Here is a 72089-nt window from a genome sequence, read left to right on the forward strand (position 1 = left end):
CCTCGGGCTGCTGCCCTGTTAGGGGGGGCCTCGGTGGAGGACATCTGTGCTGCGGCCTCCTGGTCCTCCCCGGGTCCCTTCGTTAAGTTTTCCCTCGTGGACATGACTGGGGGTTCTGTCTCCCAGGCGGTTCTGAGGTCTGGGACCTCTCCTGCATCCCGCCTTTGGTGGGCTAGCAGGGGTGTGTAGGTGTGTGCCACGGGGTGATGTGTCACACGTGGTCTCGCCTGTGCTGTGCGTTTTTCAGGGGTCTCTGGTTCCCCCTTTTTCGCACTTTGGTGGCGTTGACTGCCTCCCCCCCTTTGTTAGGACGGGCGGGTGGACTGGACTCCCCTCCTCCCTGGTAGTGGGGCTTACGGGCCCTCAGGGGGTACACTTGTCGGGTCACGCGTCTGCTCTGTCCCATATCTCATAATGGCAAGAACGAGACGCGATGACCAGTATGATAATATAACGAAAGGTTATCTTATTACCTCGCTCTTAGCGCCCTGAGGTCCCTTGGTTGGGTTTTCAATGTTGGAAACTTTTTTTCCGAGGAAGGTAGAGTGTGACCATGTCCGGCGTCTTATAGCAGGACGCGGGGGTGGCGTGGCCTGGTCACGTGCATGAGTGCAAATTGTTTGTTCATGAGCCCAGTAGGTGCTAGGAGATAAGAGTTATCTCATAATGGCAAGAGCGAGACACTCTGCCAGTATTAACTAGGATAACCTTTCGTTATAAAGAACCTAACCTGGGTACATGAAGGTTATAAAGAACCTACCCTGGGTACATACAGGTTATAAAGAACCTACCCTGGGTACATAAAGGTAATAAAGAACCTACCCTGGGTACATAAAGGTTATAAAGAACCTACCCTGGGTAAATAAAGGTTATAAAGAACCAACCTGGGTGTTTACCCTCTACACCTCCGACTTCTGCTACAACACAAGAATGTGCCACCTGCAGAAGTTCTCCGATGACTCCTCCATCGTCAGCTACATCGTGGATGACGATGAGGCTGAGTACAGAGCTCTGGTGGAGAGCTTCTTAGGGTTGTCCGACAGTAACCACCTCCAACTCAACATCAGCAAGACAAAGGAGCTGGTGGTGGACTATCGGAGAGGCAGGAAGGGTCCCCCTTCTCCCATAATCCTCGGAGGGGAGGAGGTCGAGATAGTGGAGTCCTACAAGTTCCTTGGAGTACACCTTAACAAAAAACTGGACTGGTCGGACAACACTGAGGCCCTCTACAGGAAGGGACAGAGCAGGCTGTTCTTCCTGAGGAGACTCAGGTCGTTCGACATGTGCAACCGACTGCTGCTATCTTTCTATCAGTCGGTTGTAGCCAGCGTCCTCTTTTTTGCTGTGGTGTGCTGGTGCGGCAACATCAGTTCGAGGAACTCCAGCAAGCTGAACAAGCTGGTTAAGAAGGCTAGCTCCGTAGTGGGTGGTGAGCTGGCTAATCTAGAGGTGGTGGCTGAGAGGAGGATGAGGAAAAAGTTAGAAGCCATCCTGGAGAACCCCTCCCACCCACTCTATGAGGAGCTAGCCAGAATGAAGAGCACGTTCAGCCAAAGACTCATCCCCCCCCCCCCGACACACCACAAATCGCCTGTGCCGATGTACAACAAGCCATTAGGATGTACAACCAAGGGCTCGGACGACCAGCCCTGCTGCCAGAACTATCGCTGGACTGTATAGGACTGTGAAGCTCCACCACCGCTTACAACCTGGGTAGAGAGTCAGGAAACATGGAGGAGTATAAGGCTTCAGTCTATACTCTATGCAAGGCTGTTAAACTTGCTAAGAGGACATATGCTGACAAACTGGAGACACAAATGGCACAAAACGACACAAGAGGATTATGGCAGGGACTGAAGACAATAACTGACTACAAAGTCAGCGCCCCCTCAATGGGGAGCGACGACGCCTCCCTCGCGGACAAGCTCAACTCTTTCTACGCTCGGTTTGGTGTAGACAGTGGCGCTGCTGGCTCTCCGGCTAGTGACGTCACTGGCGCCGGCTGTTGTGGAGGGGGGGGGGGGCGCTCTCTCGTTGTCGGAACACAGTGTGAGAAGAGCATTTATGCAGGTGAACACCAGGAAGGCTGCTGGCCCAGATGGTATAACAGGACGCATACTTAAGTCCTGTGCCAACCAGCTGGCCCCGGTGTTCACCGCCATATTTAATCAATCCCTGGCGGAGTCAGTGGTCCCTGCCTGCTTCAAGATGTCTACCATCATCCCTGTACTGAAGAAACCCTCCCTAACATGTCCAAATGACTACAGACCGGTGGCACTCACCTCTGTGGTCATGAAATGTTTCGAGAGGCTGGTCAAGGACCACATTTGTGCCTCCCTCCCCAGTGATATGGACCCTATGCAATTTACATACAGGACAAACAGGTCCACTGACGACGCGGTCTCCCAGGTACTGCACAGCACCCTCTCTCACCTTGACCGTCAGAAGGGGGGCTATGTGAGACTGTTGTTCATTGACTACAGCTCAGCGTTCAACACCATAGTCCCCACAAGACTGGTGGACAAGCTGATTGAGCTGGGTCTGAGCTCCGCCCTGAGCGCCTGGGTACTGGACTTTCTGAGTGAAAGACCCCAGGCGGTCAGGGTGGGGGGTCAGACCTCCAACACCATCACCCTGAGCATCGGGTCCCCCCAGGGCTGTGTTCTGAGCCCCCTGCTGTACTCACTCTACACACACGATTGTGTGGCCAAGTTCAGCTCCAACTCCATAGTGAAGTTCGCAGACGACACAGTGGTGGTGGGGCTGATCTCGGACAACGACGAGAAGGCCTACCGGGAGGAGGTTGAGGTACTGGAACGCTGGTGCCAGGACAACAGCCTGCTCCTGAACATTGGTAAAACCAAGGAGCTGATTGTGGATTATAGGAGAGGACAGCAGGAGACACACACACCACTGATGATTAACGGGGCTACCGTGGACAGGGTGAGCAGCTTTAAGTACCTGGGGGTCCACATCTCAGAGGATCTGACATGGTCAACACACATAGACACAGTAGTAAAGAAGGCGAAACAGCGCCTCTACCACCTGAGACAGTTAAGGAAGTTCAGAGTATCGGGGAAGATACTCCAGTCCTTCTACTCAGGAGCTGTAGAGAGCATCTTGACCGGAAACATCACTGCCTGGTATGGAAACAGCACGGCACAGGACAAGAAGGCCCTACAGAGTGTGGTGCGCTCAGCCGAGCGTACCACGGGTATTGCACTACCTCCCCTGCAGGTTCTATACAACAAGAGGTGCAAATCCAGAGCCTGCAGAATAATGAAAGACCCCCACCACCACAATAACAGCCTGTTTCAGCTGCTGAGGTCAGGCAGACGCCTGCGAACCCCAGCTACTAGGACAGAGAGGCTTAGGCTCAGCTTCTTCCCCCAGGCCATCAGAGTCTTGAACAATGAACATTGAGTACCACAGAACACTGAACTATCCACACATAAGCACACATGAGCACACACACGACATGCACGCTGTGCACGCTCACACACTAGCAGCCACTTTAACACTTTAACATGAGCGGGCACACACTCATGTCGCACACACCCACACTTATTGCCAAAAGGAAAGGCCACTTTAAATTAGTATTAGCAACAGTAACAGTGTATTGCACTACCAAAGCTACCTAGCATGTCCTATATGCTCTGTAAATAACTATGTACAAATACCGAGATGTCACACCATGTTACCTGTTACCTGTTATTGCACAATGTTTTTTGTATTGGATTCTATTATATGTTGTACCACTGTATTGCACATCGTTGCGGGCAAGACCACCCGCATTTCATTGTATACTCGTATGCCGTGACAAATAAAACTCTTGACTTGACTTGACTTGACTCTGTATCCCCCCCCCATGCTGCTTTGACACCTGAATTTCCCCAAGGGGTTTAATAAAGGATCATCTTATCTTATCTTATCTTATCTTACACAAAGGTTATAAAGAACCTACCCTGGGTACATAATGTTTATAAAGAACCTACCCATGGTATATAAACGTTATAAAGAAGCAAAACATTTAAACAATTGCATGTATTTCAAAGTATAATGCAGATCTACAAACACACACACACTTCAAACTAAAGTATTCAAAACGCACATCAACAGTGTATTTGCTTTTCATTCCAGAGAAGGGTGGCGTGGCTGTCTCCGGGGGCAACCGAACGGCTCTCAGAGGGAAGAGGGTTGTTTTTGAGTGTCAAGCTACAGGCTGGTATCCAAAACCAAGGCTGCTATGGCGGGTGAATGGAATGGAGGTAATAACAATAATAACTAGAAATGTGTGCTCAGTAGAATGCAAACTTCCACCAGGCGGCACGCCGGACACACAGACAGACACACACGCAGACAAACACAAAAACACTGACTGCTGTCCTTCCAGGAGTCATGGCCCCGGCCTGCTGTCAGCCTGTGTGCAACGTTTCATCCACCTCTGCCTTTTAGTTGGAGAGATATGCTGCACACACACACACACGCACGCACGCACGCACGCACGCACGCATGCACGCACGCACGCACACACACAACCGATCACCGATTCTGCCTGGTGGAGATAATAATCATCATAATCATCATCAACACCATTTTGCTATTTATTATGATATTTTCTGATCACAAGATTTTTATATTTACATTATACTTAAATTTTCCATCTGTGTACAAAATAACAGGGACTGCAACTCATTATGCAACTTATCAGAACAAACACAAAATTCATAAAATGATCACATTCCTTTGCACTTTGACTCCATATTAAAATCATAATACATTCTAAATACTGATGCATGAGACGTTCTCTCTACCCTGACTGGTGTCCTAATGCATTCTATCTGATCCCATGAACCACATGGAGGCGGGCCAGGCGGAATACAATGTCAGCAGTGAAGTGTCTGCGGATGGCCTCTTCTCTCTGACCAGTAACCTGAGTGTCCAGGCTGCAGAGAGCTCTCCTGTGGAGTGTCTGGCCTCTGTGTCCGCCCTGCCTGAACCCCTGGCCAGCAGCGTTCGGCTTACTGTGGGTGAGAGGGAGCACACGTAACAGTACATGTGTTAGGCTACACACATGCTAATGCACGCACGCCCACCATGCATAGGAATCACACAGTCAAACCATGCTTTTAAAAACATGTGAGTGTAAGGATATAGGTGTCGGCCATCCCGTTCAGTTTCCTTCTCTCTCTCTCTCTCTCTCTCTCTCTCTCTCTCTCTCTCTCTCTCTCTCTCTCTCTCTCTCTCTGGAGGCCTGCACCTCTGCTGTTAGTGTTGAATATACAGTAGGAGTGGAGCAGAAAGACATTACACGGTTGACACTACGGCTTGCATCACAACGTGAAGAGGAGCCGTGGTGGCAAAGCTCCGGTGTCCTCTTCCGCGCAAACGGAAGAAAAAAAGAAGCGCCTCGGTGCTCCTGAGTGCAGAGGGAATGCTCCCTCTTTGTACTTCTTTTTTTTTTAATCCTTTTTTCCCCTCCTTTTTCCTCTATTTTTCTCCCATCCCAATGTTAGTCGTTATGCCAATTCCCAATCCCTTTCCTGGTTGCGTGTATCGCTTCCGCAACTGTCACGTTTTAGACTCAAACATGAAAGTTGTAAAAGATACTTAAAGATATAAGAGATGAAACACTTTTGAAGGTATTTATTATAAACAGTTTAACATAAAAGTAAATCAGCAAGGTACAATTGAAATCTAGAGATTGTTACAACCGGCCGGTTGAGTATATTAAAGGAAATTATAAAAGTCAAGTCATTGTCTCAGTCCAGCATGTCTCGTCCGTGGAGACCAGTCCGTCTGTTCAGTCCAGTCAAAGCAGAGAAGTCGAAGTGAAGTCAAGTGAAGTGAAGTGAAGTCCCCCCTTGGCTCTGGGGGTGATCTTTATTAGCGATCCCATAGTTCAGTGTGTATGTGGTATCTCTCCTCAGTGCACATTGTGTGTTTTGTGTATTGGGCAGCCTGTATGTCCGGCGTGCATGAGTGCATGTATCGCACGTTAACGTGTAAGTAGGTGCGTGTGTGGGTCTAAGATAACGATCTGTGATTTAATGGAGACTGGTCTTCGTGACCACTGAATGACCCAGTCGTATTTCACCGGGCTTGTGACATCCCGGTAATTTATGTGATCCGGCCTTATCTAATGCCGGTCAGTACCAGGGTATGTGTGTGTGTGTAGGTGTGTGTATGTGCTTTGAGGGTGTGGATGTGTGTGTGTGTTGAGAGCAAGGGTGTGTGTGTGTGTGTGTAGGTTTGTGTGTGTGTGCTTGTGTGAGAGGAACGGTACCATGTACCAGGGGTCAGCCTGCAGGTCACTGATCTGTGAGTGGTCCTCTTGTCTGAGAGAGAGACGTAAAACCAGCTTTATATAGTGTAGTGATGGGAGAATGTCTCCGCTTATAAAATTACATGATACGTGTCATATTTCATCAGTCCCCCCTCTCCCTACCCACAGGTAGGGAGAAAATGAAATAGAAGGGGGACCTCAAGCAAAATCACCAACAAACAACCACATAACAAAAAACACACCCAACCGGCCGACCCACAAGAGTCAATAGAGAAATGGCACAATCATCAACCTCTCTACTGTTTTCATCAAACAGAGTCCTGCATGTGGCCAAAAAACCTCCCGAGACAAACGGCCCAGAATGTACGGCCAATAAAGAACACATGAATAATAACATGCTTAAAAACCATGACATAACTGGAGGATAAAAGGCACACATCGTCCCATAGTCCCGCTATTATGGTAACGGCCCTTGGCGCAGCTCACAGCACATCCGACTCACTGTGAGTTTGTCAAACATAACATAACAGCGTACAATAACAGTGCACAATAAAACATAACAGCGCATAATAACAACACAACAGCGTATAACAAAACATAATAGTGTATAACAAAACATAACAGTGGCGTAGGGCGCCAAAAGGCCCCCTAAAAAATTGAAAAATACAAAAGAAAAACGAAACTCCACCGCCGCCCGACGTCCGCGACGGATCACAGCTCTACATATCAGACTTGTACGCAACCTTGTGGAGTGTGACCACATACAATGGGGGCCCAGAGGAGAGAGATGAATTGGTGCGGATACAGAGAGATGAGAGAGAGAGTAGAATAGGAGACAGAACAGGCTAGAGGCCTATAACACGAGGCGCCTTCTCCCGGTACCAGGTACAGGAGAGTCCGTGACATCCGGTGAGGAGAGGCCAGGCACAGCCCCCCCCCCATTATCTGGATATCAACACGTGGCAACGGACAGCTCCACACTACCCACACAGTCAGTGGGGGATAAACGGGGGAGGAGGAGTAGAAGAAGGATGTCCTCCGAGACGACTGCCCCCCCCCCCCGGTAGAGTCCAGAGTCTTATGACAGGAGGGATCGCAGGTGGGCAGATGACCCAGAGGGGAAGAGAGTGGAGCGAACCGTTTACAGAGGAATAAACAAAAACTCATTGCCATAACCTTACAGAGGAATAAAAACAACAAAAAAATAAAGTAGTCCACTCTAACATTAAAATATGGAAATGATGCACGACACCCTCGCACAACGTACACCTTTGAAATATGGATAAGACAGATCAGACAGCTCAGCATTATTCTGCACAATATCAATCACATCTCAAGACGGTCCAATTTTGGTTCAGTCACATTTTGCATAATTTCAATCAATTCATACTTTCTCACCTACTATTCCAATACCCTCATTCCAATTAATTATTTCAGCCCAGTAATTTATCCAGTTGTCGAGTCCAATTCAGTTGCCCATTCCACACCCCGCAGGCCACCAGGCAGAGAGCGCCGAACGACATTCCAGCCTCGTCAGTCAGCCATCACCCCCAGAGGACACTGCACCACACCGAATTCAGGCCGAAGTCCTGTTGCCGGCCCCTCCCCCTCAATTCGGCCCCAGCCCTACATTTTCAGGTGATCATCGAGCGACAGCCCGCGATATCGACCGGGGCTTCCAGAACCCACCTCAAGGCAATTTCACCCCACGATCAGTTCCGTCACCACCGGCAGAGGTATTTGGAGAGGAGAAGGGCCTCGGTACGGTTCTCATCATGACCACAGCGTCCCCAAGGAAGTGGACGACAGCTGACCGTTCCCCCATCGCATCCTCTGTCGCTCAGCCACTCCCCAGTCTGGCAGCCCGTGGAGGAAACAAAAGCACACAAAATACCACAGCTTACTCGACAACCACAAGCCGTTTACAATCTATCCAGACACTCTTCATGAGAAAACCCATTGACTGAAACTCATACAAAATGTAAAGAACCACTTAACTCCAGGTTCCCAGTTCCGGCCCATCAGCGTCACCCTCCGTGCTTATTACACATATATTTCACAAATGAGAAGAAAAAAACAACAAGAAAGGAGAAAAATCAGAAACACATATTCCAACATAACACATTGCATAAACCCAAATCAAACCCCAAACAAAACACACCGTCCTATATCAGTGCATCCACAACGCAGATCTAACCATTGAGCATACAGTAGTCTACCGAGCATACAGTATTCCAATGAGTATATACATTCTAATGAGTATACAGTATTCTACCGAGTATATATATTCTAATGAGTATACAGTATTCTACTGAGTTATACAGCATTTTACAGACCAGGGGTATACACCAGCATGATTGATGGGTCACGGCCTCCCTAAAGGAGAGCAGGAAAAGGGGAGAAAAAGAAACACGCAACACATCCAGTCTCCCACCATAATCATAGAAACATGCAGTAATCGAACCAAGCATACGCTTCACACCCATACTCCAGGACACACATGTACCCCATGCACCCCCCAATAAACCATGACAAACAAAATTAGTTAATGTTTTAGTTGGAATCATAAACGCAGAACCATGCACCCACAGACAGACATGCACTTAGTATCGTATTTAGGCAAATACGAAATAGTGGCGGCTCCCTCCCTTTCTACCCTCAATCTCAGCCAATTCCAGTCTACACCCACTCCCCCTTAGGCCTAAGAGAGAGGGAACACAAGATAGATTAACGGGGATTGAGGGGGGGAAACGAAATCACCCTTCCTTCTCCTGCCCTATTTCGCAACATTCCTTCTTTAAAGAAAGCTAGGTCACGGATTGATATTGACACAAATCTCTCCGCGCCCATTGACTGTAGCTGAGCTATAATGCCTGACCTAGACGTAAGGCCTATAGCCCCCAGTGGGGCCGTGGGGTGTACGGCCAACGGGTGCAGGCGTCGATTAGTCCCTTCGGCACTGCTACCAGGAGCCATCGGAACGCCCAGGGGAATCTCCATAGCCACTCTTAACTTCTCCCAGAAAACAGGAGCAGCTAGCTAAAAATGCCTCAGCTTCCTCTTCCCACCCGGGACAGCTGTGTCCTCTGTGCTGAGTTTGAGAAGGGAGAGAGAGAGGAAGAGAGAGAGAGAGAGAGAGAGAGAGAGAGAGAGAGAGAGAGAGAGAGAGAGAGAGAGAGAGAGAGAGAGAGAGAGAGAGAGAGAGAGAGAGAGAGAGAGAGAGAGAGAGAGAGAGAGAGAGAGAGAGAGAGAGAGAGAGAGAGAGAGAGAGAGAGAGAGGGGGTGAAACCAGGACTCTGCAAGTATCCAAAGATTCATTTAAACTCGTGTAATTCTGCAGTTCAACAAGTCGAATCTCTTTGGAGTGAAGCTGGACAGCACTCTGTCTTAATCTCAGTATTTTAATTATCGTCTTTATTTCTCTTAAAAATGGGAAGAGCAATCGGTATTCCCAGGAGACGTACTCATGTCAGATAGAAGCGGTGACCTCTGCAAACTCCAGGCTGCCCCGAACTGGGCAGCACGGTTGGTACTATGGGCCGCTGACCAAGGTCCAATGTGAGCCGTATATGCATGCCCGCCTCTCTTGGCCTTGCTGCTTAAATTGGTCCTGAGCAGTAAAACTCCTGTTCCCATACATGAACCGATTGTGCAAAACTGTGCATGAGTATTACACTCAAGGTCCCAGTAGTAGGCAGCTCGAATTGCCAGGTCCTAAAACCAACGCTCTTAAGGGGATCTTTTAGTTGTAGAGCATTAACCCCTTGGAATAACCTGCCTCAAAACCTCCGCTGTATAGTAGATTCACTTTAAAAATACTCCCTAACGTATATAATATGTATGGGTGCATAATGTATACAGGCCTAATATGTGTTCCCATTATCCTCTATGCATTTTTAAAAGTTGTTTGCAACTCCGATCTGTGTTTTTTTTTTTTTTTTTTTGCTATAAACATATCCAGTCTTATATGGAGATCAAAACCGCTCTTAGAAGACAGACCTGCCTTCAGCATCAGAGACAGACCGAACATACAATACATTCATTAATATAAATTAATTAATGAATAAGTAATATACAAGGATTAATTTCTCATTAGAATTATGCCTAATTATTCAAACGGTAAACACACACGCGCGCGCATATGACTATAGGACCTTCTACAGCACGCCACAGTGACAGCAATCAGACGAGCTTCACATCTGTCAACAAAGAAACCATACTGCCGTAATTACTTCCGTCCTCAGAAGACTTATGACTAAAATACAACTTTCACATACCTATCCTATACGGCAAACCCTTCCTGTCTTTCCACCTCACGAGGCATCATAAGGCAACAGTCGCATTTAGAATCCAGACATCTGACGACAGAGCCACTTAGAATACGTGCAAGTGGAACAAATATCAACATTCTTGAACCCCATACACGCATGCTCGCGTCCTGTTGCGATGACGTGATTAAATCGTTTTATCAGTGAATCAAAGTTGCAAAGAAAATATATACCGAGACACTTAAGACCCACTAAAAACAAGTTCCACCAAAACAGCAACGTCCGCTGGATGTTGACTAACAACCATTCGATTTTACGAGTGTATATACACGTTGAGTTCCCATCACAGGGATAATAGCCAAATCTAAATTACAATTTTCGTCAAGAATAATAACACCTGTACTGTCCCCGTGGGGAATATGGGTTCATTGCGTTAGATGTACTTCCAACAATAAAACGCGCTAACCAATCAATGTGACCGCAGAGGCTATAGGCCTATATACTATGTCCATGATTATATTGACTAGATTGTCCATGATTTGGGAGCAATGCAAGGACGATATTCACTATGATTGTAAACATCCATACCAATCGCTCAGATATCCAGTCACGCCTTCTATCTACTTCCATAGGACCAAACGTGGAATGTATTAGCGTTCTAGCCCAGACCCCGTCTTCTCACTCGGGTGACGACACAAAACAGATCTTATGGTTATGATGTAAAACGAATATTACAGGCGCTGGACATTTTTAAGTCCCTTATCAAATCGTATCGGTCTTCTGGGGGCTGCTTTATGGTTTCATTGAAAGTAAACAAAGAAAGGTTTACATTGTGTCTTTTTTTAGCAGAACCACACAAAGAACACAGGCCATACTGTTATTACAAAGCATACAAAATATGTGGGAGACCCTGATGGAAACAAGACAAACGCCTTTCACAGGTCTGCATCCCCCCAACAATTGTACGTATTGAGCCGTACCGTATTGTACCCCTCCTGTAATCCGTCAAATAAAGTTCCCATTCACTCATTCATTCACCTGTCCACTTTTGTTCCTCCGCCACCGTGCACGCACGTAATTTCATTCAACCCGATCTCACCATCATGCAATATGTGTCTGGTACCATCTCTAAAAAACAAAGAATCGCAATAATAATCACTGTTCCTGGTGGACCCCAGGAAGACTACTAAAAATCAAATAATGGGTCAAATTCCTATAATTATGATTCACGGTCGCTCACTAATTCGCCGTTATATAGATAGCGAAACGCATGCTTTGTCTCGCATCGGAGCGTGGCGGCGCTGCAAGCACAAACCAAAACTCCACCTATTTATCAAATGAAAAAACACAAAACACCTCTGGTCCTCTTAATTTATAATAATCGCAGCATCCTTATCCCAATCCCAGTAACATAACGTTCTATGATTAGTGCAGTGACCGCTTGTCAATGTCACACACCCCCCATCCTGACAACGCGCCCGGCGCATATCGTTCTTCCCCGGGCCGGGTAATAAGACGTGGATGTCGGCTGAACCGAGCACATCGTCCGGGAGAAAACAACAGCCCGCGGTGGTTCTCCGTTGCCCCCGGCGCCGGCAGGAACATGCCTCGATCGAGCGCACGTTGCTCCAATAAAATAGGCGGCGCGTCCCAGTATTGTATGCTCTATATTCCAACATGTGCGTCTTCATCAATGCAGTCCTGTGTGAATTATGTGCGTGGTCCTGCAACATTACACATCTACTATATACCGCAAGCGGCACTAACAGTCCCCGCGCCTCGGACCAAAGAAATAATAATAATAAAAACAACAACATGATGATTATGATGAATTGAAAACGGGGGACCCTGATGCAAACAAGACGAAAGTCCTTCTCCCCCCTTTGTATGTCACGCAGTCCGCACACCGTGCGTGTAACTATAATCAGGCAATTCATTATAGAATGATGATCAGTGCGGCTGTACCCCACAATATGGTTAATCCGCATTAGAAAAGATAAAGCTTGCTGGTTCAACAGCATCTATAAGTGTGGTAATAACGCAGATATCGAGTGTATAATATTCCTGTGAATATGCGCGTGGTGCACGCCTCTGTATCCAACCAAAATTAAAACGATTGCTTCCAGCCCACGAGTCGCGCGTCCGTGGTGGCTGGTGGGCCAGCAGTGCGCATGGCGGTTTTCAGAGTGGTCGCGACGAGAAGTCAGGTACCCACGCCTCCTATATAGCACAATACAATAATATAATACCCGCTCCTACAACTGCTCATATAGCATAACATAACAATATAATATAACATAACACCCGCCTATCGTTAATGAACTAGATACATCCATCTAATCGTCAATGCATAGTCTGAAACTGCAATGCGAAGAGGGTTCAATCGTTTCTGGTTCCACAGACCCGCTCCCTCGCGCGGCCGCTTCGAAGGTTCAAAAGTCCGCTGAACCAGTACCCCTCCTCGCAGAGCAGGACATGGCCCCCCTACCACCAGTACACTAATTTCAATATAATACACCATTCCCTACTACTCAACACTCAAAATTTAAGAAGCCTGTACAATACAATATTCAACATTAAAATACAGAAATGAAACATCGGTATAACATAAATCAAACGCTAACCACATTCATGGGTTCACCGTAGCTCATAACTTTTTCAATTGACTTAAGCTTATTTCGTGGCCAGGATTGCAGCTGGCTGACGCAATCAGGAGACTAAACAGGACTAATTAAGGCCGATCAACCTTAACCGTAACCCATTCGTAATTCCAACGCACTTCAGCCCTACACAATCCCATGGTTTGTCTACTCAACCACTCCGGCCATACTCAAGCCCCTGTACACTGTGGCTCTAACTTAAACAAACAACCCTAACTTAAATAAAATGGGTCATTCTAACCTATGACAGTACTTATTGCCTTTCAGAGAAGGACTTACCATTCAACACAAACAACAACAACAACAGCAGAGGGGGGGAAAAAGGACAGAATATAAAACACACTGCTTTTCATCGAGCACATCCACACAATCAAACCCTTATTGCTCTAACTTGGCAATTTGACTAAGCTTATCTTGAAGACTTGGATTGCAGTCGACTGATGCAAATGAGACACTATCCCAGGACTAAGAAAAGGCCGATCGCTCCTTTAATCGTAATATGGGCGTAATTCTCCCGCATTTCAGACCTGCAATCCACTTTATGTCTATACTCAATAACTGATTACCCTTAACTTAAATAAATGGGTTGGTTCTAGCCTAGTGTAGAGAAGGAAAAAAAAAGAGAGAGTGGTGAGTGGGAAAAAAAATTAAATAAAAAAGTTCTAGTTATAAATTGCACCTTGCAAATATCCATTTCAACAACACAATTCAATGGGTTTTACTTTTATTTTTAGCCACCTATTTACAAGACAATAATTGAGAATGCATCCACTCATAACGGCTGTTTTAACTATGCAGATTTCGACTTTTGCGTAACAGGCTTATCTGCTTACCTTTGAAAGTGGATCCTCTGTCTGAGTGGATGTCTTCCAGTCAATATCGTCCGTAAATAGCTAGGTCGGTAAGTCTGATTGAATGCCCACCAGGAACGCCAAATTGTCACGTTTTAGACTCAAACATGAAAGTTGTAAAAGATACTTAAAGATATAAGAGATGAAACACTTTTGAAGGTATTTATTATAAACAGTTTAACATAAAAGTAAATCAGCAAGGTACAATTGAAATCTAGAGATTGTTACAACCGGCCGGTTGAGTATATTAAAGGAAATTATAAAAGTCAAGTCATTGTCTCAGTCCAGCATGTCTCGTCCGTGGAGACCAGTCCGTCTGTTCAGTCCAGTCAAAGCAGAGAAGTCGAAGTGAAGTCAAGTGAAGTGAAGTGAAGTCCCCCCTTGGCTCTGGGGGTGATCTTTATTAGCGATCCCATAGTTCAGTGTGTATGTGGTATCTCTCCTCAGTGCACATTGTGTGTTTTGTGTATTGGGCAGCCTGTATGTCCGGCGTGCATGAGTGCATGTATCGCACGTTAACGTGTAAGTAGGTGCGTGTGTGGGTCTAAGATAACGATCTGTGATTTAATGGAGACTGGTCTTCGTGACCACTGAATGACCCAGTCGTATTTCACCGGGCTTGTGACATCCCGGTAATTTATGTGATCCGGCCTTATCTAATGCCGGTCAGTACCAGGGTATGTGTGTGTGTGTAGGTGTGTGTATGTGCTTTGAGGGTGTGGATGTGTGTGTGTGTTGAGAGCAAGGGTGTGTGTGTGTGTGTGTAGGTTTGTGTGTGTGTGCTTGTGTGAGAGGAACGGTACCATGTACCAGGGGTCAGCCTGCAGGTCACTGATCTGTGAGTGGTCCTCTTGTCTGAGAGAGAGACGTAAAACCAGCTTTATATAGTGTAGTGATGGGAGAATGTCTCCGCTTATAAAATTACATGATACGTGTCATATTTCATCACAACGGAATTCGGTTTCCGGGTTCCTCTGATTGGCCGCGACCCCCACGTGACCAGCCCCCCTATCCAACGCTCTGCCGTGCTTGCTTCCTCAATTTATACGCATGGAAGTATTGACTGAATGAATGAATGAATGAATGAATGACTGAATGAATGAAAACTTTATTTAACAGATTGCAGAATGGGTACAATACAGTACGGCTCAATACACACAATTGTTAAGGGGATGCAGACCTGAGAAAGACGTTTGTCTTGTTTACATCAGGGTCCCCCATTTTCAATTCATATAGAACGACGCGATATTTTATTTGTTTGTCAATCATGACAAACCAATTACATAATCCAACATATGTGTAAAGGCACAACATATTCCAGTTAACGGTATCTTTTTTTAATGATTTGTTACGGCGCAATCAATACTTCCATGCATTCGGGATCTCCATGTTTGGGGGTATTCATCAGACAAATCGGATGCAGGGATTCGGCTCCCATCAGTCGGGCAAGAACTGCGGGTTTTCAGCCTCTCCCCTCTCTCCTGGAGCTTAAGGGGGAGCTTAGTACGCCTGCCGCGGAGGAGGTGGCTACAACATCAACACACAGTGACTACATGCAGTCACTGTGTGTTGGCGTAGCCAGCGGGTAAATCGCGATTTTTTTATTTGTTTGTCATGACAAACCAATTACATAATCCAACATATGTGTAAAGGCACAACATATTCCAGTTAACGGTATATTTTTTTAATGATTTGTTACGGCGTAGTCGTTCTATATGAATTGAAAATGGGGGACCCTGATGTAAACAAGACAAACGTCTTTCTCAGGTCTGCATCCCCTTAACAATTGTGTGTATTGAGCCATACTGTATTGTACCCATTCTGCAATCTGTTAAATAAAGTTTTCATTCATTCATTCATTCATTCATTCATTCATTCAGTCAATACTTCCATGCGTATAAATTGAGGAAGCGAGCGAGTCCGCGGCCGCTCTCTGCCGCGTGCGGCAGCGGCAGAGCAGTGGATAGGGGGGCGGGTCACGTGGGGGTCGCGGCCAATCAGAGGAACCAGGAAACCGAATTCCGTTGCGGAAGCGATACACGCTTCCTGGTCGCTGCGCACCTACCCCCTACAGTCGGTCTGGGAGAGTGGAGACTATCACATGCTTCCATCGACACATGTGTAGCCAATCAACCGCTTCTTTTCACCTGGCAGCGCGGACTCTCACTGAGAGGGTGTAACGTGTGGAAGGATCACACTACCCCCCTTAGATCGTTTCCTCGCTGAGCAGGCGCACCGACCGAACTGTATGAGTCACTGTTTACAACGACCAGGACCCACCCACCAGCTTTCCCACCCCTAACACTGCCAATTGTGTTGTATGAACGACCAGCCAAGCTGGTAGCAACACCGAGAGCTGGGCTCAAACCCAGCATCTCCTGCGTTAGTGGCGAGTGCCTTGCCCACTGCGCCACTTAGCCGCCCCCCCACTTTGTACTTCTAACTATTAATGGCAGGCGTCTCTGTCCATCTGTCTGTCTGTGTGTCTGTACGGTGTCCATCGATTCTCTCGAGATCCGCGCATCCGATGAACCGCTGTATCGCCGAGCAGGCGCAGCGTGGAGTAGTGCAAAGTCGATCGGATGAGTGGCTCTCGAGAAAACCGCACCGCGGGGTCGAGCACATTGGCTCGTTCTGAACGGGCACTGCGCTATAGCTTACAGTACATCGTCTTGAAATCCATTCAAAACAGCCAAATCATTCGGTCTCTCCTGCCCACTACTGAAGCTATTCATACAGAAACCTGAAGAAGCAACTGTACACAGTACGTCTACGTATTTGTGATTGAATTGCGGTATATTCCAACTGCCATGTCTCAGCGTTTCCTCTCTCAGTAGCAGTGACACCACCTTCCTCTCTCAGTAGCAGAGGTGTTGCGGGAGGAAGACGACTGCACTGTCCTGCTGGCAGCAACAGCCGCCCTGTCCGCTGTCCTCCTGCTGCTGCTGCTCTGCGTCGGCCTCGTCCTCTGCTACAGACGGAGGAGACAAACGAGTAGGCACCTTTCTTTTCTTCCTTTACCCCTCAGTGAAGAAATGTCCGCCTCCTCCAACCCCTGTGCCTCTGAGTGATTAAATTATAATGAAGAAGTTAGGTGGTCGCACGGCACACTAGCCCCATACTGGCCTTGAACAAGGGCATGCAGCTTTCTTTTTTTTTTTCTTTTTATTCCAAGGCAGAACTTGGACTGTCAGCAGAACGCTTGAGTTGTGAGGAGCTTGTTTAAGCTGGGTTACCCTCCCTCCCACCTGCACTGGAGCTGAGCACGCTACATAGAAGGACACACGTCAAGGGGACCAGCGGAGAGATGCATAGATTCATCACACGACAAATGACTAGTGTGGTGGAACTGATGCCATTTATGCTCACAGACAGATCTCCATGGTTAATGGGGTGTAGTAACCATGATACAAGGGTGGGGTTAGGAGGGTTAGGGTTAGACCAGATGGGTTGTAGTAACCATGATACAAGGGTGGGGGTTAGGAGGGTTAGGGTATATACCGTATATATATGTTTGTTCTTGACTTGTATGTGTCTGTCCACTGCTGTCTGTACATACCTATATAATCCTTTTTGCACATCTGTAGACATCATATCATATCTATATCTGTACATATCCCTTACCTACTCTTACTAGTTACGCTGCTGGCTAGTATGAGAATTATCATAGTGTCTTTATACCTGTATCACTGTACATAATAATATTACAACTCTGTACATACACCTGACTAGCACTATACTCAGTAGTACTCATTTATATAGTTTATACCCAGTTTAATCACCTGTACATTGTACATTACTATTGCACTTTACTGTTATATTTACACTCTGGTTGGATGCCAAACCTCTTTTTGTTGTACTGTACTTGTGCTGTATGAATTTGAATCAATCTAATCTAATCTAATCTAATCTAATCTAATCTAATCTAATATAAATCTAATATAATCTAACCAAGTGGGGTGTAGTAACCATGACACAATGGTGTGGGTTAGGAGGGCAGGGAGACACAGAGGTTGATGGGTCTACAAGATACACTACGCGACCAAGGTACCCATGTACATGTCAAAATACTTCCCAAAGGTCAGTGAATACCACGATCACAACACCAGAGGGAGCTCCACAAATCATGTAAAACCCAGATTCGGATCAAACAAGGGACTAAACACGTTTCGCAATTATGCCACATCAATGTGGAACGCCCTGCCTAAAGCTGTAAAGGAATGTGAATCACTACCCACCTTCAAAAACACTCTCAAAAAACACCTACGTGAGACTGCAATTCGAAACTGGCCCCTACAAATGTCCTAACCTAGTTGTACAGTAAATGACCAAGTAAGGCTTTGTCAATATTCAAATGTACAGTGTAAAATGTGTGTGTGTCCCCTTCCCAACCCCCCCCCCCCCCCCCCCCCACCTCCAATGTACAGCCCTCACCCAACCCACCCAACCCCACCCCACCCAACCAACCTCCTCCAATGTACAGTTTCTATGCCAAATGTATATACACTCCTTTTCTGGACACTTTTGTATCACAAACAGTACTGTATTTGCAAATCTGATATGTCATAAATGTATAGATGTAGCAGTACTGTCTATCTGTATGTCATGTATGTCATATATGTTATGATGAATTGAAAATGGGGGACCCTGATGTAAACAAGTCGAAAGTCTTTCTCTGGTCTGCATCCCCTTAACAATTGTATGTATTGAGCTGTACTGTACTGTACCCATTCTGCAATCTGTTAATAAACTTTTCAATCAATCAATCAATGGGAGGGGAGGGGGATAAAACCCCCACACTAGTCAAGACAATTAGTAGACTAACTTTACTAGCCTCTATTCAAAATGTGACCAGTGCAGCCCTGCAAAACTGCAGGGGCTAAATTGAAACGTGCTGCTTTACATTACTTGAGCATGCATCACCGCTCCTGAGACGCCTCACCGGGCAGCACGCTGCTGATTCTGCACGTTCTGTTGAGTAACACGAAGACAGCAGCTCAGCGGCAGTTTCTATGATGGAGCTGGTGTGGTTGTGAAGACTCACTAAAAACGTTGCATCTCATACGGAGGTGTCATGATCGGGGCTTACGGTGGGGCTTGAGGTCCAATGAGGTTAAAGGAACACGCCAACATTTGGGGAAATTGGCTTACCGTCTTCTCCAGAGAGAGACAAGAAGATAAATACCAGGTTCCTCTCTGTGCGTTCAGTAGAAAGCTATCTGGCTGCATGTTAGCCTAGCTTAGCACAATGAATGGAAGCGGACATGGCCAGTTAGCCTTCAGGAGAGGTGTTAGTTGGACAATGCCATGTCCGCTTCCATTCATTGTGCTAAGCTAGTCTAACGTGCAGCCAGATAGTTTTCTACTGAACACACAGAGAGGAAACTGGTATCTATCTTCTTGTCACTCTCTGGAGAAGACAATAAGCTAATTTCCCAAAATGTTGGCGTGTTCCTTTAAGAGTAGGGTTGATAAGGTAGGGGCAGGTTTATACACGAGATGTCAGGTTTTTAGAGAGTCCCATAGTGTTGGGGGTTAGTCTCATCTTTAATGTGTGAAAAAATGTATGTTGTTTTGACATAATCAAACTGAAGTTGTCCGATATTATCGCATTAAAATGTAATATCGGAAATATATTTTTTTTAATTACATTTTATTTTACTTTATTTTATTTTATTTATATAACCTTTATTTACCCAGGCAAGCAAGTAAGAACAAATTCTTATTTTATTTATTGTCAAAAGTATGCATAATGTTGTGTTGATTCCACGACAAGAGATATAATGTTTGTCTGAAATTATTCCGTTTTTTTGGGGGGGAAACCCCGCATATATCGGTATTGGTTGATATCGGTATCGGAAATTAAGAATTGGACAATATTGGTATATCGGATATCGGTAAAAAAGCCAATATTGAACATCCCTAAACTGAACCCTTTCATCTTGCATTAGACATTATGTGGCAAGACAGTTTCAAAACAAGTCTTGTTGGCATTTACACTAACAGAGGTGTTCCAGGGGTGGCCTCACTGTCTTGGGAAGCTGTCAACTTCCCCAGACCTGTGATTAACGCAGCAGCTGGGAGGTGGTATGTCAGGCAGAGATGTTACAGAGAGAAGACTTGTTGGGGAGCCATCTCCGTTGGGGTCGTTGTTCTGGTGCGAAAGGGAGGGAGAGGCCTGTTTGTGTGCGATAACAGGAAGTGGCCCTGAGTTACACATTTAGAACTCGCTGATGTAATCCCTGTGACTGATCCGGGACCAGTGCAAATTATGGCCACGGTTTGGGGCTCAGATTATATTACGGCAGGTGTGTGCCCTCTCTCGTCCTGCAACTGATTCTTCTTCTAATTTGGTATCACCTCCTCCAGAGATCCGTTCTGAGGTGTCTGAGGAAGGCACACAGCATTGTCAAGGACACCTCTTATCCCAATCATGGACTGTTTGCCCTCCTCCCCTTCGGGGGACGCTACAGGAACCTCCGCTCCAAGTCAAGCAGACTCAGGAACAGCTTATTTCCCTCAGCTGTCATCTCCTTGAACTCTGTGCCACATTTACAGCCCCCCCCCCCCCCCCCCCCCCCCACCCCGAACCATATAAACTCTGAACTCTGACTCCATTGTGTACACACTGGCTCTGTTACCCATACTTATACTGTAGATCTTTATATCTGTATCACTGTACATATTAATCTTACAACTGTACAGACATCTGATTAGCACTCCACCCAGTAGTACTAATTTATATATTTTATATAGAGTTTAATCACCTGTACATTGTATATTACTATTGCACTTTACTGTTACATTTGCACTCTGGTTGGATGCCAAACTTCTTTTCGTTGTACTGCAGGCCTACTTGTGCTGTATGATGACAATACATTTGAATCTAATATAATCTAATCTCCACCACCATTTGGTGTCTGACACCTTCACATCTGTACTGTAAACATCTTTGAAGACATCATATAAACATCATCACGTTTCATAATGACTAGAATAGAATCTCCAAGTCAACATAGCTCTGCTTCAATCTGGCACGCCTCCAAGTCAACATCGCTCTGCTTCAATCTGGCACGCCTCCAAGTCAACATCGCTCTGCTTCAATCTGGCACGCCTCCAAGTCAACATAGCTCTGCTTCAATCTGGCACGCCTCCAAGTCAACATAGCTCTGCTTCAATCTGGCACGCCTCCAAGTCAACATCGCTCTGCTTCAATCTGGCACGCCTCCAAGTCAACATCGCTCTGCTTCAATCTGGCACGCCTCCAAGTCAACATAGCTCTGCTTCAATCTGGCACGCCTCCAAGTCAACATAGCTCTGCTTCAATCTGGCACGCCTCCAAGTCAACATCGCTCTGCTTCAATCTGGCACGCCTCCAAGTCAACATAGCTCTGCTTCAATCTGGCACGCCTCCAAGTCAACATCGCTCTGCTTCAATCTGGCACGCCTCCAAGTCAACATAGCTCTGCTTCAATCTGGCACGCCTCCAAGTCAACATCGCTCTGCTTCAATCTGGCACGCCTCCAAGTCAACATCGCTCTGCTTCAATCTGGCACGCCTCCAAGTCAACATAGCTCTGCTTCAATCTGGTCATTGAGGAAATAGGGATTATTATCACTTTAATAACTCTGGACCTATATAAAGACAGAATAAATTTCTCTTCCTGTGAAAATAGCAGTTTATACTATACTCCTGGGGCAGTCACCATCTACAGCATTGTTCCAGTGTTATAGTGAGCCAGTATTTAGATTGTGACCCGGGGGACCATCTGCATCATTGTTCCAGTCACATAGTGAGCCAGTATTTAGATTGTGGCCAGGGGGACCATCTGCATCATTGTTCCAGTGTTATAGTGAGCCAGTATTTAGATTGTGACCAGGGGGACCATCTACAGCATTGTTCCAGTGTTATAGTGAGCCAGTATTTAGATTGTGACCCGGGGGACCATCTGCATCATTGTTCCAGTCACATAGTGAGCCAGTATTTAGATTGTGACCAGGGGGACCATCTGCATCATTGTTCCAGTGTTATAGTGAGCCAGTATTTAGATTGTGACCAGGGGGACCATCTACAGCATTGTTCCAGTGTTATAGTGAGCCAGTATTTAGATTGTGGCCAGGGGGACCATCTGCATCATTGTTCCAGTGTTATAGTGAGCCAGTATTTAGATTGTGACCAGGGGGACCATCTGCATCATTGTTCCAGTCACATAGTGAGCCAGTATTTAGATTGTGACCAGGGGGACCATCTGCATCATTGTTCCAGTCACATAGTGAACCAGTATTTAGATTGTGACCAGGGGGACCATCTGCATCATTGTTCCAGTGTTATAGTGAGCCAGTATTTAGATTGTGACCCGGGGGACCATCTGCATCATTGTTCCAGTGTTATAGTGAGCCAGTATTTAGATTTTGACCTAGGGGACCATCTGCATCATTGTTCCAGTGTTATAGTGAGCCAGTATTTAGATTGTGACCAGGGGGACCATCTACAGCATTGTTCCAGTCACATAGTGAGCCAGTATTTAGATTTTGACCTAGGGGACCATCTGCATCATTGTTCCAGTGTTATAGTGAGCCAGTATTTAGATCGTGACCCGGGGGACCATCTGCATCATTGTTCCAGTCACATAGTGAGCCAGTATTTAGATTGTGACCCGGGGGACCATCTGCATCATTGTTCCAGTGTTATAGTGAGCCAGTATTTAGATTGTGACCAGGGGGACCATCTACAGCATTGTTCCTGTTATGGTTTGATACCGACCCCAAACGCACGACACAAGAGAGTAGGAATTCAGAGTTGCCAAATACGAGGGCTTGTTTATTTGATACTAAATATAAAGAGTACAGGAAAGGCAAGTCAACAAGACAGGTACATAGGACAAGGGGCAAAGTTCTGCTGCTCTGCAGCTTCTCCCGTGATGGTAGTCTTGGGGATAGCAGGTGTTGACGTCTGAACCGCTCTGCAGAATTCTCTCGGCAGAATCTCAGATGTGTTGCGAGACCGAGAGAGGGAGAGAGGGAACGAGTCAACACAGTGCAGTTTGAACGAGCAGGAGAACAGGGTGAACAATTCTTCGTGTAATTTAAACACAGTGAGCACAATTCCAAAACAGCCCAAGTGAATCTCTTCGTGTAATACACACAGTGAGCAAAACTCCAAACACAGTCCCAGTGAATATCTTCGTGTAATGTACACACCGTTAGCAAAAATCCAAACACAGTCCCAGTGAATATCTTCGTGTAATATACACACAGTTAGTGAAGTCCAAAACAATCCAATAGTGAAATAATATCTTCGGTGTGAGCAACACACAGAGGGAGATGGAAGGTCCCAAAAATATTATCCCATAAGGGAACAAGCAAAAATAGAAAAGCTGGGTGAGTGACTGTCTGACAAAAGGTGGTAGTCTTCAGTGTAATAGTTACACACGAAAAACGGAATAGATCAAGACAGTCAATAAAAACTCACCCAGACGTAATGCGTAATGGTGCTGGAACAAACAGCGGAGCGAGGGCGCGCCACGGGAACAGGTGTCCAAGGGAAGGCTTCTTGGAAATTCCTGGAGATAGCACAAGGAGCAAAAGCAGCAGCAGCAGCAACACGGGGAAATGCAACCAGAGAAAAATCAAGACGATCCAACAAACTTAGAGTGGAGAAACGGGGTATAAATAATAAGGGATCGATTGATTGAAAGGCAGTGACAGCTGGGGAATGTGATTGAAAAGCGTGCGGTCCTGAGAGAACCAATCAGCGACGTCTCTGATGACGTCACTGGGGAGAAACGTGTGAATGAGGGAATTGAAATAATTAACAGAAAAACAAATGAAAACAGAGCGAGGGTGGTTAAAGGAACAGAACGAGTGAGAGAGCAAGGACAGAAACCTCACAGTTCCAGTCACATAGTGAGCCAGTATTTAGATTTTGACCTAGGGGACCATCTGCATCATTGTTCCAGTGTTATAGTGAGCCAGTATTTAGATTGTGACCAGGGGGACCATCTACAGCATTGTTCCAGTCACATAGTGAGCCAGTATTTAGATTTTGACCTAGGGGACCATCTGCATCATTGTTCCAGTGTTATAGTGAGCCAGTATTTAGATTGTGACCAGGGGGACCATCTACAGCATTGTTCCAGTCACATAGTGAGCCAGTATTTAGATTGTGACCAGGGGGACCATCTACAGCATTGTTCCAGTCACATAGTGAACCAGTATTTAGATTGTGACCAGGGGGACCATCTGCATCATTGTTCCAGTGTTATAGTGAGCCAGTATTTAGATTGTGGCCAGGGGGACCATCTGCATCATTGTTCCAGTGTTATAGTGAGCCAGTATTTAGATTGTGGCCAGGGGGACCATCTGCATCATTGTTCCAGTGTTATAGTGAGCCAGTATTTAGATTGTGGCCAGGGGGACCATGGGCTACGAAAGATATGCTGTGTGATAAAACTCATTAACAATCAGCTCCACCTTTCACTGTCAAATTTAAAAGTGACCTGAGGCCACGTCATTAGTGTAGGACCCAAACCTAATAAAACCAGTCATTTACAGCTTCCATATTGCTGTAGATGCAGTATGCATATGCAATGATCGTAAGGTTATCCTATAACCCTAGTTATATGAATACTGGCTGAGCGTCTCGCTCTGCCATACTGAGATATCATTATCTCCAGCACTTACTGTGCCCACGGAAACCAAACACATGCACCCACTTGCACGTGACCACGCCACTACCCTGCGTGCCTCTATAACAGGCAGGAAGTGGTCACGCTTTCACCCTTCCAAGTTCGAATTCCATACGCGGAGAACATCCAAGGGACCTCAGGGCGCTGAAGAGCGAGACGCTCAGCCAGTATTCATATAACTAGGGTTATAGGATAACCTTACGTTATATTATCATACTGGCCAATCGCGTCTCGCTCTGCCATACTGAGATACAGGGCAGAGCGGATGCGTGGCCACGTCAAATGCACCCCCTGAGGGCCCGTAAGCCCCTGCCAGGGAGGAGGGGAGTCCCGTCCACCCACCCGTCCTAACGAAGGGGGGGAGGCAGTCAACTACAACCAAAGTGCGAAAAAGGGGAACCAGGCACCCCCGAACGCACAGCCGCAAGCGGGACCACGTGTGACACAGCACTCCACGGCCCCGCAGCCAAAGGGAACAAATCAGAGCCCTGTGTCCCGTAGTGTAGCGGGGGGGAGTAACCGGAGAGTGTGCTAGACACAGATAGATTGGCAACGTTTTTTTAGGGTGTGCCCATCTAATATAGCCAATCCCTCGGCCGCCGAGGCTGTCGGCCTTGTGATCACCTGTTTTCTTTGTGTCCAGGGTATCTCAGGCGGGGGAAACATGGCCGCTGGCCGGGGGCCTCGCCGCAAGCCGCTGGCGAGGCCGTGCTCTCACCTCTGGCTGCGTGGTGTGGGGCGGCGTGGAGCCAAGGTCAAATACCGCCCGCGCCTCCGTGGACAGACCAAGGTCCACCCGCGGAGAGGGGAGCCCTGAGGAGGAGACCCCTCCCCTCCTCAAGGGGAGATTGCTCCAACCAAAGATGCCTGTGAACAACCGTTGACAGCATCCTAGCCCTCCCTGCGGTTATAGCTCGCGGCTGGGTCAAAAGCTGAATAACCTCAAAACCTTGCGCGATGGTTTTGACGTCGGCTGGCCCTAAGGCCCCACCACCGACACCATTTTTGACAGAAAAAACAGCCAATTAAGCAATGTTGTTAGTTGCTGCTAAATTCTGTACCACGGCGGTATAAGCTTCATCAGCCCACCAGCCACCTGCCGGGCCGAATCGCCTCTTGGCGTTGGCCTGGCGGGATACCGTTCCACCATGTCAGGGCGAAGGACCGCCGCCCCTGTGCCTCAAATAGATTCGCTATCAGCTCTATCTTTAATCTTTCAAAATGTTCAGTTGCTATCGCTATTAGCTCTATCTTTAATTTTTCAATATGTACAGTTGCTATTGCATGCACTCATCTGTGTTCCACTACGCACATGAGTGCATGCTTACCAACTGTCCGTCTGCAACACTACTATCACCAACATCTAAGAAGGGAGATCCCCCCTTGAATGGCCCTTCTAAGGTTTCTCTCCTCCACACTGCCTGTGGAGCTTTTTTCCCTATTGTTAGGTTTTAGTGAGTTTTCCTTACCTTCGCGTGGGGCATGTCTGGGAGTGCTTGCATTCTTTCATTTATTTGCATTCATCTAAAAATGTTTGGACCTTATGGTGTTCTTGTTCTGTTCTTGACTTATTGTTATGTTTTCTTCTTGACTTGTTTAAAGAAGATCTGTACGGCCCATGGGGACATTAACGTGTGTTGTCGGGCCCTATAAATAAATTTGATTTGATTTGATTTGATTTGATTCACTAAGCACGGAACACCAGTGGCGGCTGCTGACCAAAGTCTATTACTAGTGAAGCACTGCTTCACTAGTAGTCATGCAATAACCTCCACTGCGGAACCTCTGTGCACCCGTAAGGGATAAATGAATGAATGAACGAAAACTTTATTAACATATTGCAGAATGGGCTAGCCCAATACACACAATTGTTAAGGGGATGCAGACCAGAGAAAACGTTAGTCCTGTCTACATCAGGGTCCCCCATTTTCAATTCATAGATTCACAAATGCACACCTGCCCTGAGCCCCGTCGTCAGCCCATCCTGAATTTCCCCAAGGGGATCAATAAAGGAATATCTTATCTTATCTTATCCACCCATGTAAACGGTAAATAAGCCTCAGCTAAACCCCCAACATTAGATACCGATTGACCGTCAGCATGAATGGTTAAGAGGAGGGAAGAGTGAAGACAACCCCGGCGGGGCACATGGGAAATGGCGCCCCAAACATCTTAGCATTAGCATCAGCTGCGCGTGCTAGGATACTTGAAAAAACATCCAACAGTGAGTCATGATGACCACGTTTATCCAAATATCCCGCCCCCCGCGCCAATACATCGCCCGGTCGTCTCACGAGACAACGAGCAGTATTAAACATGCCAGTACCAATGTCTGCCAGCGCAGGTCCTACCTGAGTGCGACATGGCTCGACTGCCAAGAGTCGTGCGAAGTCCATCGGTCCGCTGTCAAGCGACGAGGAAAAAACACAGGATAGGACCGCCGTGCTGTCTGGACGTGCCGAGAAGGATCCGGGGGCTGGCGTACTTCTGGCGAAAGCCCAACATTGCGTAATTTCTCCCTACATTTCATAACAAAGTTCCACCAGTTTGAAAGTGCATATGAGCTGCTTCCGCGTTTGGAAAAGAATGAGGAAGGGTGAAAGCGTGACCACTTCCTGCCTGTTATAGAGGCACGCAGGGGAGTGGCGTGGTCACGTGCAAGTGGGTACATGTGTTTGGTTTCCATGGGCACAGTAAGTGCTGGAGATAATGATATCTCAGTATGGCAGAGCGAGACACGATTGGCCAGTATGATAATATAACCTGTGTTCTATGCCGCAAGAATATTAAAACTAGTGAACGATGTCTCTTTATAGTTTATGCAGTTGATGTCCTTTTGTTGTTTTTTACCTTACAGAATCGAGCCAACAGGAAGTGATGCGGTAAGATCCAAAAACCTCTTGTTCTGCTCAGAGTTAGATTTTCTTTATTCTTTTATTATTCAAGCTGATAAATGAGGTTCAAACAGCAGCTCTGACTTCTTAAAGGGAAAATCCACCCTAAAATACAATCCACATGTTATTTCTATAATAATACATAGCTCCGTTTCGTCTCTCCTTAAGTGATGATGTCATCAAGAGATAAATCCTAGAGCTGCTCATAGACAGTGAATAGTGGATCAACTCCTAGGACTCTATGGTACCCATGGCATGGGCACATTTTCTGATTCCGAGTTAGAAGCTCTTTATAAAATGTTGGCTCAAACAAACATTCTGTGTGCAAGTCGGTCACTAATTCAATGTTAATGGAACACCAAAAACACTTGCATATAACCCATATAACTGTATGATAGCATAGCATGTACAATAACGTATAATATATACTGTATATACCGTATATATATTATATATATTTATTCTTACCATATATATATATCTATCCACATCTCTCTGTACATACCTGATTACCTGCATATAGTCCTTTTTACATATCTGTAGATACTATATCTATATCTGTACATACAGTATCCCTTACCTACTCTTACTAGTTATGCTGCTGGCCAGTATGACTTACTACCATAGTGTCTTTATACCTGTATCACTGTAGCCTACATATTAATACTACAACTATGTACATACATCTGATTATCACTATACTCAGTAATACCCAATTTTATACCCAGTTTAATCACCTGTACATTGTATATTACTATTGCACTTTACTATTACATTTGCACTCTGGTTGAATGCCAAACTTATTTACGTTGTACTGTACAAATCTAATCTAATGTAATTTAATCTAATCTAATCTAAAAATGTGTCACTTGATGTCACCACAAAGTCTTGATGATCTGGTTTCCATTTTAGGGAGAAAGTTGTCTATGTTTATAGATGTTGACTTAACTATCCAAGATCATTAGAATAGCACAATGTAAATTCTGTTTTAGGGTGGATGTCCCTTTTTAAGAGCATGCGGCTAACCAGCCGTGAAATGAACCAAGGAAACATTTGCAAAAGATATACAGACTCTTACAGTCCCATTCAATCCACTCAGAATTCCATTAGTGCTTTACTCAAGCTAATGCGAGGACTCAGCATAAATCTTGGTTAAAAACACACTGTATATCTTATTTCCGAGATAATTATTTCTGAGAGAATTACAAGAGAATTACATTTTTATAGTTCTTCCATTATAAAATAGAATTAAAGACAAGGGTTCAGAGTTGCATGCATTAAGCAGCCATTACATTTTGTAACAACCCAATTAAGATTAGAATTTTCATTTGAGACGTAGATATATACTGTATTATACATTTTATTCGTCAGCGTTTTTAATGCTGTTAACATACATTTTATGGCTTCTTCGTTGAAAGTGAGAGCTGAGTTGCTGGCTCCTAATAAAATCTGAATAACGATGATGGCATTCATTTCTACCTTGCCGTTCATCAAGTCTCAAAGTGTCTTTATGACAAACACAATGCACCATCTCCTGACCTACTGCATTTGTGAGGGAATAATATTTGCTGCTCACAAGAGCATTGCCTCTGTACAAGGTGGTTGTGCATTTTCCTGGGTAAAGGTTATCCGCTCAGTTGGACTGTTCCTTTGGGGGTTCCACAGGTTTGACCAATCAGAGAGTGGGAGAAGCTCTGTTGCCGAGGCGACGGGTGGTAAGGTCAACCTGGGATACTCCATTGAGGGCCTCAGAGGTGAGAGAATGACGTACATAATTCCTCCTGGTCAAGACAAAGTCGTTCCAACACCTGATATTTACCTAAGGTGTAAATAAGACAGCAGTCTTATCTAAATATGTAAGAGAGCTTTGCTCAGTTTGACTGAATGTATTACATTTGACTAAAATAACTGAATGGACTGCAACGTTAGTGTGTAAATACTAGGCCTAGGTTACTCGTAAAAATATATATGATTGCTTAAATAACCTTTTTAACTTTACAAGTGTTTAACTACTGTATAATAATATACAACGTCATGCCAGGAAAGATATAAGTAGGTAATGAGTTGACCTATAGCTATTTATTTAATGAGATGCAACAACAAGTAACACTTCTATTCCAAAGCAGTCAGAACTGAGAAATATTGTCTTAAATTACATATTTAAATTACTTGTCCAGCCCCAGACACTCCCAACAGCCTCAAAAGACACAAAGCGCAAATCAAGATATACCAACCGTCCCTCATATTTCAACCAGGGTCAGAATCAATTCACTTTCACTTCATTGAATTGATTAATTTTCTTTCAAATTCAAATACTGGAAATGTATTTGCATCAAACGCTTACAGTATATCATCCCACCCAACGACAAGTACATGAGAATGAATGTTCCACCAGCAGCTAAATAAGAGTCACATTTTGAATTGACCCCACAGCCCTGTTTTCAACCAAGCATATTGATGTAACGTTAATGTTGAGGTCTGCTGCTGTGAGTCACTCTGTGGCTGAGTGGTGCTGGGGTCAGGTCGGGGTAAACTGCTGTTGCTCACTCTGCAGATGCCGGCCACAATGACCTCATCAAGGAAGCCCACGGCCAGACGGACTCCGTTAGCGGCCGCAAGGTAAGAGGAGAGAGGACGGGAGAGAGAGAGAGAGAGAGAGGACGGAGGAGAGAGAGAGAGAGAGAGAGAGAGAGAGAGAGAGAGAGAGAGAGAGAGAGAGAGAGAGAGAGAGAGAGAGAGAGAGAGAGAGAGAGAGAGAGAGAGAGAGAGAGAGAGAGAGAGAGAGAGACTGAATAATGTAGGCGGTCAGTCATGTGGTCCGTCACTCTGTGGCCTGGGTTTCTGACACCTCCTGCCATATTGATGAGAACAGGAGGGCAACTGCACCGCTACGCAGTGTATGGGGAACCAATCCTGCCATATTATGGAAACATACAATGAATAAATAAATGCAGAAATAAATGATTAAATACAAAATAAATGGAAAAATTAAATAAAATGTATATTATTTTTGCATTTCACATTTCTTTATGTATTAATAATACATACATTTATTTATCTATTTATTTTAATATTTCTACTGTTATTAATTCATGTATTTCAAATTGTTTACGTTATTTATCTATTGATTTTCACATTCCTTCATTTCCACATTTCCGTATTTATAGATTTACCTGTTTGTGAGACAACTCAACATCTCTATATCTCCGCTAGGGAGACGGATAGAGATGAGCAGCGGCATGTTTTTTTTTTTAGGTAAATCCACAGAGGGGACCCGCTACCCCACAGCCGCTTGTTTTCAACAGCCAGCACAGAGATTTAATTTTAAATGCTGCCGGTCCCAAGAGGCTCCACACATTCACCGTGGTGGGGGAGGGGCCTCCATGCTATATAGATTATACATTGTATATGGTGTAAATGTATTGTCATTATACAGCACATGTACAGTACAACAAAAATTGGTTTGCCATCCAACCAGAGTGCAAATGTAAAGTATATAGTAATATACAATGTACAGGTCATTAAACTGAGTATAAAATATATAAATTAGTACTACTGAGTATAGTGCTAATCAAATGTATGTACAGAATTGTAGTATTAATATGTACAGTGATACAGGTATAAAGACACTATGGTAGTAGTCATACTGGCAGCAACTAGTAAGAGTATAGGGATTATGTATACAGATATAGATATAGTATCTACAGATAAAAAGGATTATATGCAGGTACAGTATGTACAGACAGATGTGGCTAGATATATATACACGGTAAGAATAAATATATATATTATATATATATATATATATATATATATATATATATATATACACGGTATACAGCATTATTGTACATTATCATACAGAGTTATATGCAGGTGTTTATGTAGATATATAGAATAATTATATATATTATGCATTGTATAAATAAATATTAACTATATCGATTAATACATTGCATACTGGTATGCTGTAACATTATATATACATTGTAAATGCTATATATATATATTATAGATTGTACATGCTATACAGATTATACATTGTATAATAATAAATAATTAATAAATATTATTATTATTTATTATTACATTGTATAATCAATAAATCTGCATGGGGCATTGGATATCTATTGACCCAATAGATACCCATATCATTCTTCTATAGAGATGTGACGCCTACTATAGCTACCTTCACCAGGCTACTACAATATACATTCTAACTGATATCATGGCACATTATGATACTTACTTCATCAAAGTGCGATTTCTTCACACAGAAATTCCTTTGAAGTGAGTTAGCCGGTCGATATCGATGAGTTAATTGTGTCCCGGGGGGGATGGCTGAGCCTGACCTGTAATTGATCGGCATATTGATCCCAGATGACACACAGTATGGATGTCTGGTGCTATAGCTATAAGAAATGAGGGAGGATATGACAGCCCCCCACCGGAACCATTTCATATCTCCTTTCCAATTCCTTGAGTGGCTATGCAGTGACTATAGGAAGGGAGTTACACGCGATTCAACCACTTTGTGAAAGGTGCCGGCTCAGTGCTTCTCAGGCTACAGTACTGGATAATCAAAGAGAAGAGTAGGCTACCGGATAACATGGATCATCTTTAGTTTTATTTAGGTACAAATATGACTGATGTTTAGACGCAACAGCATCTTCTTCGGATTCCGTGACGTTGGAAATCACAGGATTCAAATACTATCCCTACCAGCTGCAGTGCGGAACTTATACATATATATTAATGTCTGTTACATTTAAAGGTGCTGGAAGTGGTATTTTCTTGTTAAAATAAGTGGTCTACATTCTGACATCCATTACTGATACTGTAAAATAATCTGTGAGTGCAGTAGGAAAATTTGGCTTGGCAAAATTTCTTGAAATAAGTATGAATATCTACAGTAGGGTTCCCTCTCCTGATTGGATAAAGTGGGAAGGGATACCAGAACATTTATTTTGTGTTTACTGCAGAGCGGAGGGACTGGGAGACCCATGTTACTGACCAAACACTCTATATCAGTGATGGCTGTCAAAATGTAGAACTATTTAACACTTATTTTAACAAAAGAATAACACTTACAGCATACAATGATTGTTTAGTTTTGCCACAGCCCAGAGCGGAAGAGAAGAAGAACAACAAGAAGAACAATAGCGAAAGAGTGAAAATGGCGGAAAACCCTGAGCGTCCAAGAAACGTTTCTGGAGTGGATGAAATTAAACAGATAAGAAATTAAACTCTGCGGTCATGTGAGGATTCGCCTGTTCCCTGAACTTTTCCCTGTCTACTCTCCCTCACCAGCCCCCACCCTTGCGATGATTTACTCTCCTCTACTCTTCACCAGCCCCCACCCTTGGACTACCTTCACGCAGCTGTCATAGTTTATGATTAGCGCCCCAGAGGGCTTTATATACCTGGACCTCCCTTCCAGTCCTGGTCGGGTCGTTCTGTATCTGTGTTCACTCTGTGTTCATGGAGTTCTGTACGTTACCATCCTGTACGTTACCATCACCTGCCGCGTCTCAGGCGTGAGACGACGTGCCAGCCATCACCACCTGTCGCCGTTTGCCTGGAGTGGGACACCGTCTTCGCTCTCTAATTCTCTACGGGAGGTTGCCAGTGTTCCCACTCCAGACGTCAAGCCGGCGCGTCATCGCTCCCTAATTCTCTACGGGAGGATGGCGCCTCTTCCCCCCGGCCTCCGCTGTCGGGCCCCTGTCTCAAGTCAAGTCAAGTCAAGTCTCCGTGCCCGGCCCCCCCGAGGAGGAGGAAGAGGATCCCCGTGCCTGGAGTGGGACACCGCCTTCGCTCTCTAATTCTCTACGGGAGGTTGCCAGTGTTCCCACTCCAGACGTCAAGCCGGCGCGTCATCGCTCCCTATTTCCACGGGAGGATGGCGCCTCTTCCCCCCGGCCTCCGCTGTCGGGCCCCTGTCTCCGTACCAGGCCTCCGCCGCCGGGCCCCTGTCTCCGTACCAGGCCTCTGCCGTCGGGCCCCTGTCCCCGTGACAGGCCTCCGCTGTCGGGCCCCTGCCTCCGTGCCCGGCCTCCGCTGTCGGGCCCCTGTCTCCGTGCCCGGCCCCCGCCGTCGGGCCCCTGTCCCCTTGCCAGGCCTCCGCCGTCGGAACCCTGTCCTCATCCCTGTAAGCAGCCCTGGCCCGTAGCCCTGGCCCGTAGCCCTGGCCCTTAGCCTTTGTCCCTGACACTTAGCCCTGTCCCTTAGCCTGTTCGCCTCTTAAAGGCACAGTGCCGCATTTTCCTTATTTCCTTGACTCTAGTGTTTTGTGTTCTCCCCTGTTCCCCTCCCCAGTGCCCCTGGTCCTAGTCCTTGACATTTAGCCCTGGCCCTGTCCTTTAGCCCTAGTCCCTTAGCCTGTTCGCCTCTTAAAGGCACAGTGCCGCATTTTCCAGTTTTCCTTGACTCTAGTGTTTTGTGTTCTCCCCTGTTCCCCTCCCCAGTGCCCCTGGTCCTAGTCCTTGACATTTAGCCCTGGTCCTGTCCTTTAGCCCTAGTCCCTTAGCCTGTTCGCCTCTTAAAGGCACAGTGCCGCATTTTCCAGTTTTCCTTGACTCTAGTGTTTTGTGTTCTCCCCTGTTCCCCTCCCCAGTGCCCCTGGTCCTAGTCCTTGACATTTAGCCCTGGCCCTGTCCCTTAGCCCTAGTCCATTAGCCTGTTCGCCTCTTAAAGGCACAGAGCCGCATTTTCCTTATTTCCTTGACTCTAGTGTTTTTGTGTTCTCCCCTGTTCCCCTCTCCAGTGCCCCTGGTCCTGGTCCTTGACATTTAGCCCTGGCCCTGTCCTTTAGCCCTAGTCCCTTAGCCTGTTCGCCTCTTAAAGGCACAGTGCCGCATTTTCCAGTTTTCCTTGACTCTAGTGTTTTTGTGTTCTCCCATAAAGGGACTGTGCCGCCTTTGTTCTATAATAAAGATTTGCCCTGTTTTGGCTTACTCTCATACCTGTCTTGTGTTGTGCGATTGGGGTCGGTTACAAACCATAACAGGTCATAGGAAGGAATAGAGTAAAAAAAAAAAGATTGATGATCAAAGACGAACACAGATAATGGAGGAACCTACTTCCAGTGACTGACGCTAAGCTAGGCTAACGGTGCGCGTTTTCCTACTCCTACTGCATGCACAGAGAAGAAAAAGGTATGTATCTTCTTGTCTAACTCCAGGGTAGATGGCAAATAAGCTAATTTCCCAAAATGTTGGAGTTTTCCTTTAAGAGCCTGTATGTCATAGGCTGGGAGTGAAGGGGAGGAGATACAATTATTCAATGCATTCATGGCACAATTAACCAATGTACATATACCACAAACAATACCCATGATAAAATGATTAAATAGGAGAGAAATATTTTCAAATACATTTGCTTTCACAAATCATTTCACCATAATCAATAGTAAATGATCTATTATGATGTATTAAGATACCATATAAAACAGTTTACGTCTAATCTCACAGAAACTCTATACAAAAAAATAAACATAAAAGAAAGATTACACTTTTTCAGAGTCAACGGCTCCATCTGTGCTGTCTAGGGCTATCCCCGACTAAGGATTTGGATGGTCGACTATGATTGGCCAAAATGTGCCGTTAGTCGACTAATGGTCAAAAAAAAAAAAAAAAAAAAGTATAATATATATTTTTTGTATCATTCCATTTGGGCTGTGGGGGTGCTTAATGTCTGAAGGAGTCGACTGAAGGCTTCTTGTCCTCTGCAAAAGCATGCAATTGGTCCACTGATGGATACATCTTGATATTGTCTAGTCTAGCGTGTTCATTAGATGGGTGAAATCCTCATTCAGTGCCTCTGTGCCTGTTTTCGTAGGCAGTTAGCCTCTGGTATGCGTGCCATTAGCGTTAGCCACACTTCTAGGCCTCTTTTCTTTTGGAAAGAATGATATATAAAAAAAAATAAAAATGTATATATTTCTTTTTTTTTGTATTTGACTAAGAGGTTGGCTAGTCGACTACGGCTCCTTTCGACCGATTAGTCGACTAATCGACTAATAGGGGTCAGCCCTAGTGCTGTCCCTATTGAGACTAAAAAACATCAATATAAATACAAAGGATTGTGTACAGAACAGGCAGAGTGTAACCTCACAGGAAACAAGAGAGGCTGTGGTCTTCATTTAAGCCTAAGGTCACAAGATCAACCCTGTCACAGTATCTTTGAAACGATGGGCCCACGTGTGTTCTTTGTTCATACAAAGCCTATTTTCTGCTGACGGTTGGAAGACAACAACCTTTCTGACAGACATCTGTCATGTTACTGTGTTCCACAGATATACCTTAAAGGAGTGTTCCTATCATTCTTGCCTTGATACAAAAAATAGAGGTGGCTGTCTTTTTTCATAATCTTTTACCGTTACTGACACAGGCTTCAACTGTATCTGAAAATTTATTTAAAACACCACATTTAAACTTACCACATCTGACTAAAATGCCATGCTAACATCTGACATCTCTTTTCCTGAAAGGTTTTTTGTTTTTCCCCTGTGAAAGGTTGCTCAATTATGCCTTAATACTGTGTCTAAAACACGTTTTCTTAATCAAGGCAAGAATGACTTGGAACTTACATGTCAAAAAGCTGGTATGGTCCTTTGAAGCTTTGAGGAATAAACCACATTTTATTGTGTGCTCTAGGTCCCGGATGTTGTATCTCCCAGTAGCCTGTTCCTGAACATTCAGAGCCAAGCCCGGGTTGAGTTGGAGGTGGAAGGCTCCATTCAGAGCCAAGCCCGGGTTGAGTTGGATGTGGAAGGCCCCAGAACAGTCAGAAGAGTAACCACAGTTTGACAGGCAGAATGTGTTTGCTATTTTACATTAATAATGACTTACTGAATGTTACTGTGATATTTATGCTGGTAGAACTTCACTGTCTGCCAAATGATGCCATATAATGCTGGTTTTTCATCCAATTTCTGTATTAGACACATTTAAATGAAGATGGAAATTGTGCACACTTATTTTATCATGGAAACTAAATCAAGTGTGACACATTTATTTTGACAAAAGAAAGCAATATCACATAAGAGGGTCTGATTTGGTCATAGGTACTTGGCGAAGATAACAACACAACCTTGAGTGTGATATTGCTTTTATACAACAATTCCACAAGCTCCATTTATGAGTTAACGGCAGTAATAATGACAACAGATTATGATTTGTTTGTGTATTTAATCATTTATTTGGCTTCGCCAACACAAAGTAATTCCCGCAACTGGACTGGGACTGGACCGTTGCCAAGCTACACATAAACATTTGCCTGCATGCTAGCTTGCTACTTTGTGTACGTGTGCACGTTACCACAGGCCAGCTACTTTGTATGATGTACATTTATGTGTACAGTATGTTTCCATTTATTTAGCAACCAGTGAAATAAGAGTCTGTTGACAGTGGCTCTGGTGACATGTGTAATTCAGAAAATTTAAAGCTTAACCAAACAGTAATTAATGGTAATCTATAACAACTGTAAAGTGGAGTGATATACAGTATGTATAGTTAAAGTTCCCAGTGCTGTTATACTCCATATCAGCATTCATGGAATGCCTCTTTGTCCAATCAAATTACTTGGTCAGAACTAACTGTTGTATAATTGTTGATGACCCCTCAAAATCACTTGCTTTCTGGGGCGTAGTTTTGAATTGAGCTTTGGTAGGGAGTCGGGACACATAATAATACATTTACATTTACATTTTGTATAGACATTATTTTGCACTAATTTGAGCGTAAATGATGTTTCTCAAGCTACAAAGAGCATCAGATGCTCCTGATGACTGTTTCTTTACTGAACTGATACATTTGACCTACATGGGAGGAAAGTCCAGGTAATTGATTGGATATTGCAGATAATAGGATAGCTTGCTGATGTTGCTGAGGCTTGCTGAGGTTCTTGATGCAGCTTTCGACCTACACTTTTGCAACAGATAAAAAGGCTCTGTTTTGCAAGACTGTGACGTTGTGAATTATAAAACTAAAATTACTGTTTTCACTCTGCAATTCTTTTGGTAGGGACAATTTGTGTTTCCCTGGCTTTGGTAGGGACATGTCCCCAGTGTCCCATATACAACTATGCCTATGCTTGCTTTTATAATGTTTTTTTTATAGTAAAAAGATTTAATAAATAAAATATGCTTTCTTACCATGTGTATAATTTTTACAGGCCACATCGACTTATATTAAAGACAATAGGGAGGTGTAGTGGTTACGTCATTGTTGTTTCCGGCCGGTCCACCTCGCTTGAAATGGACACATTTCTAAATCGTCTTGTTTAACTCATTGACTGCCACCAGCTTTTGCCATCTTTACTAAATTGCACCAGCGTTATTGACCATTTTAGCGATGTTTGCAGACCCATCGTGTGTTCTGTATTATAGCTATGTGTTACGACTCAGGTAGGTGTGTTGAACCCAAATGCAGTACAGAAGAAAGGTGCGGAGACGGTAGTTGCTCTTCTCACCAAAAACAGTGTTTCCTTTTATTTTTGAAACATCAAGAGCGATACTGGTATTATACAAAAGAAAAACAAACTAAATAATAATTAAACAATAATCAAAAACACGACAGCCGCATCCTCCAGACCTGGAGCGACGCGACTCTCCGTAGACAGCTACTCACGGTAACATTAGATGAAGAACTGACAAATGAGAGAATAAACACAAGGCCATTATAAAGAGAGTCAAACACACAGCAGGCGTCAATCAACAATCAGGACAACCTGGAAGAATAGAGAGGGTGAAATACTCCAGGGTGGCGCTAGGAGCTTTTACTCCTAGGAGAGAGTAAAATACCCAAATGTTACACTATGGAGACAATAGTATGGCTCATTTTACTGGCATTGTTCATAGTCCATTACCGACTAATCAGTTCATTTCTACACACTGTAGTTTGTTACACGCTACATGCTAAACATCGCCCCATTTCCAAAATAATCCAGTCTTTTTTCATAGATGGCGAGATATGATGCGTTTTATGCAATAAGCCCAAATTGTTGTGGTTGATCGCCTGAAACCCCAAATACTCCCAAATCAAAGGTATATACCATACATATGCCTTCACAAAATCATCAAGGGGGGGGGGGGGGGGGGGGGGGGTAGTCTTACCCCGAAAATGCGATCGTTACTAAAAGCTTTAGACATAGGATATGCTTTATCTTAGCCAGAAGCTACTCCAAAAAGAATAATTCCAATGATCCCATCGGCGATCGCGATTACTCGTTTAAATTACTCATATATGGGAAACTATAGGTTTTGAACTTTTGAGGCGAGGAGATCTCCTAGCGATTGCTCTGCAAGAGCTCCTCCCCCTCAGAGCTAGCCAGGAAAGAAAGGGAGCAGGACAGAGACAGTTTAGTTCAGACAATCAGAGTTCAAAAGGTAGGCGATACTGCCACCTGGTGAGATTCGATCATCATTGCAATTCCAACGTAGGCAGATGAATCAAAGACACCTAGATGGCTCTGGCTGATCGTATAGAACGGGGATCAGAGGAAAATATCAAAGGAAATCTCTGGTTTTGGCGTTCAACGCATGGCGAGATAACCCGACTTTTCTCGGGTTTGGCGGGCAAAGAGTTAAAACAAATAAAGCATGACCATTGGCATGGTGTACCTTTCTGTGTGTATTCATCCACAATCTATAGCTAAACATAAAACAATTCGCAAATTAATAGTAAAATAATTACTTATAATTTTATTTCAACCAAAAATGCTTAAACAATAATGTTAGTGATAGAAAGGAACTAATTTTGTGCAAAAATGGAAAGCTTGCCAATGTTCACGAGGCAGAATTATTACAATAGCCAATAATAAATGTTTCCAATGATAAATCCCTATACGGTTGGACTGCAGGGGAAACTAAAGTGACGTCAGACTACACCTCCCTATAGCCTGAGCTACTGCTCACAAGCTAATCATTGAGGCAGCAGTGTAAGCTAATAACTGCCCATAATCCTCACCCGGCTGATACATCCTGCAATCTGACAGAGAAACGTGGGGAATCGTACTGAGCTGTTGTGTCTATATATCTAGACCTCCATGGATGCTGATGACTCCTCCCTTCCCCCAGCACACACACGCACGCACGCACACACACACACACACACACACACACACACACACACACACGCACACGCACACGCACACACACACACAGCACCTAGGTGTCGGGTGTGCTGTATGTGTGTGTGTGCGTACGTACGTACACGCATTTGTTGTATTTACATACTGTAATAGTGGTGTGTGAGAAAATTGGCTCCAATGGGAATAGTGTAAATCAGATATTGGGATTTGAATGCCTTGAATGAGTCCAAGATATGACCTGACCCTAGACGTGCCAATACCATGTATTGGACACTGGGTCAGTTTATTTACTTTGCCATATTTCTTTGTCTATGAAATGTCATTTTGAAGCATAGCTACAAAGCCTAACGGCAATTTTAGTAGATTTAACCCGTGGAGTTGTAGTGTATTATTCAATCACTGGAAGGAACCTGTGTGTCAAGTTTCATTAAAAGAGACATTTTCTTTCACAACAATACTTCACCAGAAATCATTGATCCACCAGCAACTCCAATCCTAATCCGGTTTACAGGTAAATCATAATCCAATATCTGTCTCTGATGCCTCCCTGCCACTCCCCTGCACCACAGCAGACGTCACAAGCACAATTCATTTTCTTCTCTTGGAAAGGACATGGTTATACAGTGCAGCAGCTATAATAGCACAGTAGCCTGGATTGTAATTTAACACCATGTGACCGCTGCTCCAGTAAGAATGGGGAGAGGGCTGCAGGAATGCCCAGGATAATAGATTCTGCTCTTGGAGAAGTGGATCATATAACATTTGCATTTCATAATAGTAAAGGAGATAGGAGAGGGAAGAATATCAACCTGTCAAAGCTTTTCTATAGTTTCACTGGCATTAATGTCATTCACAGAGTCAGCATGCATAATAATTACTGGATGCCTATACTGAACACTGAACTGACAATGCAGATTTTCCATGCTCTCCCTACAGTATATGGTATTTTGACAATGATTAGTTGGTCACAGTCAGTGGTGGAAGAAGTACTGTACACAGTTCCTTTACTTGAGTAAAAGTAGAAATACCCAGATAAAATAGTACTCTGGTAAAAGTAAGTGCTCCATTAAAAATTCTACTTAATACATATAGCCTTTGTGACGAGCCTGGTGGTGTTCAGACTCGCCATGGTTAAAAAACAAACAAATTAGAATTTCCACACGAGCAAAATGAATCAATACGAATATTTATTGATTATGGGCAGAATTCAGTTCGGTAGGCAAAGAGAATGGTCGTAATACAGTCCGATGGTCAAAACACAAAACAGGCAAAAAGAAGGGATTGTTCAATACTTAGAGTAGTCGTCCGGTCCAGGGTCAGTACACAAGGGGGTTTCTCAGCCAGTCTAGGGTCCAGTACACAATGAACACCTTCTCGCCTTCACCTCTCCTCTCACTACCTCTCACATCACAAAACTCTGAATATAACAATCTCTCTCTCTCAATACAACAACTCCAACCTCACCTCCACTCCTCTCATCTCTCACTAACCTAGTGTATTTGTAGTGTGTGTGTTCTATCAGTACTAATCCGCTACCTAATTGTTTCCACTCCTTACGTGGCAATAATATCTCCCGTCCTTCACATATCCATGAGAGGGGGGGTGATATCTTCCACATACTCTCCCCCCCCCCCCCCCCCCCTTAGCTCCGAGCTTCTCGGGGTGGACCACGTTCCCAGTGCTTCTCTCCGGGACAATGCATCCGTGTTCCCGTGTGCTGCGCCCGACCTGTGGATGACGGAGAAGACAAAAGGCTGTAAGGATAGGAACCAGCGGGTGACCCTAGCGTTGGTATCCTTGTTACGTGATAGCCAAACGAGGGGTGCATGGTCCGTGACTAGGGTGAAGCGCCGTCCCAACAGATAATAGTTTAACTCCTCGAGGGCCCATTTTATCGGCAATCATTCCTTCTCAATCGTGGAGTAATTCTTCTCCAAGGGTAGTAGCTTGCGACTGATAAATATTACTGGGTGTTCCTCACCTTCTCTCAGTTGTGATAGGACGGCACCCACCCCATCCATCTGTACCAACAGAGGCTGGCTGAAGTCGTGGGGGCACCATCACTGGTTCCGAACACAGTTTATCCTTCAGCTGCTGAAAGGCCTTCTCCATCTCCTCGGTCCACAGGACCTTGTCTGGCAGTTTGTTCTTCGTTAGGTTGGTCAGTGGTGCTGCTAGGGCAGTGAAGTTGGGGACAAAACGTTGGTAATAGCTGGCTAGGCCTATGAAGGTTCGTACCTGCTTTTTGGTTTGGGGGCGGGGCCAGCTCCGGATGGCCTCAACCTTGCCTGCTTGGGGTCTGATACACACTCTCTCGATGGTGTACCCCAAGTAGTTAGCGTCCTGTAGGCCCAGGTGACATTTCTTTGGGTTAGCGGTGAGCCCCGCCCATCTCAAAGCCTGTAGAACAGCCGTGACCTGTTGTAGATGCGTTCCCCACTCCTCGCAGTGAATAATGATGTCATCGATGTAGGCTGCTGCATACTCTCGGTGGGGTCGGAGGATCTGGTCCATCAGCCTCTGAAATGTGGCTGGAGCGCCGTGTAGACTGAAAGTAGTGGAATAACCCATCTGGGGTGGCAAAAGCTGTTTTCTCCCTATCTTCGTGTGCCAGGGGAACCTGCCAGTAGCCTTTAGTGAGGTCTTAAGTGGTGATATACCTTGCCATACCTAGCCGTTCAATAAGTTCATCTACTCTTGGCATAGGGTAGGCGTCGAACTTAGAGATGGTGTTTAACTGACGGAAATCATTACAGAACCTTGGGGTTCCGTCTGGATTAGGGACTATGTAGCAGGGTGGATTATCCCTGCTTCGTGGGAACTGTGGTGCATGGTCACTAGGTAGCGAGACACAGTAGAACTCTGGCTAGCTGCACCTCCGTCTTTGGGGTCAGGAGCGTCAACTGGAGGCTGGCAGTGGGAGTGGATGGGGCCCAGGATTTACAAACCTAGTCCGGTACTCTGGTCTTCCTCTCGCTTCCAGGGCAGTCAGCAGTACTCCCCAACATGCCCTCACTCTCCCCAATTGTCCCCTTAGCACCCTCCCACACCTAGTGACTGGATTGTAAATAAATAACTTGGTTCCCCCCGCAAGCAGTACCCTCCCTCAATGACCCTAGAAACCTCACGGTAGGAAAGGGAAGGTTAAATAGGAAGGGGTTAATAGTATATGTTACCCGCATCAAAAAGGGTTAAGATTAGGCTCAGTAAAAGACACACACACCGTGCTCCCATTCAGTCTGGTTATTATTGCACCATTGTTATCGTTACACAATATTTACGGTCTGGTGATTATTGCACCATGGTTATCGTTACACAATAGTTACAGCCTGGTAATTATTGCACCATGGTTATCGTTACACAATAGTTACAGTCTGGTAATTATGTAATTACGCCCTAGGCACCAAGTGCTCTCGCTGTACCCAGACTAAGTGCTGCCCACGTCTGGGCTAGACACAGTATCAATACCTTCCCTAAGGGTTTACATATACTGCTCTAGTACTCCTTCATATGGGGAAAGAAGGGAGGACATAGGGAAGGAATAGAGGGATTCACTGAATGGGAAAATATTATTACACCAACACGGTATCACACTCAAAGGAAATAAACAGAAAGCAAAAGGGTGGGCCCACAAAATACCAGTAAAAGTCCTATCTTAATGCCGGCATGTATTGTTTGGGGTACCCCTATGGAACGGTAGTAGCAACGTTAATTTCGCCCGCAGGCTACACCACACTGTATACTGTATAATAGCTCGGGAGCATCAATGCCCATTTGTACTCATCCGAAATGGCCGCCTCGCCGCGCCACTGTTGTCCGGAAAGCAAGATGGCGTCGAACGCTCTCGGTGAGGATACTAGCAGGCGGAGCTGGGGCAGAAAGGCAGCGCCGGCTGAGAGCGTGTGCTGAGTGATGACGACCCCTGCAGGATGGGACGAACTCCCGTAGGCTGCAGGCAGCCGGGTGCAGATCTGGTCGCAGGTAACCGGGGCAGACTGATTGCAGGCAGCCGGAGCAGACTGATTGAAGGCAGCCGGAGCAGACCGGTTGTAGGTCCACGCGCGTCTCGGGGCTCGCACTCTATACCGCACACAGTAACTACTATAACCCGACTGTTAGTGCTTGGCTCTGCACTGTTTGCTCACACACTATCGCTGGTACTTCTAGGATATCATGTCCACTAGCAAGTACTTCCTATCACCCGTCGCTATCCCACGGGGCCCTCCAACATAACTTCTGCAACAGGGCTCTCCCGAGCCCCCGTCCGTTGTGACTGTTCGTGTTCAAGTTCACTGCCGAAGAGGATCTCCTTCCGTCTTCCGCCCCTATATACACGTCCCATCTCTCTCCGACACTCTCTGCCAGACACCGCCCCCTGCTGGTCCCGCCTACTAGTCACACAGGGAAGGATGTTGAATATGGTCCAGCGATACTGTGTATGGCCCATACTCCAGCCGATAGAAGGAAGAGAAACTCATATCATTGCTCGTGGGAATATCAATGATGTCTTTGTGTACAAAGGGGATATAAAACACAAGTCAGCAGTTCTGAATAATAGACAATATTTTCAGGCTGCTACATTTCCCCCCACTTTGAACTTGCTAAGTCCTCTGCAAGTTAACAACAACACCAACCAACGCATGCATGAAAACGGTTCTGAGACCAACAGTTTCACACATTATGCTAACAGTTTCACACACTCCTTCATGAGTTGGCCACACTGTTCAACAAACACGCTCTTGAGCACGTAGTCCTGGCGATACCGAGCGGGTAGCCGACCTCTGGTGCTCCTCTGGGGGCGGGTTGGTTCGACTCCCCCCACGTCCGACTCCGTGTCGGATTCTTCAGTGCCTGTTGGCGGGTCATTGACCAAGGCCTCGCCCTCCGGGGCCATCGGTTGGCCGCCAGCAGCGCCCTCTTCGCCCCTCGTCTTTGCCGTCCTCTCCGAGGGGTCCGACTCCACCTCTCCTCCCTCGTCCGGCGCGTCTTCAGCGACGACCCGAGGGGCCCGGGTGGGTTCCACGCCCTGGGACCCGGTTCCCGAGAACGATAGCCGGCGGGCTCCCCGTCTGTCCCAGACGAGCTCCGCAAGCGCGTAAGAGCCCTCCGGCGGACCCGCGCACGCCCTCCCCGATCGGAAGTTGGGAAGGAACGGGGCTTGAGCTGGTCCCGATGTACGGTCCTCTCCGGGCCCCCTTCTTCGGGCCGGACAACGAACACCGGCGTCCCCTCGTGGCTTGGTGTAACCACCGGATAGGGCGTAGGTTCCCCCCTGGACTTTCGGTCATGGATCCGCTTCGCTGTGGCTCCCGCGGCCTCCGCAGCAGCCTTCGGTCGCTCCTTCTCCGTAGGTACAGCCTCTGGTTCTGACCGCATCAGGATGCGCGGCCGGGCGCCAGCGCTTCCGTCGGGCCGGCCGCAGTGGTATCGAATCCTACGAATACTACGGCACGCTACCACACCTCCCTCCCCAGACCAGTGTCTGGTGGTCGCCAGGTCGGACGACCCTCCTGCTGCTGTGTGGGTGGCGACCTCTGCTTGTGGGAGAGGAACCTCACCGCCCGGTGCTTCCGTCAGGCGTGGTTCTCCCATCGCGCAGGAGCACTCGCGGCCGATATGGCCGGGCTGTTGACAGGTGTAGCAGATCAGTCTCCCATCCTCGCTCCGGCGGGGTAGTCTGCGCGGGGTAGAAGGCACGTCGCCCCTCCGTCGGCTTCCGGCGAAGCCTCTCTGGGGTGTGTCTCGCTCCTGTTGAAACGCCTGGAAGAGCTGCTCCATGCGTGCGCCCAACTGCTCCTGGCCGGCGAAGAGCTGTCGGATGGACTCCTGTAGTGTGGCTATGTCCAGAGGTGGCTCGCACCTCTTCACGGCGTCGCCGTGTATCACGCCCCGGGCGGCACCCCTCGCGGGGGGCAGGACCACCTCCTCTTCGGACCAGTCGGTCGCCGCCTTCAGTACCTGGGGAAACGGCCACGTCCCGTCCTCCCTCAGGTACTTCCGCATTTCTCGCCTCAGGGTCTCGTCTCGGAGGCCCCCCACAAACTGTTCCAGCAGCAGGGCGGCGGCGTCGGTGACCTGATTGGGCGCCCGACGTCGTAGGCGACGAATCCTCTCTAGCAGGTCGTAGGCGAATTGTCTCACCGTCTCTCCGGCGGCCTGCCTCCGGTCGTAAAACTCCCCCAGGCGGACACAGACAGGGACCTTGTCTCCATAGGTCTCTTCGAGGAGCGCGAACAAGGCTTCTGTGTCGGGGGCGGTTCCCTCTGTCAGGAGGCTCACCGTCTGCTTCGCCTCGCCTTTGAGGTGGAGCTGTACGACCTCTGCTTGTTCCTCCGCGGGCACTCGACTGGCACAGAGATGGGTCCTCATTGCCTGGATCCAGTCCTCCACAGGCAGTTCCCCCTTCTCTTTTTCACCTCCAAACTCGCTGCACTTCCGCTCTCGTTGGACGTACACGGTGGAGGGGCCGGTGCGGGGTTCGCGACCGTACCGGTCGAGAGCGACCTGATTCTTCTCCAGGGCCAGGGCCTGTCGGTCCAGCATGCCGGCTTGTGTGTGGGCTTGGTTCGCCAGGGCCCCCACCTGTGCGGTCAGTTCCTCCATGCGTTCGGCCTCCTCTTTCGTTACCTCGGCGGCGGCGTCCTGGCCGTCTCGTTGCTCCTTGAGGGCCGCCCGAGTGTAGCGCTTCTCTTGGAGTGCCTGTTCGGTCAACTCCTTCATTGCTTCGGCTTTCTTCTTTAGTAGTGCCGCCTGAGCCCGACACTCCTCCTGCAGCTCCCCAAACTTCGCCGCCATCTCCTGCGCGGCGTGGGTCTCCTCCCCAGACATCGTGGGTCTCTCTACGGGTCTCGGTCAAGGGAGTAAGTTAGGATGTTGATCCTGTTTGTGACGCCAAATGTAGCAGGGTGGATTATCCCTGCTTCGTGGGAACTGTGGTGCACGGTCACTAGGTAGCGAGACACAGTAGAACTCTGGCTAGCTGCACCTCCGTCTTTGGGGTCAGGAGCGTCAACTGGAGGCTGGCAGTGGGAGTGGATGGGGCCCAGGATTTACAAACCTAGTCCGGTACTCTGGTCTTCCTCTCCCTTCCAGGGCAGTCAGCAGTACTCCCCAACACGCCCTCACTCTCCCCAATTGTCCCCTTAGCACCCTCCCACACCTAGTGACTGGATTGTAAATAAATAACTTGGTTTCCCCCGCAAGCAGTACCCTCCCTCAATGACCCTAGAAACCTCACGGTAGGAAAGGCAAGGTTAAATAGGAAGGGGTTAATAGTATATGTTACCCGCATCAAAAAGGGTTAAGATTAGGCTCAGTAAAAGACACACACACCGTGCTCCCATTCAGTCTGGTTATTATTGCACCATTGTTATCGTTACACAATAGTTACGGTCTGGTGATTATTCCACCATGGTTATCGTTACACAATAGTTACAGCCTGGTAATTATTGCACCATGGTTATCGTTACACAATAGTTAGTCTGGTAATTATGTAATTACGCCCTAGGCACCAAGTGCTCTCGCTGTACCCAGACTAAGTGCTGCCCACGTCTGGGCTAGACACAGTATCAATACCTTCCCTAAGGGTTTACATATACTGCTCTAGTACTCCTTCATATGGGGAAAGAAGGGAGGACATAGGAAGGAATAGAGGGATTCACTGAATGGGAAAATATTATTACACCAACACGGTATCACACTCAAAGGAAATAAACAGAAAGCAAAAGGGTGGGCCCACAAAATACCAGTAAAAGTCCTATCTTAATGCCGGCATGTATTGTTTGGGGTACCCCTATGGAACGGTAGTAGCAACGTTAATTTCGCCCGCAGGCTGCACCACACTGTATACTGTATAATAGCTCGGGAGCATCAATGCCCATTTGTACTCATCCGAAATGGCCGCCTCGCCGCGCCACTGTTGTCTGGAAAGCAAGATGGCGTCGAACGCTCTCGGTGAGGATACTAGCAGGCGGAGCTGGGGCAGAGAGGCAGCGCCGGCTGAGAGAGTGTGCTGAGTGATGACGACCCCTGCAGGACGGGACGAACTCCCGTAGGCTGCAGGCAGCCGGGTGCAGATCTGGTCGCAGGTAACCGGGGCAGACTGATTGCAGGCAGCCGGAGCAGACTGATTGAAGGCAGCCGGAGCAGACCGGTTGTAGGTCCACGCGCGTCTCGGGGCTCGCACTCTATACCGCACACAGTAACTACTATAACCCGACTGTTAAGGCCTTTGATATGTTGTTAGCCGCACGTTACTTATACCGCACACAGTAACTACTATAACCCGACTGTTAGTGCTTGGCTCTGCACTGTTTGCTCACACACTATCGCTGGTACTTCTAGGATATCGCGTCCACTAGCAAGTACTTCCTATCACCCGTCGCTATCCCACGGGGCCCTCCAACATAACTTCTGCAACAGGGCTCTCCCGAGCCCCCGTCCGTTGCGACTGTTCGTGTTCAAGTTCACTGCCGAAGAGGATCTCCTTCCGTCTTCCGCCCCCATATATCACGTCCCATCTCTCTCCGACACTCTCTGCCAGACACCGCCCCCTGCTGGTCCCGCCTACTAGTCACACAGGGAAGGATGTTGAATATGGTCCAGCGATACTGTGTATGGCCCATACTCCAGCCGATAGAAGGAAGAGAAACTCATATCATTGCTCGTGGGAATATCAATGATGTCTTTGTGTACAAAGGGGATATAAAACACAAGTCAGCAGTTCTGAATAATAGACAATATTTTCAGGCTGCTACAACTAGGACGATGGGGCTACACCATCCACTATTGGACTCCACAATAACTCCCGCCTGCAACATGTCTTGCATTTCTTTTCTCACTGCTTCTCTTCTGGCCTCCGGGAGGCAGTTTCACCTTCTTCCCTATGATAGTAGGGATGTGGTGGTGGATTACCTCGGTTCTCCCTGGATCCGTGGAGAACACATCGCGATGGCGTTCCACCAGCTCCCTTAGGTCGTTCTTCTGGGCTACGCTGAGTTGATCTCCCATGGGTACTTCCAGCGGTTGGGTCCGGCCTGGTATCTGTGGTGGGGTGAAAAAGTATAGATCCTCCTGGGCTTCAGATTTTTTTAACAAGTTTACATGGTAAATCTACACCAGTGGATGCCTCCCTGGCTGTCGCACTCTGTAATTCACCGGACCCACCTTTTCCATAACTTCATAGGGACCATGCCACTTGGCTAGAAATGTGCACTCTGATGTGGGGACCAACACTAACACTCTATCCCCTGACTGGAATTCTCTGGGTTGAGTGCCCCGGTTATAGACCCTGGCTTGGGTCTGCTGGGCTTTGGTCCACCAGGGGCCACAAGGTGGCCATCCTCTCCTGGATATCCTCCACATGATCCACCAAACTCCTGTGCGGTGACGGCTGGTGTTCCCAGGCCTCTTTGGCTATATCCAGCATTCCTCTAGGTCTTCTCCCATAAAAAGTTTGAAGGGGGAGAAACCTGTGGAGGCCTGGGGAACTTCCCTGATCAGGTACGGGAGAAGCTGATTCCAGTTCCTCCCGTTGGCTTCCATTACTTTTTTTTTTAGCATATTTTTTAGAGTGCGGTTAAACAGCTCCACTAACCCATCGGTTTGGGGATGATACACTGACGTGCGCAGATGGGTGATTTTCAGTAATCCCGCTAAATCCTTCATTATTTTTGACATGAATGGCGTACCTTGTTCTGTCAGAATTTCGTTCGGGATTCCCACTCTCGTAATCAGTAACATGAGCTCCCTGGCTATACCTTTTGAGGCCATGGTGCGGAGAGGGATGGCCTCGGGGTACCGGGTGGCATAGTCCATGATCACCAGGATGTACTGATGGCCCCTGGCACTGCGGGGTAGGAGCCCCACAAGGTCCATCCCAATCCTGCTGAAGTGAACAGAGATGATAGGCAGGGAGATCAAGGGGTTACGCACAGTGGGGCGTGGAGCTACCATCTGACATTCGGGGCAAGAGCGACAATAGTCCTCCACCGCTCTTTTCACCCCCGGCCAGGAAAATCTGGCCTTAGTTCGATCTAGGGTTTTCTCAACCCCCAAGTGAGCCCCTAGCAAGTGTGAGTGGGCTAGGCGTAGTGTTCTGAAGGTCCAGATTAACACTGAAAGTCTGCGTTTATTATTTTGTATAACTTGTATATTGTTTATATATATAAGATATATATCTCTACACCATCCGTTTGCATAATAGTATTCTTCGCTCGCCTCATTGGGTCCCGCCCTTGACATTGGAGGCGCCAGTGACGAGCCCCCCAGACATGGTTCTAGACATGTTCAGACAAGTTCAGACTTGCCCATAGCAGGCGCATTGATTCCGGACAGGTAAATCGGCTGAGCCCTATAGAAATCAGTCTGAGTATATATATTGTGGATGGTGCAAGCAGCCGCAAGTCGGCAGTATCAGAACAGGAGAAGCAGCAGAGCGAGAGCGTGATATACGTCCGGTACAGTTGTACACAGACCTACAAGCGGTGTATCGTTACAGATAGCTAGTAGCTACTTAGATACGACTATAATATTGTAGAGCCATTATTGGCGCAGTATAGTGACTTGTGTAAGCGAAGTAACGTGGAGAAACGTACAGTTAAACCCAGCGGCGTTTGGATCTAACTACTCATTGAAGACCGTCTGCGGGTTAGCTTCCAGTACAAACGAAGCTAGCTAGCTACCATCTATGCCAACGGGCCTTTGGATTAATAGCTATTAACCCTGCCATCGGGCGCTAGGATTACAAGGACCGGTTCCGTACGAGACCCCTTTTCTTCCAGCGACGACAGGATTATCCGACCAGTCTACAATTCCTCCGGAGCTTGGAGCTCCAGAGGGAAACCATTGTCTCCAGCTACCCTTGCTTTCCCCCGTATCGCCTCGTTTCTTCTCACTCCCTGCAGAGCTCCGGTCGAGTATCCGTAACCTAGGAACTATTCATTACCGCTGACTTTGATACTCTGACATTCTATTATTAAAGGAGAACCGTGATAATTCACATGTATGTTGCTATGACTATTAAAATGCTTATAAACCAGGTATCCTTGTCCCTGTGCCGTCAATTGAGTGTCCGCCATTTTGTCTAACTATACTGTCTGGCTATTAATATTCTTTAGTAGTGGTTTAATCTAAACAATCTTTAATACAGTCCGGGTTGTGTAGCCCCTTAGCTACACGTGACGTAGCACTGTACTTTATGTGGTCGGGGAACCAACAACAGCTCTAAAATCGACTCCCCTTTCTTTACCACTTGGTACAACAATGTGTTCTTGATCGAAAAATGCGGAAACGTTAATTCTCCTACCCCATCCATCTTTTTACCATCGACCACGGCTACCTGGCGTAGTGCTGGGCAGGGGCGGATTTAGGATTGTAGGAGATCCGGGGCTTAGCCCAGATAGGTAGACGGAATTCTTTTACTTCGACACCACAACCTTTATGTGACATCCTCGGGCACGACACAAAAAACAAGTTGATTTTTTTAACTGATTTTAATGAAGAAGCATCCAAAACTTCATCCAAACCGTAAAATCTGTATGAGTACAAATGCATACAAAAGATACCATTACCATCAAGTCCATTAACAATGGTTGGAAAGTCACTATACATACACCACAATTGTCATCTCCATCAATCAATACCTTATTGGCTGCGTGCCAGTAGATGAGAACATTGATGCTTTACTGTAGTGTGTCTTCTGTCAGTTTCTTGGAAGATTGTCTTGATACGTTGGCCTGATGGCTTGTTCTTTAGTTATTAGAACGGCAGGTAATTTCATTACCACTCAAGTTCATAGTTCCAACGTAAGAGAGAAGGCGGAAACACGTCACCGGATACCAGGGGTGTCAACTCTCGTGAGATGTGGTAATTGCACAAATAAAATAGAAAAAACAGTGCGCCACTAATTAGGGATGGGTACCGAATTCGGTACTTTTGAGGTACCGAACCGAAACACGTCGGTACTACCGAGTATCGAATCAAGTGAGAAACCAAAAAAATATATAAAAAAAAATTAAAAAAAATATTTTTTATTAATATTCTTTTTTTTTTACTTTTTTTTTTTTTTTTTTTACCTTTTTTTTTTCATGTCAACGTTCACACGCACAATATATGCTTACCTAGGATTTTACTTGATTCAACAACAAAGCAGTCGGAGCAATGACAAGCTGAAAACTGTCGAAATTGTAGTTATTTGAAGTTTGGATTTTTTTTTTACGACTGTAAATTAAATTTCTTGAGACTAAAGTACCGAAAAAAGGTACCGTTGGGTACCGGTATCGATTCACAGGTACCGGTACCGGTACCGGTATCGGTTCAAATGTGAAAGATACCCATCCCTACCACTAATATGTATCTTATATAAAAACAAATAAGAAATACATTGAAAAGCAATTGAGTGTATCATTACTATTATACAAAATAAGCATATAAATTGTAAACATAAATAACTATATTAACCAACTGTTAACCATAGCTGCAGTTACACTCCCACCAATTACACATACCAATAAATGTGGAATGTCTTATTGCACATACTTATAGAATGTGACATTTCTTATTGTGGATACTTCAAAGAATATGTCTTTAGGACCAATTGGATTCAACCAGGTAAGTATCTCCCTTTAGTGCAAAACAAAAACAAAAAACAAAACTCCTATTTTTAGAGTAAATGCAAGCAGAAAATGGGTAAGTGCCAAAACAACTTAATGTTAAATGACTCACTAGTGCTCTAGTCTGCTTCTATTAATGTAATGATCTTGTGTATTGGTCTCTCTAAATACACCGTACTGGTTGTAGCTTTCCCTTTGCTATCGTATGTGGTGTGGCTTACTAGCAGCTTCAACTTTCTGACTCTACCATCTTGTCCTGGGTAGACTTCAGTGACTCTTGCTAGTCGCCATTCGTTGCGTGGTGTCAATTGATCTTGGAGAAGGACGATGTCATCGACTTTGGAGTTCCTTCTGGTTTTACACCACTTCTGTCTCTGTTGTAAGTTGAGAAGATATTATTTCCTCCATCTTGTCCAAAACTCGTTGGCCAAATACTGAACTCGGCGCCACCTCTTTTGTAGGTACAAATCTTCTTTGATGAATTGTGCAGGTGGGGGCAGAATGATTGTAGATTTCATCATTAGAATGTGATTCGGGGTCAAAGGGTCAGGTCCGGATGGGTCATTCAGAAACTCAGCGGAGAGCGGCCTGCTATTTATTATGGACATGACCTCGTACAGGTAGGTCCGGAGAGAGGTGCTGTCAAGCCTTTGTGAGGACTGGTCCAGTATGGTAGTCAATATGCTTCTTATCGTTCTTATTTGCCTCTCCCATACACCGCCCATGTGGCTTGCCGCTGGAGGATTCATGAGAAACTCACATCCCAGAGCCTTCAGTCTTTCTTCACTCATTCCCTTCATGAGTTCTGTAAATTCTCTTCTTGCGCCAACAAAATTGGTTCCTTGATCACATCTGAGTTGGCGAACGTTTCCTCTGATCGCAATGAATGATCTGAGTGCATTAATGAATGAATCTGTAGTCATATCGTCAATCACTTCTATGTGAACGGATCTTGAGCATAGACAGGTGAGTATGAGTCCATATCTTTTTAGATATTTTCTTCCTTCTTTTATGCAGATTGGGCCGAAGCAATCTATCCCGGTGTAGGTGAAAGGTGGAGTTGCTTCCATCCGATCTTGAGGTAGGTCGCCCATTCTCTGTTCTTCGTGGGGTCGTCTATACATTCTGCACTTGACACATCTGTAGAGGTGCGACGAGACAGCGCTGCTGCATCCCATAATCCACCATCCATTAGCTCTGAGTGCGTTTGTGGTCATTCCACGCCCTTGGTGCTGGATCTTTTCGTGGTAGTGTTTGATGATTAGGGATGAGATGTGGCTTTTCTGTGGAAGTATCGCCGGATGTTTTATGTGTGGGTGTAGCTCCGCTTGGCCTAAACGCCCTCCCACCCTGAGGATCCCGTTTTCGTCCAGGAAGGGGCTTAGCCTTTGTAGCTTACTTCCCTTTGTCTTGACAAGTTCCTGTTTTTGCTTGAGTTCTTTTATCTCAGCCAGGAAGACCTCTTCTTGAGCAAGCTTAATGATAGCAAGCTCAGCTTCTTTTCTTTCTTCGATACTCGTATTTTCGTTGGTGCGTTCTTTCAGACCTTTATGTTCTTTGGCCATTCGCTTTAATCTTGCCACTGCCTTTACAGCAGTCAGAGAACTTCTTCAGGTTGTCTAGTAAATATCTCTCTTCCTTTGTCTCAGTGTTACATACAAGAGCCTTGCGAAGTTCTGGGTCATCTTCATTGACCTCTCCCTTCTTGCATTCTCTGAGGAGTGGACCCTTTTGCCAAAGAAACTTTGGTCCGGTGAACCAGTTTGAGGACTTAAGTTGATCTGCAGTCAAACCTCGAGAAGCGTGATCCGCAGGGTTGTCCTCAGAAGCAACATAGAACCACTGTTCAGGTTTTGTACTTGACTTAATTCTTTCGATGCGGTTGGCTACGAAGGTTTGAAATCTTCTAGCATCGTTGTTTATGTAGCCAAGAACAACTTGGGAATCCGTCCAGAAGGATTCTTGTAGATCTTGGATTTCGAGCTCATTCCGGAGCATGTCGCTGGTTCGAACGGCAACAACTGCTGCAACGAGTTCGAGTCTTGGTATTGTTGTAACTTTCGTTGGAGTAACTCTTGCCTTTCCCATTACTAGACAGCAATGGACTTCATCCGACTCGTTGATTGTTCGAAGGTAGGAACATCCGCCGTATCCTGTGACGCTTGCATCTGCAAAGTGGTGAAGTTTGTAGCCTTTGACATCGCTGAAATCTGGAGGTACGTATCATCTTTGTACATGTGTCTCGGACAAGTTGGGGAGGTCTCTGAGCCATGACTCCCACTGAGGTCTTAGGGCTTCTGGTAGTTCATCGTCCCAGTCGACTTTGTCTCTGCACATCTGCTGGATAACTTGCTTCCCGAGGAGGACGAAGGGTGCCACGAACCCCAAAGGGTCATATATGGAGGCTACGGTAGAGAGCACGCCTCGTCTTGTCAGTGGATGGGGCTTTACTTGGACTCTGAACTGGAAGATGTCAGATGTAACACACCACTCTACTCCAAGAGCTCTTTCCACATGTAGTTCTCCTAAGTCCATGTCTTGTTCCTTAACTACAGCACATTCTTCTTCTGGGATGCTTGCCATGACGTTTTTGTTGTTAGAGACAAACTTGTGCAGTCTCAACCTCCCAGTGCTGCAGAGTTCTCTTGACTCTTGGACAAGTCTTATAGCCTTGTCTTCACGTTCCACGCTTGCCAGACCATCGTCCATGTAGAAATCCCTTTGGATGAAGCGTCTGGTTTCCTTGTTGAACTGGCCTTTTCCATGCGCTGCCAGATGTTTTAGGCCGAAGTTGGCACAGCCTGGGGACGAGGCTGCCCCAAACAGGTGGACCTTCATTCTGTAGACTGATGGTGCTGTATCCATTTTGCCATTCTCCCACCATAAGAAGCGTAGATAATCTTGATCCTCTTTTCTTACTTGAAACTGGTGGAACATTTTCTCGATGTCGCACATGACTGCGACAGAGCCCTTTCGGAAGCGGCACAAGACACCAACCAGTGCATTTGTTAGGTCGGGACCAGTGAGCAGATGGTCGTTGAGGGAAGTCTCTCGGAAGCAAGCAGAACAGTCAAATACGACGCGTATTTTTCCTGGTTTCTGCGGATGATACACCCCGTGATGAGGTATGTACCAGGCCGGGCTGTTGTCTATCTCCTCCTCAGGGACTCTTTCTGCGTCACCACGGGAGATGATATTCTCCACAAAGGTACAGTAGTCCTTGTAATAGTTTTCATCTTTGTTCAGTCTTCTTTCGAGACCTTTCAGGCGGTGGATAGCGCTGATCTTGTTGTTAGGTAACTCTGGTCGTTCTTTTTTGAACGGCAAGGGCATCTCAAAGTGACCGTTTTCCTTCTGTGTGATGTTCTCTTTCAGCTTTGATAAGAACTTCAGGTCATCTTGTGAGATGGGATTATCTTCTTTGAACCTTTCTGAGAAGTCGGACTCTAGGGCCTTTAGTATTTCTGTAGGAGTCACTTCTTTCACTTTGAGCCGATTTACATAGTGTACTTCTGTTCGAAGGTTGATTGAAGACTCAACATCCGGTGTCACTTGTTTTACTTCTATATGATGACTCGTTCCGATGGCATCTCCGAAATCAACACAGGGACTTCCACATCCCACGATGCTCCATCCTAGGTACGTCCGTTGTGCGTAGGGCTGGTTCGATTTGCCGGATACCACTTCCCTTGGTAGAAGCGCTTGGGAGCAGTTATACCCGATGAGCAGGCCTACATTGCAGTCCAACAGAGGTGCTATGTCTTTCTGAAGGTGCTCCAGGTGGGACCAGGACTTTGCTTTTTCTCTCGTTGGAATGTGAGCTCTGTTGACTGGGATGAACTCTCTTGTATAGGCTGGTGGCAGAGATATCGTCTTGCCTGTATTGTAGCCACGTACTTGTAGATCACTCACTTTTAGAGAGTTTACTGTAGAGGTTGCAGTCATCGTGGTGAGTCGTAACTTGATCTGGTCTTTGTTGGCTTTCAACGTGTCTGGGACTTCCCTTAGAATGAAGGTTGAGTCGCTCTGGGAGTCCAGCAGCGCGTACACAAGGACTTCTTCTGCTGGGCAGGTCGTTGATGATAGCCAGACTGGGATGATTGCAGAGGTGATCGCGCCAACATTACCAACGATGGCTCTGTGAGTCGTAGCCGCTGTAATGGGTATTTCAGGAGGCGTCGATTTAGTTTCCTCTTTATCTTGGTACTCCCTTTCTCTGACGTGTGTAGGTTTCCTGTATTCCTTGGCTCTTTGTTACAATCCTTTGAGAGATGGCCAGGTTTAAGGCAACCGAAACACAGCCTGTTCTCTTTAATGAAAGAGGTTTTTCCTTGTTCTCCTTCTTTCATGAACCTTCTGCATTTGAGCAAGGTGTGACCATCCCTCTTGCAGAAGATACATGTCATGACCGTCTTCTCGTTGGAGCTTGTAGCCAGTACCTTTGCTCCGACGGTCCTATTACTTCTGTCCTTTGGGTGCTCTGCTTCGCCTTGTTTGATTGAATGCATGGAGGTAATTGGGTGACTTTACTTCGTAATTCAGGAACGCGATGAACTGGCTGAAAGCACGACGGCTCCTTGTCGTTCTCCCAGGCGACTTGGAGGAACAATGTCTGGTGTCTTGTTAGACTATCCATTGATGTGTTTGGGTCTCGACGCGTACATAGTGCTGGCTCGGGGTGTTTCTGATAAGAATCACGCATGAAGCTGGTACGCCTTGGTTGCTCGTTATTAAAACAGCGTTTTTATAGGGCAACTGGAATGGAGGTTTTCTCTTCCGAGCGCCTGTTGCTAGGTCTCGACGAATTCTCGTTCATATCTGGGGGATGTTAATGGAATAGATCAAAACATAGGTAGAGGGGTCTCACGCCCTTGGGGTGGGCCACTGAGCGCGGTACGAATGGGACCGTCTGGGTGGCGCCCTCTTTTCATGTTTTAGATCGACACACGTACCTACCCCCTCTCTTGGAGTGGGGATGTCGGCGTGATTAGGGCACGGGACTGGTTCTGGTCACGCTGGTCCAGGTCAGTTAACCCGTTGTCCACCGGGGACGCAGATCTGCTGTTCTGGTACCCTGAGGGACTTGTGCTTTTTTCAGGGGGAAAAATGCCGGGTCGATCCGGGTGTCACAGGGTTGGGCGTTATGGAGACCCTTTGTTGGGTACATGTTGTACCCTGTGCTATCATGAAGGGGCTGGTTCTCCATTATTTTCGCCCCTCTCTTACGCATGGCGAAGAGGGGGCTGTTGGGGTGGTCTTATGGACCTCCTCTGGCATCCCTGTGTGCTTCCCGGTCCGCCGGGCCCGGTCCGAAGTTGTGTTTCGTCGACCCGTAGGCCTGGGATAACCCCGTTTTGAAAACTGAAACACTTGTACTGCGGTATAGCCAGTGTATACCCGCAGGTGTGTTTTGGAGTTTTTTCTTGAGGGGTTATAGGAACAACCACTGCATGTGGTACCAAGAGGGTGGTTGATTCCCTGGTGTGTTGGAGCGGAGTCAACTCCCGGGTTACCCGGTTGAGTGTGCCCCTGCACGTTCATGACGTCTGCCAATCGTGTCAGCCTTCTCTGCCTCGGCCCCTCTGGGTCGGGATTTTTTGGTGGAGGCTTTGTCATGGTGCGCAACAATGCCAGCATACGCCCCTTCCGCCGGGGTGCTGTTTTCAGTTGACCCCTTTGGCGCCTGTCTCGTCCGCAGTGCTCCAGGCTCGGGTCAAATGCCTGCTGCCTGGATTGAGGGATCGACCCCTTCTGGAGGTCGTCTCCCCGGTGCGCTGCCTGCTCCCGCTGTAGTGTAGCCTCTTGAGTGCTTCGAGTTACAGCCATGCTGACTGCCTGAGTGTGCCAGGGTCAGTGTGCCAGGCGGCGTGCTAGTGGGGGGAAGGGCCCACTCTTGGATGGGCCCTGTCCGAATACGCTGGCAATGTGGGGGGCGGTGTCACTAGTGACCGCCTGGTGAGGTCTTGATGCTGTGGCGTCGTTGACCTCTCCGGGCCCCCTTTTTCCCGGGGATCCAGTCCCTTCAGTGGGTCTGGGTCTTCCTTCGCGCTCCGCTCCTACGGCCTTGCCACGGGGTTGAGTTTGCTCTTGACCCCGTGATTTTGGGGGCGGTAACAAGGTTTGTTCCTTCCGTTCGTTCCCTGGTGGCATGCGGGTTGTGCGTGTGCGTAGTCGTGGGGTCAAGCCACGGTCTGCTCACCCTGTGCGTTGAGTTGCTCGAGTTCCTCTTCGCACGGTCGGATCCGTTTCCCTCCCGTCCTCCAATAGGGAGGGTATCCTCCATTAGGGAGGGTCGGGGGGCTCGGTCCTCCCCGGTTCTGATGGTTGTGGGGGGCCTCAGTAGGGTACATTTGTCGAGCTTCAAGCTCCCGCTCAGCTCCCGTTGTGCAGATGACGCTGAGCGGAAGCTACTATGATATAGAACGATAGGTTATGAATATAACCGTAGTTCTATGAATACTAGTGACGCTCAGCGTCTGGACGCCACTGCGGCCTTTGATCTTGCCTTGTGGTGAAAGATTGGGAAGGAGGCGAGTGTGGGGCTACACACCTGCTTATGAAGGTAGCGGATAGGGGTGTGGCCAGACGAATGTTGGTATGTAAAGGTACATTGTGAGTTTTTATTCAGTGCATATGCACAAAGTGAGGTTAGTGCAGATGACGCTGAGCATCACTAGTATTCATAGAACTACGGTTATATTCACAACCTATCGTTTACTTTACTTAACTAGGCTGGTTGACTTATTTTATACCAGGCTAGTTTACTTTACTAATGTAGGCTGAATTCCCCTTTACTCTATATGTATCAAATAAGGTTGAACAATGAAGTTGCACGTTTAACCTCAAGGCTCTTATTTTCAATACATGCATTAATGGGGATCTAAACTACAGAAGAATACGGTGTTTCAAAACGTTACAAATCAAACACATGGAAAAGAGGCGACACCTTGTAGCTGTGACTCACTCCTATCACCCTTCTAATACATTTACAAAATTACCCTTTGTGGAATCACTTCTTCTTGAGTGTCCAACCTTATGGCTTTTGCAACTTAACTCTGTGCAACTGTTTGCCTTGTTAGTACATCTACAATATTACCCTTTGTGGATCACTTCTTCTTGAGTGTCCAACCTTATGGCTTTTCTTGCAAATATAACTCTTGATGCAATGTTGCGTTTTAGTGGTGATGAAGGCGAGTTGAAACTTTACACGGATGCCGTCATTCCTTGGTGCTGTTGTTGATAAACGTTGTCTTGAACACCGGCGCCATCTTGTTGTTTACACCGTGGTCCATCCCACGCGCTGCTTCATGACGAGCGATGAGACGAACACCGGCGGCACCATCTTGTTTCCAACTTGACTTAACGTGCAGTTAAGATTTTACTGTGACATCCTCGGGCACGACGCAAAACACAAGTTGATTTCTTGAACTGATTTTAATGAAGAAGCATCCAAAACTTCATCCAAACCGTAAAATCTGTATGAGTACAAATGCATACAAAAGATACCATTACTATCAAGTCCATTAACAATGGTTGGAAAGTCACTATACATACACCACAATTGTCATCTCCATCAATCAATACCTTATTGGCTGCGTGCCAGTACATGAGAACATCGATGCTTTACTGTAGTGTGTCTTCTGTCAGTTTCTTGGAAGATTGTCTTGATACGTTGGCTTGATGGCTTGTTCTTTAGTTATTAGAACGGCAGGTAATTTCATTACCACTCAAGTTCATAGTTCCAACGTAAGAGAGAAGGCGGAAACACGTCACCGGATACCAGGGGTGTCAACTCTCGTGAGATGTGGTAATTGCACAAATAAAATAGAAAAAACAGTGCACCACTAATATGTATCTTATATAAAAACAAATAAGAAATACATTGAAAAGCAATTGAGTGTATCATTACTATTATACAAAATAAGCATATAAATTGTAACTATAAATAACTATATTAACCAACTGTTAACCATAGCTGCAGTTACACTTTAACTTATACCACCACCTTAAAGCGGACAAAAGGCACTAGAGAACACTTAAATTCACACCCTTTAATTAATGAAGCAAACAAATAATAATGATCTGTTTTTTGCATCTTGACCGGAAGAAACTCAATGACAATCGACTATATTATTAGATCCATAGCTATAATATATAAATCAAATCAAATTTATTTATAGGGCCCGACAACACACGTTAATGTCCCCATGGGCCGTACAGATCTTCTTTAAACAAGTCAAGAAGAAAACATAACAATAAGTCAAGAACAGAACAAGAACACCATAAGGTGCAAACATTTTTAGATGGATGCAAATAAATGAAAGAATGCAAGCACTCTCAGACATACCCCACGCGAAGGTAAGGAAAAACTCACTAAAACCTAACAATAGGGAAAAAAGCTCCACAGGCAGTGTGGAGGAGAGAAACCTTAGAAGGGCCATTCAAGGGGGGATCTCCCTTCTTAGATGTTGGTGATAGTAGTGTTGCAGACGGACAGTTGGTAAGCATGCACCCATGTGTGCAGTGGAACACAGACGAGTGCATGCAATAGCAACTGTACATTTTGAAAAATTAAAGATAGAGCTAATAGCGATAGCAACTGAACATTTTGAAAGATTAAAGATAGAGCTGATAGCAATCTATTTGAGGCACAGGGGCGGCGCAAAGAGGGTCACGTCCTCCCCGTCTTAGTCAAGGGACATTTAACACTCCGGTCGTTGCTCAGGGACAGCCGGAGACAGGGAGATAGGGGGCGGCGCAGAGAGGGTCACGAACTCCCCGACATCATCGCGGGACATCCGGCACTCTGGTCACCACTACGAGACCTCCGGAGACAGGGGGGCACGCAGAGGGGGTCGCAACCTCCCGGCCTTCGTCACGGGACGTCCAACACTCCGGTCAACACTCCAGGACAGCAAGTCATAGGGAGACAGGGAGACCGGACAGGCGTTAGACAGCTCATGAGATTGTAGTAGGCGGACATAGCAATAGATACAAGTGGTAGGCATATATGTGAATGGAGTAGATATATGAAGTAGGCGTATTATGTGAATAGAAATGGAAGTACTTAACCCAGCAATGAAACCGCATTGACTGTTAATCTGTTAACAGTCTGTTAATACTGTTAATCAGTTGACAGGACCACGGACAGACGGCGGTGAATAACTGATCCAAGGCCTCGGAGGTGCATGTAGAGCAGTCACTACAATCTTGGCCAAGACCCCGAGGCATCCATCACCTTAGTCAGCGCCAGGAGACGGGCACTCAGAGAGAAGGGGGGGGGGGGGGGGGAGGGGGGGGGGGGAGAGTTAGAGAGTTCCCATGTTTGTGGTGCTGCAAAGGAGCAGACATGTAGTACCCTGTAGTGCCATGTAGTACCATGTAGTACCCCGTAGTGCAATGTAGTACCCTATAGTACCCTGTAGTGCCATGTAGTGCCATGTAGTACCCTGTAGTACCCTGTAGTACCCTGTAGTGTCATGTAGTACCCTGTAGTGCCCTGTGGTACCCTGTAGTGCCACGTAGAGCCATGTAGAACCCTGTAGTACCATGTAGTACCATGTAGTACCATGTAGTACCCTGTACCCTAACTAAACTACCCTGTAGTAAACTACCCAGTGGTACCATGTAGTACCCTGTACCATAACTAAACTACACAGATTAATCTAAAGGTCAGTCCCCGACCAGGTGGCCTTTTGCTTTTTCCAAATCCAACAGTGCAAAAATGCTTCCGCATTCGTCACCGGAGGTACCGTAGTGGCCTGCGGTAATGCGCCTTTCATTTTCCTTCACGCAGTGCCCAGCGGTGCGTGCGTGCGCCGGCGTGCTCGCGAGGTGCTCGCGAGGTGCTCGCGCATGCGCATGAGATCCCGCCTTAACAATATATATAAGTCACCGCCCCAAAGTCAGTATCCAGAAATAGCTCAATTGGCAAGACGCCATGGCTGTGGATCCTACAGCTAGTTGCTGGTGAGTTCGAATCCCGTCAAATATATTTTTTTTAACGTGATTTTTTTTTAACGTGTATTCTTTCGCCGGTTAAGGTTAGGCATGGTTAAGGTTAAGGTTAAGGTTAGGCATTGTTTCGGAGTTGGTTAAGGTTAGAACGGTTAAGTTTAGGCGCTGTTAAGGAGCTGGTTAAGGTTAGAGTTTGTCAAAGAGAATGGCAATATTCTTTCTATGGTTAAGGTTAGGCATGGTTAAGGTTAAGGTTAAGGTTAGGCATTGTTTCGGAGTTGGTTAAGGTTAGAACGGTTAAGTTTAGGCGCTGTTAAGGAGCTGGTTAAGGTTAGAGTTTGTCAAAGAGAATGGCAATATTCTTTCTATGGTTAAGGTTAGGCATGGTTAAGGTTAAGGTTAAGGTTAGGCATTGTTTCGGAGTTGGTTAAGGTTAGAACGGTTAAGTTTAGGCGCTGTTAAGGAGCTGGTTAAGGTTAGAGTTTGTCAAAGAGAATGGCAATAGACAGCCTATTTCCGCGCGACAGCTCCCAAAGCGGGCCTGAAAAGAAAGGCGCTTTACCGTAGTGGCGTGCGGTGACGAATGCTTCCGCATTTTTGCACTGTTGGATTGGGAAAAAGCCACACGCGACCAGGTGAGATCAGGGTAGGTTGAAGGAGAGAGAGAAAAGATGAGTCTTAAGCAGGGATTTAAAAGCTTCGACAGAGCAGGCGCCCCTGATGACGGCAGGTAATTTGTTCCACAGGTAGGGAGCGCGGTAGACAAAGGCTCTGTGGCCGGCGGATTTCTTTTTAACCCTAGGGGTCGATAGAAGCCCCGCATTTTGTGAGCGCAGAGCACGAGCGGGCGAGTATCGGGAGATGAGATCGGATAGATAGAGCGGTGCAAGCCCATTTAAAATTTTGTAGGTGAGGAGTAACACTTTAAAGTCAGAACGGGCTTGGATAGGAAGCCAGTGTAGGGCGGACAAAACTGGTGTGATGTGATCAAATTTTCTAGTTCTAGTTAGTATCCGTGCAGCCGCATTTTGCACGAGTTGAAGATTTTTGATGCTTGAATTAGGTAGGCCTGAAAAAAGTGCATTACAGTAGTCCAGACGTGATGAGACAAAAGCATGAATCAGGGTTTCAGCATCAGCCAGAGTTAAAATGGGGCGTATTTTTGCGATATTACGAAGATGGAAGAATGCAATTTTGGTGACATTTTTTATATGTGCATTAAATGAGAGGGAGGAATCAAAAATTACTCTGAGGTTTTTTATGGTGGAGCTCTGGGATACATGACAGGTATCAAAGTTGAGGGAGATGTCCTGAAACAGGCCTCTGTGGTTTGGGGGGCCAACAATTAACATCTCAGTTTTATCTGCATTAAGGAGTAGAAAGTTTTGCGACATCCATTTTTTGACGGCAAGCAAGCAGGCCTCAAGGTTTTGTAGTTGGGAGGAATCATTTGGCTTAATAGGTATATATAATTGGGTGTCATCAGCGTAAAAATGAAAGTTTATGCCAAATTTGCGTATGATATCGCCGAGGGGTAGCATGTAAATCGAAAATAGCAAAGGGCCCAGGACAGAGCCTTGTGGGACACCACATTGCACTGGGAGGGTCTCAGATGTTAAATCATTATAGACCACGCAGTGTGTTCTATCAGTTAAATAGGATTTAAACCAAGCTAGTGCGAGACCCCGAATGCCAACATGATTCTCAAGCCGACCTAGAAGAATCGAGTGATCGATAGTGTCAAAGGCTGCACTGAGATCAAGCAATAAGAGCACAGAAGTGAGGTTTGAGTCAAGAGAGAGCAGTAAGTCATTTGTGACTTTGGTAACCGCCGTTTCGGTGGAGTGTAAGGCTCTAAAGCCAGATTGAAATGATTCATTAAGATTATTGTTTGATAAATGTTCAGTAAGTTGCGTTGCGACGATCCGTTCTAACACTTTGGATAGGAATGGAAGATTGGAGATAGGTCTGTAATTTTTCAAGATTAGAGGGTCGAGGTTCGGTTTTTTAAGTAGTGGTTTAATGACGGCTGATTTAAAGGCCAGGGGCACCACGCCAGTAGACAAAGAGGTGTTGAAGATATTGAGTAGCGCAGGGCCTAGAGTTGGGAAGAGTTTTTTGATGAGAGTTGCTGGGAGAGGGTCAAACAGACAGGTTGAAGGTTTAGCCGCGCCAACCAGTTTAGAGAGGGCACTAAGTGAGACGTTTTCAAGGCAGCATAGCGTATGACTGGAATCAAAGTCAGGGGGAATGCCCGTCAAAGGTTGGGAAGGACTCTGATTGTTGAGTAAAGCAACAATTTCATCTCTAATGAGGTCAATTTTCTTGGTAAAAAATGTCATGAATTCGTTAGCCGAGAACGCATGGTTTAGGGCACTTGGTTGTTTCTGCGTAAGTTTTGCAACTGTGTCAAACAGAAACTTTGAGTTGTTTTTGTTTTCATTTATGAGCCTGGAAAAATAAGAGGTTTTGGCAAGTGAGAGTGCCTTTTTGTAGTTACGTAAACTATCATTCCAGGCGAGGCGGAATACTTCGAGTTTGGTCGAACGCCATTTATGTTCAAGTTTGCATATAATATATAATAGCTTTAGGCCTGCAAACACAGCCACGTATCCCCATGTTAAAAGGCGCTGGCCTTTCAACAGTAACATCTGGCGCTTAGGCGTCTTTGTTTACGGTTTGATTATCACTGATACAAAGTAAAATAGTGCAGTGCAATAAAATAGTTAGTAAAATAGAATAAAATAATACAATAGTGCATTGCAATAAAATAGTTATCATCGTATTTTTTCGGGAGGTCGGTAAGGAGTGCATTACAGTAGTCGAGTCGGCTTGAGATAAAGGCATGGATCTGGTTTTCAGCGTCCTTTTGATTTATAAATGGCTGTACTTTAGCTATGTTTCTAAGGTGGAAGAATTATGTTTTTGTCAGCTTGTTGATTGTGATTTAAAGCTTAGGTCTGAGTCTACCATAACACCAAGACTTAACTCACTCAAATACAGTTAGCAGCTGGAGAGACTACAGATGGAAATTAGCTTCTGCTAAATCTGGTGCAAACATATTTTCATGTAACAATGATTAATTGTCAAAAAAATATTTGAAAGTAGATTCTGGGCTTTTCAGAAAACATTCAGGGCTTGAGCCCAAGTAGCCACCCCCTAGCCCCGCCCCTGGTGCTGGGGCCAGGTTCTCATCCTCCAGCTGGGCGGTGCCGAATTGTCCTGTCAGTTGTGGTGGTAAGGGTGGGGTGTCATCGTTCAGGTTGCCGGGGAACAGATCTCCCCAGACAGGTTTGTCCTTGTCGTGAAGTGATGAAACCTTGCCTCTGCTGTTGACCGGTGGACCACTGTCCTCTGCTGGGCCGGTGGTGGGTTCCACCTCGTCGTTGTCCTCGCTGACCGGGCTGGAGTCTTCCTCTGGTAGGCGGTCGGTAGAAGCCTGGGGGTCCACCTCGTGTAAACCGCACATCCGGGTCCTTCGTGTCCGGGCTCTGGTCGGCGTGGTGGTGGACACTGTTCTGGAGGACAGCGTCGTTCGGCCGCCAAACTCTCCCACAGCGGTCGGAACAATGCAGTCAGTTCCGATTAATACTGCTACTGGGAGGTTTTCGACTACCCCCACGGTCGTCGTACATTTTCCTCGGGTGGAGGTTAGTTCGATGGTGGCGGTCAGATATTGTCTAGTCTCCCCATGTACACAGGTGACTCCCACTGTTTTTCCCAGGAAGGGACCGTCCACCAACTCTGGTTTTACCAGTGTCACTGTGCTCCCTGAGTCTAACAGTGCGGTCGCGTCATGGTTATTAGCTCTTACTGGAGTGAGAGTGGATGCAGTTGCGTCCTCCGCCCAACAGGCGGTCGCAAGTGCACACGGTCGGGACAGGTGTGGTTCAGCCGTCTCCTTCAGCTGGTTGGGAGGTCCGGTCTTCGTGCTGCTAATCCTCTGGTATAGCGATTCCGCTGCTTGATACACCTCCATTCCCTCTACGACCTCGTCGAAACATGTGGGCTTCGTTTGGCTGATGGTCTTACGTGCGTCGGCAGGTAGGGCACGTAAATATCTGTCCATTGCCAAACGTTAGATTGGTGAAATGTTCTGGGGCTCAGCTAATAGCCAGTTGTTTGCTAGTCGTAACAAATCATGTTGTTATCTGGGGGACAAGTTCTCGTCATATTCCCAATCATGATACCGCTGGGCTCGAGTGAGAAATGTAATTCCCGAACAACGCAGTATTTCTGTTTTCAGAAATGCATACGTTTTATCCGCCAGCGGGCGGTGTCATGATATGCCGTCTGGGCTATACCGGATAGAAATGGTGCCAACAAACTAACCCACTGTTCTGTTGGCCAGTTCTCACGTTCAGCGGTGCGTTCAAACGCCGACAGGTAACACTCAATGTCATCCTCACTGTTTAGCTTGACCACAAAACGTGCAGGGTTAATATTGTTCCTCTGCCTCTCCTCTCTGTGAGCCTCTCCTCAGTGAAAAGAAACGAGCGCTTTCCGTTTCCTGAGTCTCACTCAGAATTTCGTCATGGCGTGCTTGAGCCTCTTGCATCGCTTCCTCATGGCGCTTCTGATTCACTCGTTGCTGTGACTCGTTGTACCAAGCCCACTCTTGAAACAATGCCGTAACGTCAACTGTATTTGCCATTGCTCCTGTGTTTTTGTTTTAAAGGGGACATGCATTATAAATGGCTTTTTTCAGTATTTACCATTGTTTTATAGCAATAGGGGTTAGTATCAATGGGTCTGTGTCTCTAATTACCATATTGACTCATCAGTCTAGTCTCGAGTTCACGAGATCTTCCCTCACTCAACTAAACCGTTCTGATTTGACGGTATTCCTGACGTGAATAGGGTACTGATCTGCAGTAACGCCCCCTCTATGGTTGTAGTGCAGTGTAACCCGACACTTCCTCAAACGGGGTTTGACAGAGAACAAGCGAGAGAGAGAGAGAGAGAGAGAGAGAGATAGAGAGAGAGAGAGAGAGAGAGAGAGAGAGAGAGAGAGAGAGAGAGAGAGAGAGAGAGAGAGAGAGAGAGAGAGAGAGAGTCAAGGTCGGGGGTCAAGGACTACAGCCCCCTCAGCATCGACGGGGCACCGGTTGAGAGAGTGAACAGTTTCAAGTACCTCGGAGCCCACATATCCGAGGATTTGACATGGACCACACACATTGACAGTGTTGTGAAGAAGGCACGACAACGCCTCTACTTCCTCAGGCGCCTAAGGAAGTTCCAAGTCAGTCAGAAGATCCTTAGGAACTTCTACTCATGTACAATAGAGAGCATCCTGACTGGCAACATCACCTCCTGGTTTGGGAATAGCACTGCACAAGACTGTAGCAGACTACAAAGAGTGACACGTTCAGCCGAACGCACAATTGGAGGGGGGCTTCCCACCCTCCAGAACATTTACAACAAGCGGTGCAAGGGGAAGGCTAAGAGAATTATTAAGGACTCGAGCCACCCGAACAACTGCCTCTTTGAACTGCTGCGGTCAGGCAAGCGATACCGGAGTCTTAAGGCGAGCACAGAAAGACTCAGAAGAAGCTTCTATCCCCAGGCCATCAGGCTGCTAAACGAACAATAAACACTATGCAACAACCATCAAATGCACACAGCACACACGCACACACTCACTTAAACAAACAACACACTGCAGCACCCACTCTCCACACTTTAGATCACACAAACACACTTTATATTTATTGATAAAGGATTTGCACTACAACTCGTACACCTACTGTAAATTGTACCTAAATTGCACCTCATCCCATTTCTGCCTTGCACTATACTAGTATTGTATATTAGTACACTGCACAGTATTGTATATTATATGGTAACTCAGTTACGTCTATTCTGCATCGAACATTGTACATATGTCTAAACTGAACACTGTGACCTCATTTCTTTTTACTTCTAATTTACATGCTATACTATGTTATTTTATTTCATACTTATCTTGTCTTGCACAGTCTCTGGAGCGTAACAGTAAGAAGCATTTTGTATAAAAGTATTCTGTACTTCTGTATGACAACTGTAACTGAGGGGTACAATTCCCTGACTGTATTAATAAGTATGGTATCATTAAACCACTACTGTCTTATGTACATTACTACTGGCCATACAGTACACAGGTATATGATATGAACACCTCCACAATGACACGGTTCCACAACAATATCTTGGTTAGAATAATATTTATTAGCAGCAATAATAGTATATTACATTACTTTACTTAGAGTCGCGCTTGTAAGGCGAAGAATGTGTGTGAATAAGTCAAGAGCGTAAGTCCATTAGAATAGTACGCAGGAGATAATAAATACCACCTGTATCAATAGGAATTATATCTATGGTACACTAGTAGGGCAGCGGGAGATACTAGTAGGGTCCCTCCGGTTGTAGGCCAGCAGGGGGAGGAAATGTTCGAATGCAAACTCTGGATCAACGGGGAATCAATAAGCTCCAGCTACGGGAGTCGGTACATTACTCCCTTGATCGGCAGACGAAAGCAGCAGCTGTAATCCAAGTATGCGTGCAGCATAGGTGAAAGCCGGCCAGCCTCATCTAGAGACGGGCTCGAGTGATGTTCCTCACGGGTAAATCCCACCCAGTAGTGGGTGTAGACGATTCTCCTCCGCTCCAACAGCCACAGGACCAAAGCAATAATCCAGCTGGAAAGGGCTCTGCATTCACCGGTGTAGATTCTCCGGTGCGCGGTACTTCACATTAACTAGGTCGAACTTGACGTTATTCCACTAAGCTCTGACACTTTACTATCCTATTCGCACGCGGTTATAAGTGCTCTATTTAGATGCACGGTTGCTCACTTCACTTGGTCGTTGACTCGTTATGAAAGCTTTACGTTTGAGGGTAACGCGTTTCTAGGTTAACTAACTGCTGTATCCACCTGCAACGTATTTATACGTACGGTGAATAATCTAGTACCAGCCTTATTCCTGTCTCGTATTCTTGCGCAGAACCGGGCATGTTCAGACAAGCCTTGGCGGTGACTTTGAACTAGACATTGGGGGTATGGCAGTGGCGCCTAGTGGATCGCTTCCAATAGGAGAACGAAATATTATGGTCTGTACTAGGTAAAAGGGATATTCCGTGTATATGTACAAAGAATACACAAGGGATATCAGACGATATACAAATACTATGCAATATATATCAAGTAATAAATATATATATTCGGTTTAATCTGATCCTTCGTAACAACAACTATTAAAGAAACTTGAAACTTGAAGATAGAGAGAGAGAGGGACGGCGGGAGGGACTGCAGAAGTGTGTGTAAATGTGTGTGCGCCATCTCTCTCCCTCGTCGGGGACACACACACACACAAACTTGACCGCGTGTGTGTCTGGGACATATGCATAGTGTAACCTGACACTTCCTCAACAGGGTTTGACAGGCAGAGAACGAGCGAGGAGAGAGAGGGAGAGAGAGAGATAGAGAGAGAGAGAGAGAGAGAGAGAGAGAGAGAGAGAGGGACGGCGGGAGGGACTGCAGAAGTGTGTGTAAATGTGTGTGCGCCATCTCTCTCCCTCGTCGGGGACACACACACACAAACTTGACTGCGTGTGTGTCGGGGACGCATCTCTCCTCTCTCTCTCTCCCTCGTCGGAGCATTACACACAAACTTGACTGCGTGTGTGTCGGGGACGCTTCTCTCTCTCTCTCTCTCTCTCTCTCTCTCTCTCTCTCTCTCTCTCTCTCACTCTCGCTTGCTCGTTCTCTCTCGCTCTCTCTCATATGTATCACGCTGTGTGGGTGACTGTCACTGAAAGCGCTTATGGGCGGAGCCCATCCAATAACAGGCTGAAATCCTGCGGCTGGAAAATTATGCTTTTGAGTACTCCATTAGAAATATTTTTTTTAAATAAACCTTACAGATGTGTTCAATAGACTCACAGGAATTGTGTAAAGTTGCCCAAATAGTGCAAGGAATAGCAATGCATGTCCCCTTTAACACTTTAATCGCCGGAGACGCCGAAACTCGTCTTTCCCCGCCATGCTCATTCTGCCGGAGACGCCATAACACGTCTTTGATATCAATATTTCAATCTGTCATCGAAATCATATTTCTCCCCCGGGGACCTGAGATATACTGCTGAGCTCCACTCAACTCTTTAACGGTTCAAGAGCGCCATCTGGTGGCCGATCGGGGGATCGCCCAGGGGAGAAACAGGATGTAGAAGCTGGTGCTCATTTCAATTCGGTCCGATCACTCGCTATAGGTCCTGGGACTCGAGCTCGACACAATACATAGCGATCCGTTGCCAATAACTCGCTAAACAACATCATTTGGACGTATATACTATTATACAACCTAGAAATGGATCGGGTATTTCTCCATCCCATAATAGAAACAATTCTGTTCCACGCTCATCTGCCAACGGCGCGAGGAAGCTACGGTGAGTTTCAGCGTTATTTTCTAATGTCCTCTATACTAACTGCTCTAATGATCATATCACCCACACTAGATGAATGATATAACGTTGCCCACGGAATTATAAACGACCCCCCGCCCATCCGGTCAACATCAGATCATACGTAGTAACTTCTAGAACTACGTGCAGTTGACATTTTTTATCTGGCACCGATCGCTATCAAACTGTATTTGATCATCAATATAATGCATTTAGGGCTATAAATCAAGTTCTGGAGAAAGCTGCAGAAAACGATAAAAACATACTTATACTTTAGACCGTATTTTAGTATGAATATGTGAATGAAAAAGTATAACGTTGCTACACCCTGAACAATAGATATAGGACATTGAATGGGCCATAATAATGTCAATTTAGCAATACAATTAAAAAGGTTATAGCCCTGCAAAGAAGGGGAACTTCTCCATAGACAAATAGAGCTGGCTAGGGATGGTAAATTATGAATTTAACCATGGCGATCAACGTGTTAAGAATGTTTGTTTTTTAACCAAAGAGTGCTGCGCGCATCCTCCAACAAATGTGGTGTTCAGACTCGCCACGGTTAAAAAACAAACGAATTCGAATGTCCACACAAGAGCAATATCAATCAATAAGAATATTGATTGATTATGGGCAGAATTCAGTTATATAGGCAAAGATAATGGTCGTAATACAGTCCGATGGTCAAAACACAAAACAGGCTCTTGTACAAAAAGAAGGGATTGTTCAATACTCAGAGTAGTCGTCCGGTCCAGGGTCAGTACACAAGGGGGTTTCTCAGCCAGTCTAGGGTCCAGTACACAATGAACACCTTCTCGCCTTCACCTCTCCTCTCACTACCTCTCACCTCACAAAACTCCGACTATAACAATCTCTTTCTCTCAATACAACAACTCCAACCTCACCTCTCACTAACCTAATGTATTTGTAGTGTGTGTGTCTGGGTTGTGTGCATGTGAGATGTGGGTGAACTAATGATGCACAGGTGTGTTCTATCAGTACTAATCAGCTACCTAATTGTTTCCACTCCTTCCGTGGCAATAATATCTCCTGTCCTTCACATATCCATGAGAGGGGGGGGGGGTGATATTTGCCACACCTTATATAGGGTGTACTTAAGTATCAAAAGTAATAGTATGCATTCTACATGATGTTTGTATTCCAGCCCTCCAAACCATTGACCTCTAAAGCTCAAGTTCAAGTTTCAAGTTTGTTTATTATTTGTCACAACAAAATACAGAATACTTTATGATGAAATGCTTGTTTCTGTATGAGCCCCTGAGAGTGTGCTACATACAGTAAAAAAACTAAAAAAGTTATTAATTAAGAAGTAAATAAAAAGT

At 46.2% G+C, this 72089-nt stretch overlaps 1 protein-coding gene across 1 annotated transcript; it reads left to right on the forward strand.

Moving 5' to 3' along the window:
* Window positions 1-4849: 4849 nt before the first annotated feature.
* Window positions 4850-37739, forward strand: LOC311224060 (uncharacterized protein; the record flags this gene model as incomplete). Its single annotated transcript, XM_084308872.1, has 6 exons — window positions 4850-5030; window positions 16928-17059; window positions 27610-27634; window positions 29312-29400; window positions 30201-30265; window positions 36304-37739. 6 exons carry the CDS (start codon window positions 4850-4852, stop codon window positions 36454-36456), a joined length of 645 nt encoding a protein of 214 aa, XP_084164998.1. The 3' UTR covers window positions 36457-37739.
* Between the last annotated feature and the right edge of the window lie 34350 nt (window positions 37740-72089).

Source organism: Notolepis coatsorum (genome assembly GCF_963971535.1).
Source record: "Notolepis coatsorum genome assembly, chromosome: 1".
Lineage (NCBI taxonomy): Eukaryota > Metazoa > Chordata > Actinopteri > Aulopiformes > Paralepididae > Notolepis > Notolepis coatsorum.